We start from the raw sequence: 71,228 nt of genomic DNA, 5'->3' as shown, positions 1-71,228 counted from the left end.
TTAAAACATGCTTCTGTGGCTGCATATATATGGAAAAGGTGTTTAGTGAAGTTGTTTAGCCATTAGATTCCGTTTTTGAGACTTTCACTTTGTCATTGCTCTAAAGTGCTTTCCAGCTCCTGAATAGCGTTTTCGATGCATTTACAAAGTTTGGCATGTAACTAATGTCTGAAATGTTTTCTTGATGTTTGAAGTGTTCTAACATGCTTCTGTGGCTGTACACATAAGGAAAAGGTGTTTTGTGAAGATGTTTAGCCATTAGATTCCGTTTTTGAGACTTTCGTGTTTTTATAGCTCAGAAGTGCTTTCCAGCTCCTGAATAGCGTTTTCGATGCATTTACAAAGTTTGGCATGTAACTTCTGTCTGATTTGTTTTCTTGATGTTTTAAGTGTTAAACATGCTTCTTTGGCTGCATATATATGGAAAAGGTGTTTAGTGAAGATGTTTAGCCATTTGATTCCGTTTTTAAGACTTTCATGTTTTTATTGCTCAGAAGTGTTTTTCAGCTCCTGAATAGCGTTTTCAATGCATTTACAAAGTTTGGCATGTATCTTCCGTCTGAATGGTTTTCTTGATGTTTCAAGTGTTAAAACATGCTTCTGTGGCTGCATATATATGGAAAAGGTGTTTAGTGAAGTTGTTTAGCCATTAGATTCCGTTTTTGAGACTTTCACTTTGTCATTGCTCTAAAGTGCTTTCCAGCTCCTGAATAGCGTTTTCGATGCATTTACAAAGTTTGGCATGTAACTTCTGTCTGAATGGTTTTCTTGATGTTTTAAGTGTTATAACATGCTTCTGTGGCTGTACATATATGGAAAAGGTGTTTAGTGAAGATGTTTAGCCATTAGATTCAGTTTTTGAGACTTTCACTTTGTCATTGCTCTAAAGTGCTTTCCAGCTCCTGAATAGCGTTTTCGATGCATTTACAAAGTTTGGCATGTAACTAATGTCTGAAATGTTTTCTTGATGTTTGAAGTGTTCTAACATGCTTCTGTGGCTGTACACATAAGGAAAAGTTGTTTAGTGAAGATGTTTAGCCATTAGATTCCGTTTTTGAGACTTTCACTTTGTCATTGCTCAGAAGTGCTTTCCAGCTCCTGAATAGCGTTTTCGATGCATTTACAAAGTTTGGCATGTAACTTCTGTCTGATTTGTTTTCTTGATGTTTTAAGTGTTATAACATGCTTCTTTGGCTGCATATATATGGAAAAGGTGTTTAGTGAAGATGTTTAGCCATTTGATTCCGTTTTTAAGACTTTCATGTTTTTATTGCTCAGAAGTGTTTTTCAGCTCCTGAATAGCGTTTTCAATGCATTTACAAAGTTTGGCATGTATCTTCCGTCTGAATGGTTTTCTTGATGTTTCAAGTGTTAAAACATGCTTCTGTGGCTGCATATATATGGAAAAGGTGTTTAGTGAAGTTGTTTAGCCATTAGATTCCGTTTTTGAGACTTTCACTTTGTCATTGCTCTAAAGTGCTTTCCATCTCCTGAATAGCGTTTTCAATGCATTTACAAAGTTTGGCATGTAACTTCTGTCTGATTTGTTTTCTTGATGTTTGAAGTGTTCTAACATGCTACTGTGGCTGTACAATGTGGAAAAGGTGTTTAGTGAAGATGTTTAGCCATTAGATTCCGTTTTTGAGACTTTCATGTTTTTATTGCTCTAAAGTTCTTTCCAGCTCCTGAATAGCGTTTTCGATGCATTTACAAAGTTTGGCATGTAACTTCTGTCTGAATGGTTTTCTTGATGTTTTAAGTGTTATAACATGCTTCTGTGGCTGTACATATATGGAAAAGGTGTTTAGTGAAGATGTTTAGCCATTTGATTCCGTTTTTAAGACTTTCATGTTTTTATTGCTCAGAAGTGTTTTTCAGCTCCTGAATAGCGTTTTCAATGCATTTACAAAGTTTGGCATGTATCTTCCGTCTGAATGGTTTTCTTGATGTTTTAAGTGTTAAAACATGCTTCTGTGGCTGCATATATATGGAAAAGGTGTTTAGTGAAGTTGTTTAGCCATTAGATTCCGTTTTTGAGACTTTCACTTTGTCATTGCTCTAAAGTGCTTTCCAGCTCCTGAATAGCGTTTTCGATGCATTTACAAAGTTTGGCATGTAACTAATGTCTGAATTGTTTTCTTGATGTTTGAAGTGTTCTAACATGCTACTGTGGCTGTACAATGTGGAAAAGGTGTTTAGTGAAGATGTTTAGCCATTAGATTCAGTTTTTGAGACTTTCACTTTGTCATTGCTCTAAAGTGCTTTCCAGCTCCTGAATAGCGTTTTCGATGCATTTACAAAGTTTGGCATGTATCTTCCGTCTGAATGGTTTTCTTGATGTTTTAAGTGTTAAAACATGCTTCTGTGGCTGCATATATATGGAAAAGGTGTTTAGTGAAGTTGTTTAGCCATTAGATTCCGTTTTTGAGACTTTCACTTTGTCATTGCTCTAAAGTGCTTTCCAGCTCCTGAATAGCGTTTTCGATGCATTTACAAAGTTTGGCATGTAACTAATGTCTGAAATGTTTTCTTGATGTTTGAAGTGTTCTAACATGCTTCTGTGGCTGTACACATAAGGAAAAGGTGTTTTGTGAAGATGTTTAGCCATTAGATTCCGTTTTTGAGACTTTCGTGTTTTTATAGCTCAGAAGTGCTTTCCAGCTCCTGAATAGCGTTTTCGATGCATTTACAAAGTTTGGCATGTAACTTCTGTCTGATTTGTTTTCTTGATGTTTTAAGTGTTAAACATGCTTCTTTGGCTGCATATATATGGAAAAGGTGTTTAGTGAAGATGTTTAGCCATTTGATTCCGTTTTTAAGACTTTCATGTTTTTATTGCTCAGAAGTGTTTTTCAGCTCCTGAATAGCGTTTTCAATGCATTTACAAAGTTTAGCATGTATCTTCCGTCTGAATGGTTTTCTTGATGTTTTAAGTGTTAAAACATGCTTCTGTGGCTGCATATATATGGAAAAGGTGTTTAGTGAAGTTGTTTAGCCATTAGATTCCGTTTTTGAGACTTTCACTTTGTCATTGCTCTAAAGTGCTTTCCAGCTCCTGAATAGCGTTTTCGATGCATTTACAAAGTTTGGCATGTAACTAATGTCTGAAATGTTTTCTTGATGTTTGAAGTGTTCTAACATGCTTCTGTGGCTGTACACATAAGGAAAAGGTGTTTTGTGAAGATGTTTAGCCATTAGATTCCGTTTTTGAGACTTTCGTGTTTTTATAGCTCAGAAGTGCTTTCCAGCTCCTGAATAGCGTTTTCGATGCATTTACAAAGTTTGGCATGTAACTTCTGTCTGATTTGTTTTCTTGATGTTTTAAGTGTTAAACATGCTTCTTTGGCTGCATATATATGGAAAAGGTGTTTAGTGAAGATGTTTAGCCATTTGATTCCGTTTTTAAGACTTTCATGTTTTTATTGCTCAGAAGTGTTTTTCAGCTCCTGAATAGCGTTTTCAATGCATTTACAAAGTTTGGCATGTATCTTCCGTCTGAATGGTTTTCTTGATGTTTTAAGTGTTATAACATGCTTCTGTGGCTGCATATATATGGAAAAGGTGTTTAGTGAAGTTGTTTAGCCATTAAATTCCGTTTTTGAGACTTTCATTTTTTCATTGCTCTAAAGTGCTTTTCAGCTCCTGAATAGCGTTTTCAATGCATTTACAAAGTTTGGCATGTAACTTCTGTCTGAATGGTTTTCTTGATGTTTTAAGTGTTATAACATGCTTCTGTGGCTGTACATATATGGAAAAGGTGTTTTGTGAAGATGTTTAGCCATTAGATTCCGTTTTTGAGACTTTCGTGTTTTTATTGCTCTAAAGTTCTTTCCAGCTCCTGAATAGCGTTTTCGATGCATTTACAAAGTTTGGCATGTAACTTCTGTCTGAATGGTTTTCTTGATGTTTTAAGTGTTATAACATGCTTCTGTGGCTGTACATATATGGAAAAGGTGTTTAGTGAAGTTGTTTAGCCATTAAATTCAGTTTTTGAGACTTTCATGTTTTTATTGCTCAGAAGTGTTTTTCAGCTCCTGAATAGCGTTTTAAATGCATTTACAAAGTTTGGCATGTATCTTCCGTCTGAATGGTTTTCTTGATGTTTTAAGTGTTAAAACATGCTTCTGTGGCTGCATATATATGGAAAAGGTGTTTAGTGAAGTTGTTTAGCCATTAGATTCCGTTTTTGAGACTTTCACTTTGTCATTGCTCTAAAGTGCTTTCCAGCTCCTGAATAGCGTTTTCGATGCATTTACAAAGTTTGGCATGTAACTAATGTCTGAATTGTTTTCTTGATGTTTGAAGTGTTCTAACATGCTACTGTGGCTGTACAATGTGGAAAAGGTGTTTAGTGAAGATGTTTAGCCATTAGATTCAGTTTTTGAGACTTTCACTTTGTCATTGCTCTAAAGTGCTTTCCAGCTCCTGAATAGCGTTTTCGATGCATTTACAAAGTTTGGCATGTATCTTCCGTCTGAATGGTTTTCTTGATGTTTTAAGTGTTAAAACATGCTTCTGTGGCTGCATATATATGGAAAAGGTGTTTAGTGAAGTTGTTTAGCCATTAGATTCCGTTTTTGAGACTTTCACTTTGTCATTGCTCTAAAGTGCTTTCCAGCTCCTGAATAGCGTTTTCGATGCATTTACAAAGTTTGGCATGTAACTAATGTCTGAAATGTTTTCTTGATGTTTGAAGTGTTCTAACATGCTTCTGTGGCTGTACACATAAGGAAAAGGTGTTTTGTGAAGATGTTTAGCCATTAGATTCCGTTTTTGAGACTTTCGTGTTTTTATAGCTCAGAAGTGCTTTCCAGCTCCTGAATAGCGTTTTCGATGCATTTACAAAGTTTGGCATGTAACTTCTGTCTGATTTGTTTTCTTGATGTTTTAAGTGTTAAACATGCTTCTTTGGCTGCATATATATGGAAAAGGTGTTTAGTGAAGATGTTTAGCCATTTGATTCCGTTTTTAAGACTTTCATGTTTTTATTGCTCAGAAGTGTTTTTCAGCTCCTGAATAGCGTTTTCAATGCATTTACAAAGTTTAGCATGTATCTTCCGTCTGAATGGTTTTCTTGATGTTTTAAGTGTTAAAACATGCTTCTGTGGCTGCATATATATGGAAAAGGTGTTTAGTGAAGTTGTTTAGCCATTAGATTCCGTTTTTGAGACTTTCACTTTGTCATTGCTCTAAAGTGCTTTCCAGCTCCTGAATAGCGTTTTCGATGCATTTACAAAGTTTGGCATGTAACTAATGTCTGAAATGTTTTCTTGATGTTTGAAGTGTTCTAACATGCTTCTGTGGCTGTACACATAAGGAAAAGGTGTTTTGTGAAGATGTTTAGCCATTAGATTCCGTTTTTGAGACTTTCGTGTTTTTATAGCTCAGAAGTGCTTTCCAGCTCCTGAATAGCGTTTTCGATGCATTTACAAAGTTTGGCATGTAACTTCTGTCTGATTTGTTTTCTTGATGTTTTAAGTGTTAAACATGCTTCTTTGGCTGCATATATATGGAAAAGGTGTTTAGTGAAGATGTTTAGCCATTTGATTCCGTTTTTAAGACTTTCATGTTTTTATTGCTCAGAAGTGTTTTTCAGCTCCTGAATAGCGTTTTCAATGCATTTACAAAGTTTGGCATGTATCTTCCGTCTGAATGGTTTTCTTGATGTTTCAAGTGTTAAAACATGCTTCTGTGGCTGCATATATATGGAAAAGGTGTTTAGTGAAGTTGTTTAGCCATTAGATTCCGTTTTTGAGACTTTCACTTTGTCATTGCTCTAAAGTGCTTTCCAGCTCCTGAATAGCGTTTTCGATGCATTTACAAAGTTTGGCATGTAACTTCTGTCTGAATGGTTTTCTTGATGTTTTAAGTGTTATAACATGCTTCTGTGGCTGTACATATATGGAAAAGGTGTTTAGTGAAGATGTTTAGCCATTAGATTCAGTTTTTGAGACTTTCACTTTGTCATTGCTCTAAAGTGCTTTCCAGCTCCTGAATAGCGTTTTCGATGCATTTACAAAGTTTGGCATGTAACTAATGTCTGAAATGTTTTCTTGATGTTTGAAGTGTTCTAACATGCTTCTGTGGCTGTACACATAAGGAAAAGTTGTTTAGTGAAGATGTTTAGCCATTAGATTCCGTTTTTGAGACTTTCACTTTGTCATTGCTCAGAAGTGCTTTCCAGCTCCTGAATAGCGTTTTCGATGCATTTACAAAGTTTGGCATGTAACTAATGTCTGAATTGTTTTCTTGATGTTTGAAGTGTTCTAACATGCTACTGTGGCTGTACAATGTGGAAAAGGTGTTTAGTGAAGATGTTTAGCCATTAGATTCAGTTTTTGAGACTTTCACTTTGTCATTGCTCTAAAGTGCTTTCCAGCTCCTGAATAGCGTTTTCAATGCATTTACAAAGTTTGGCATGTATCTTCCGTCTGAATGGTTTTCTTGATGTTTTAAGTGTTAAAACATGCTTCTGTGGCTGCAAATATATGGAAAAGGTGTTTAGTGAAGTTGTTTAGCCATTAGATTCCGTTTTTGAGACTTTCACTTTGTCATTGCTCTAAAGTGCTTTCCAGCTCCTGAATAGCGTTTTCGATGCATTTACAAAGTTTGGCATGTAACTAATGTCTGAAATGTTTTCTTGATGTTTGAAGTGTTCTAACATGCTTCTGTGGCTGTACACATAAGGAAAAGGTGTTTTGTGAAGATGTTTAGCCATTAGATTCCGTTTTTGAGACTTTCGTGTTTTTATAGCTCAGAAGTGCTTTTCAGCTCCTGAATAGCGTTTTCGATGCATTTACAAAGTTTGGCATGTAACTTCTGTCTGATTTGTTTTCTTGATGTTTTAAGTGTTAAACATGCTTCTTTGGCTGCATATATATGGAAAAGGTGTTTAGTGAAGATGTTTAGCCATTTGATTCCGTTTTTAAGACTTTCATGTTTTTATTGCTCAGAAGTGTTTTTCAGCTCCTGAATAGCGTTTTCAATGCATTTACAAAGTTTGGCATGTATCTTCCGTCTGAATGGTTTTCTTGATGTTTCAAGTGTTAAAACATGCTTCTGTGGCTGCATATATATGGAAAAGGTGTTTAGTGAAGTTGTTTAGCCATTAGATTCCGTTTTTGAGACTTTCACTTTGTCATTGCTCTAAAGTGCTTTCCAGCTCCTGAATAGCGTTTTCGATGCATTTACAAAGTTTGGCATGTAACTTCTGTCTGAATGGTTTTCTTGATGTTTTAAGTGTTATAACATGCTTCTGTGGCTGTACATATATGGAAAAGGTGTTTAGTGAAGATGTTTAGCCATTAGATTCAGTTTTTGAGACTTTCACTTTGTCATTGCTCTAAAGTGCTTTCCAGCTCCTGAATAGCGTTTTCGATGCATTTACAAAGTTTGGCATGTAACTAATGTCTGAAATGTTTTCTTGATGTTTGAAGTGTTCTAACATGCTTCTGTGGCTGTACACATAAGGAAAAGTTGTTTAGTGAAGATGTTTAGCCATTAGATTCCGTTTTTGAGACTTTCACTTTGTCATTGCTCAGAAGTGCTTTCCAGCTCCTGAATAGCGTTTTCGATGCATTTACAAAGTTTGGCATGTAACTTCTGTCTGATTTGTTTTCTTGATGTTTTAAGTGTTATAACATGCTTCTTTGGCTGCATATATATGGAAAAGGTGTTTAGTGAAGATGTTTAGCCATTTGATTCCGTTTTTAAGACTTTCATGTTTTTATTGCTCAGAAGTGTTTTTCAGCTCCTGAATAGCGTTTTCAATGCATTTACAAAGTTTGGCATGTATCTTCCGTCTGAATGGTTTTCTTGATGTTTCAAGTGTTAAAACATGCTTCTGTGGCTGCATATATATGGAAAAGGTGTTTAGTGAAGTTGTTTAGCCATTAGATTCCGTTTTTGAGACTTTCACTTTGTCATTGCTCTAAAGTGCTTTCCATCTCCTGAATAGCGTTTTCAATGCATTTACAAAGTTTGGCATGTAACTTCTGTCTGATTTGTTTTCTTGAAGTTTGAAGTGTTCTAACATGCTACTGTGGCTGTACAATGTGGAAAAGGTGTTTAGTGAAGATGTTTAGCCATTAGATTCCGTTTTTGAGACTTTCATGTTTTTATTGCTCTAAAGTGTTTTTCAGCTCCTGAATAGCGTTTTCAATGCATTTACAAAGTTTGGCATGTATCTTCCGTCTGAATGGTTTTCTTGATGTTTTAAGTGTTATAACATGCTTCTGTGGCTGCATATATATGGAAAAGGTGTTTAGTGAAGTTGTTTAGCCATTAGATTCCGTTTTTGAGACTTTCACTTTGTCATTGCTCTAAAGTGCTTTTCAGCTCCTGAATAGCGTTTTCAATGCATTTACAAAGTTTGGCATGTAACTAATGTCTGAATTGTTTTCTTGATGTTTGAAGTGTTCTAACATGCTACTGTGGCTGTACAATGTGGAAAAGGTGTTTAGTGAAGATGTTTAGCCATTAGATTCAGTTTTTGAGACTTTCACTTTGTCATTGCTCTAAAGTGCTTTCCAGCTCCTGAATAGCGTTTTCGATGCATTTACAAAGTTTGGCATGTAACTAATGTCTGAATTGTTTTCTTGATGTTTGAAGTGTTCTAACATGCTACTGTGGCTGAAATGTTTTCTTGATGTTTGAAGTGTTCTAACATGCTTCTGTGGCTGTACACATAAGGAAAAGTTGTTTAGTGAAGATGTTTAGCCATTAAATTCCGTTTTTGAGACTTTCGTGTTTTTATAGCTCAGAAGTGCTTTCCTGCTCCTGAATAGCGTTTTCAATGCCTTTTACAAAGTTTGGCATGTAACTTCTGTCTGATTTGTTTTCTTGATGTTTGAAGTGTTCTAACATGCTACTGTGGCTGTACAATGTGGAAAAGGTGTTTAGTGAAGATGTTTAGCCATTAGATTCCGTTTTTGAGACTTTCATGTTTTTATTGCTCTAAAGTTCTTTCCAGCTCCTGAATAGCGTTTTCGATAAATTAACAAAGTTTGGCATGTAACTAATGTCTGAAATGTTTTCTTGATGTTTGAAGTGTTCTAACATGCTTCTGTGGCTGTACACATAAGGAAAAGTTGTTTAGTGAAGATGTTTAGCCATTAGATTCCGTTTTTGAGACTTTCGTGTTTTTATAGCTCAGAAGTGCTTTCCAGCTCCTGAATAGCGTTTTCGATGCATTTACAGAGTTTGGCATGTAACTTCTGTCTGATTTGTTTTCTTGATGTTTTAAGTGTTATAACATGCTTCTTTGGCTGCATATATATGGAAAAGGTGTTTAGTGAAGATGTTTAGCCATTTGATTCCGTTTTTAAGACTTTCATGTTTTTATTGCTCAGAAGTGTTTTTCAGCTCCTGAATAGCGTTTTCAATGCATTTACAAAGTTTGACATGTATCTTCCGTCTGAATGGTTTTCTTGATGTTTTAAGTGTTAAAACATGCTTCTGTGGCTGCATATATATGGAAAAGGTGTTTAGTGAAGATGTTTAGCCATTAGATTCAGTTTTTGAGACTTTCACTTTGTCATTGCTCTAAAGTGCTTTCCAGCTCCTGAATAGCGTTTTCGATGCATTTACAAAGTTTGGCATGTAACTAATGTCTGAATTGTTTTCTTGATGTTTGAAGTGTTCTAACATGCTACTGTGGCTGAGTATTATGCTAGGTTACTAGGTAACAGAACATAATAAAAGCTACCTAGCTGCCGTTTTGGGAAAAAACTCACTCGTGGAAGCGTCGGAAATATTTAGAACTCACGCATCTTAAGGTTAAAACAAATAAGCTTATCCAAAAACAGATGGCATGCACAAAATGGAAGAATTAGTGACATGATACTTTTATAGACGCCATTGCTGTGCCGACTGATCAAAACGTGATCAGCTATGCGCAAGCTCCACAGTCTTCCAGGGCTAAATAAGCTATTTTCGGACAAGGTTTTTTCTAGTTCTGAACGTTTATTTTCACTAATTATTTTGTGGGTGATTTGTGAGACGCTAAACTTTGTATGTATTTTCAGTATTTAACTTTCTGGAGGGTTTAGCCTTAACTCTAGAGTACATTATACTAGCTTTACTGCTAGATAGTAGCTAGCAAAATCCTAACGTAAACAATGTTAATCTGAACGAGATAACCAGGCTTAATAGCCTAAATTTCAACGTTGTCCATGGGACCTAAAAATTACGTTACCAGCCGACCAAGGTACGACGTCGCGGCAACGTTGTCCATTGATGTTTGAAGTGTTATAACATGCTTCTGTGGCTGTATATATGTGGAAAAGATGTTTAGTGAAGATGTTTAGCCATTAGATTCCGTTTTTGAGACTTTCATGTTTTTATTGCTCAAAAGTGCTTTTCAGATCCTGAATAGCGTTTTTAATACATTTACAAAGTTTGGCATGTAACTTCTGTCTGAAAGGTTTTCTTGATGTTTGAAGTGTTATAACATGCTTCTGTGGCTGCATATATATGGAAAAGGTGTTTTGTGAAGATGTTTAGCCATTAGATTCCGTTTTTGAGACTTTCATTTTTTCATTGCTCTAAAGTGCTTTCCAGCTCCTGAATAGCGTTTTTAATGCATTTACAAAGTTTGGCATGTATCTTCTGTCTGAATGGTTTTCTTGATGTTTGAAGTGTTATAACATGCTAGCTGTAACATTGATGTAAATAACACATGTTACCTTGAATGGTTGTATACAAAGCATTTGTAAGACAACATTTGTTGTATTGACAAATATGTATCCCCCTGCCACGATCAGAACAACTTAAGTATGCCTTACAATGAGTTGGCAATGCTATTGAGAAGCTTTGAAGGTCTTATATTTGCACTTGCCTGGCTGCCAGCTGTTTTCCTGGACCCCATATGGGTTCTCCTCTACCAGACCAGAGTTGACACCAAGGGGCCTGGTGATGCAAAAGTTTAAAGTCATGCTTTTGCTTCAAAACATAGCCTTTAGGGTTGCCATGGTTCATACAATTATTGTCACTGTTAAAAACGGTCATTCATTACTTTACCATAATTTCCCAGGGGACACAGTGCTAGGCCGTGTGACGGTGGTAGGATACTCTGTACAGAAATGAAAGTGGAATGTAGCTCAAGTACATAGTATTAGCATTTTGATATAAATATAAAAGGATCAGCATCGCACGTGTGATCGTTCGAAAGCAGGGCCCCACAGCGTAGCGTCGCACATGTGTGATTCTGAACATTACAACCGACTATTTTCCGATAGACAAACAATGTGACAAACGCTATAGTATGGCTTAAAAATTTACAATTAGTAGGCTAACAAGGAACACTAGCAGGTAGGAGCATTGCTACGAGTATTATGCTAGGTTACTAGGTAACAGAACATAATAAAAGCTACCTAGCTGCCGTTTTGGGAAAAAACTCACTCGTGGAACCGTCGGAAATATTTAGAACTCACGCATCTTAAGGTTAAAACAAATAAGCTTATCCAAAAACAGATGGCATGCACAAAATGGAAGAATTAGTGACATGATACTTTTATAGACGCCATTGCTGTGCCGACTGATCAAAACGTGATCAGCTATGCGCAAGCTCCACAGTCTTCCAGGGCTAAATAAGCTATTTTCGGACAAGGTTTTTTCTAGTTCTGAACGTTTATTTTCACTAATTATTTTGTGGGTGATTTGTGAGACGCTAAACTTTGTATGTATTTTCAGTATTTAACTTTCTGGAGGGTTTAGCCTTAACTCTAGAGTACATTATACTAGCTTTACTGCTAGATAGTAGCTAGCAAAATCCTAACGTAAACAATGTTAATCTGAACGAGATAACCAGGCTTAATAGCCTAAATTTCAACGTTGTCCATGGGACCTAAAAATTACGTTACCAGCCGACCAAGGTACGACGTCGCGGCAACGTTGTCCATTGATGTTTGAAGTGTTATAACATGCTTCTGTGGCTGTATATATGTGGAAAAGATGTTTAGTGAAGATGTTTAGCCATTAGATTCCGTTTTTGAGACTTTCATGTTTTTATTGCTCAAAAGTGCTTTTCAGATCCTGAATAGCGTTTTTAATACATTTACAAAGTTTGGCATGTAACTTCTGTCTGAAAGGTTTTCTTGATGTTTGAAGTGTTATAACATGCTTCTGTGGCTGCATATATATGGAAAAGGTGTTTTGTGAAGATGTTTAGCCATTAGATTCCGTTTTTGAGACTTTCATTTTTTCATTGCTCTAAAGTGCTTTCCAGCTCCTGAATAGCGTTTTTAATGCATTTACAAAGTTTGGCATGTATCTTCTGTCTGAATGGTTTTCTTGATGTTTGAAGTGTTATAACATGCTAGCTGTAACATTGATGTAAATAACACATGTTACCTTGAATGGTTGTATACAAAGCATTTGTAAGACAACATTTGTTGTATTGACAAATATGTATCCCCCTGCCACGATCAGAACAACTTAAGTATGCCTTACAATGAGTTGGCAATGCTATTGAGAAGCTTTGAAGGTCTTATATTTGCACTTGCCTGGCTGCCAGCTGTTTTCCTGGACCCCATATGGGTTCTCCTCTACCAGACCAGAGTTGACACCAAGGGGCCTGGTGATGCAAAAGTTTAAAGTCATGCTTTTGCTTCAAAACATAGCCTTTAGGGTTGTCATGGTTTATACAATTATTGTCACTGTTAAAAACGGTCATTCATTACTTTACCATAATTTCCCAGGGGACACAGTGCTAGGCCGTGTGACGGTGGTAGGATACTCTGTACAGAAATGAAAGTGGAATGTAGCTCAAGTACATAGTATTAGCATTTTGATATACATATAAAAGGATCAGCATCGCACGTGTGATCGTTCGAAAGCAGGGCCCCACAGCGTAGCGTCGCACATGTGTGATTCTGAACATTACAACCGACTATTTTCCGATAGACAAACAATGTGACAAACGCTATAGTATGGCTTAAAAATTTACAATTAGTAGGCTAACAAGGAACACTAGCAGGTAGGAGCATTGCTACGAGTATTATGCTAGGTTACTAGGTAACAGAACATAATAAAAGCTACCTAGCTGCCGTTTTGGGAAAAAACTCACTCGTGGAAGCGTCGGAAATATTTAGAACTCACGCATCTTAAGGTTAAAACAAATAAGCTTATCCAAAAACAGATGGCATGCACAAAATGGAAGAATTAGTGACATGATACTTTTATAGACGCCATTGCTGTGCCGACTGATCAAAACGTGATCAGCTATGCGCAAGCTCCACAGTCTTCCAGGGCTAAATAAGCTATTTTCGGACAAGGTTTTTTCTAGTTCTGAACGTTTATTTTCACTAATTATTTTGTGGGTGATTTGTGAGACGCTAAACTTTGTATGTATTTTCAGTATTTAACTTTCTGGAGGGTTTAGCCTTAACTCTAGAGTACATTATACTAGCTTTACTGCTAGATAGTAGCTAGCAAAATCCTAACGTAAACAATGTTAATCTGAACGAGATAACCAGGCTTAATAGCCTAAATTTCAACGTTGTCCATGGGACCTAAAAATTACGTTACCAGCCGACCAAGGTACGACGTCGCGGCAACGTTGTCCATTGATGTTTGAAGTGTTATAACATGCTTCTGTGGCTGTATATATGTGGAAAAGATGTTTAGTGAAGATGTTTAGCCATTAGATTCCGTTTTTGAGACTTTCATGTTTTTATTGCTCAAAAGTGCTTTTCAGATCCTGAATAGCGTTTTTAATACATTTACAAAGTTTGGCATGTAACTTCTGTCTGAAAGGTTTTCTTGATGTTTGAAGTGTTATAACATGCTTCTGTGGCTGCATATATATGGAAAAGGTGTTTTGTGAAGATGTTTAGCCATTAGATTCCGTTTTTGAGACTTTCATTTTTTCATTGCTCTAAAGTGCTTTCCAGCTCCTGAATAGCGTTTTTAATGCATTTACAAAGTTTGGCATGTATCTTCTGTCTGAATGGTTTTCTTGATGTTTGAAGTGTTATAACATGCTAGCTGTAACATTGATGTAAATAACACATGTTACCTTGAATGGTTGTATACAAAGCATTTGTAAGACAACATTTGTTGTATTGACAAATATGTATCCCCCTGCCACGATCAGAACAACTTAAGTATGCCTTACAATGAGTTGGCAATGCTATTGAGAAGCTTTGAAGGTCTTATATTTGCACTTGCCTGGCTGCCAGCTGTTTTCCTGGACCCCATATGGGTTCTCCTCTACCAGACCAGAGTTGACACCAAGGGGCCTGGTGATGCAAAAGTTTTAAGTCATGCTTTTGCTTCAAAACATAGCCTTTAGGGTTGCCATGGTTCATACAATTATTGTCACTGTTAAAAACGGTCATTCATTACTTTACCATAATTTCCCAGGGGACACAGTGCTAGGCCGTGTGACGGTGGTAGGATACTCTGTACAGAAATGAAAGTGGAATGTAGCTCAAGTACATAGTATTAGCATTTTGATATAAATATAAAAGGATCAGCATCGCACGTGTGATCGTTCGAAAGCAGGGCCCCACAGCGTAGCGTCGCACATGTGTGATTCTGAACATTACAACCGACTATTTTCCGATAGACAAACAATGTGACAAACGCTATAGTATGGCTTAAAAATTTACAATTAGTAGGCTAACAAGGAACACTAGCAGGTAGGAGCATTGCTACGAGTATTATGCTAGGTTACTAGGTAACAGAACATAATAAAAGCTACCTAGCTGCCGTTTTGGGAAAAAACTCACTCGTGGAACCGTCGGAAATATTTAGAACTCACGCATCTTAAGGTTAAAACAAATAAGCTTATCCAAAAACAGATGGCATGCACAAAATGGAAGAATTAGTGACATGATACTTTTATAGACGCCATTGCTGTGCCGACTGATCAAAACGTGATCAGCTATGCGCAAGCTCCACAGTCTTCCAGGGCTAAATAAGCTATTTTCGGACAAGGTTTTTTCTAGTTCTGAACGTTTATTTTCACTAATTATTTTGTGGGTGATTTGTGAGACGCTAAACTTTGTATGTATTTTCAGTATTTAACTTTCTGGAGGGTTTAGCCTTAACTCTAGAGTACATTATACTAGCTTTACTGCTAGATAGTAGCTAGCAAAATCCTAACGTAAACAATGTTAATCTGAACGAGATAACCAGGCTTAATAGCCTAAATTTCAACGTTGTCCATGGGACCTAAAAATTACGTTACCAGCCGACCAAGGTACGACGTCGCGGCAACGTTGTCCATTGATGTTTGAAGTGTTATAACATGCTTCTGTGGCTGTATATATGTGGAAAAGATGTTTAGTGAAGATGTTTAGCCATTAGATTCCGTTTTTGAGACTTTCATGTTTTTATTGCTCAAAAGTGCTTTTCAGATCCTGAATAGCGTTTTTAATACATTTACAAAGTTTGGCATGTAACTTCTGTCTGAAAGGTTTTCTTGATGTTTGAAGTGTTATAACATGCTTCTGTGGCTGCATATATATGGAAAAGGTGTTTTGTGAAGATGTTTAGCCATTAGATTCCGTTTTTGAGACTTTCATTTTTTCATTGCTCTAAAGTGCTTTCCAGCTCCTGAATAGCGTTTTTAATGCATTTACAAAGTTTGGCATGTATCTTCTGTCTGAATGGTTTTCTTGATGTTTGAAGTGTTATAACATGCTAGCTGTAACATTGATGTAAATAACACATGTTACCTTGAATGGTTGTATACAAAGCATTTGTAAGACAACATTTGTTGTATTGACAAATATGTATCCCCCTGCCACGATCAGAACAACTTAAGTATGCCTTACAATGAGTTGGCAATGCTATTGAGAAGCTTTGAAGGTCTTATATTTGCACTTGCCTGGCTGCCAGCTGTTTTCCTGGACCCCATATGGGTTCTCCTCTACCAGACCAGAGTTGACACCAAGGGGCCTGGTGATGCAAAAGTTTTAAGTCATGCTTTTGCTTCAAAACATAGCCTTTAGGGTTGCCATGGTTCATACAATTATTGTCACTGTTAAAAACGGTCATTCATTACTTTACCATAATTTCCCAGGGGACACAGTGCTAGGCCGTGTGACGGTGGTAGGATACTCTGTACAGAAATGAAAGTGGAATGTAGCTCAAGTACATAGTATTAGCATTTTGATATAAATATAAAAGGATCAGCATCGCACGTGTGATCGTTCGAAAGCAGGGCCCCACAGCGTAGCGTCGCACATGTGTGATTCTGAACATTACAACCGACTATTTTCCGATAGACAAACAATGTGACAAACGCTATAGTATGGCTTAAAAATTTACAATTAGTAGGCTAACAAGGAACACTAGCAGGTAGGAGCATTGCTACGAGTATTATGCTAGGTTACTAGGTAACAGAACATAATAAAAGCTACCTAGCTGCCGTTTTGGGAAAAAACTCACTCGTGGAACCGTCGGAAATATTTAGAACTCACGCATCTTAAGGTTAAAACAAATAAGCTTATCCAAAAACAGATGGCATGCACAAAATGGAAGAATTAGTGACATGATACTTTTATAGACGCCATTGCTGTGCCGACTGATCAAAACGTGATCAGCTATGCGCAAGCTCCACAGTCTTCCAGGGCTAAATAAGCTATTTTCGGACAAGGTTTTTTCTAGTTCTGAACGTTTATTTTCACTAATTATTTTGTGGGTGATTTGTGAGACGCTAAACTTTGTATGTATTTTCAGTATTTAACTTTCTGGAGGGTTTAGCCTTAACTCTAGAGTACATTATACTAGCTTTACTGCTAGATAGTAGCTAGCAAAATCCTAACGTAAACAATGTTAATCTGAACGAGATAACCAGGCTTAATAGCCTAAATTTCAACGTTGTCCATGGGACCTAAAAATTACGTTACCAGCCGACCAAGGTACGACGTCGCGGCAACGTTGTCCATTGATGTTTGAAGTGTTATAACATGCTTCTGTGGCTGTATATATGTGGAAAAGATGTTTAGTGAAGATGTTTAGCCATTAGATTCCGTTTTTGAGACTTTCATGTTTTTATTGCTCAAAAGTGCTTTTCAGATCCTGAATAGCGTTTTTAATACATTTACAAAGTTTGGCATGTAACTTCTGTCTGAAAGGTTTTCTTGATGTTTGAAGTGTTATAACATGCTTCTGTGGCTGCATATATATGGAAAAGGTGTTTTGTGAAGATGTTTAGCCATTAGATTCCGTTTTTGAGACTTTCATTTTTTCATTGCTCTAAAGTGCTTTCCAGCTCCTGAATAGCGTTTTTAATGCATTTACAAAGTTTGGCATGTATCTTCTGTCTGAATGGTTTTCTTGATGTTTGAAGTGTTATAACATGCTAGCTGTAACATTGATGTAAATAACACATGTTACCTTGAATGGTTGTATACAAAGCATTTGTAAGACAACATTTGTTGTATTGACAAATATGTATCCCCCTGCCACGATCAGAACAACTTAAGTATGCCTTACAATGAGTTGGCAATGCTATTGAGAAGCTTTGAAGGTCTTATATTTGCACTTGCCTGGCTGCCAGCTGTTTTCCTGGACCCCATATGGGTTCTCCTCTACCAGACCAGAGTTGACACCAAGGGGCCTGGTGATGCAAAAGTTTAAAGTCATGCTTTTGCTTCAAAACATAGCCTTTAGGGTTGTCATGGTTCATACAATTATTGTCACTGTTAAAAACGGTCATTCATTACTTTACCATAATTTCCCAGGGGACACAGTGCTAGGCCGTGTGACGGTGGTAGGATACTCTGTACAGAAATGAAAGTGGAATGTAGCTCAAGTACATAGTATTAGCATTTTGATATAAATATAAAAGGATCAGCATCGCACGTGTGATCGTTCGAAAGCAGGGCCCCACAGCGTAGCGTCGCACATGTGTGATTCTGAACATTACAACCGACTATTTTCCGATAGACAAACAATGTGACAAACGCTATAGTATGGCTTAAAAATTTACAATTAGTAGGCTAACAAGGAACACTAGCAGGTAGGAGCATTGCTACGAGTATTATGCTAGGTTACTAGGTAACAGAACATAATAAAAGCTACCTAGCTGCCGTTTTGGGAAAAAACTCACTCGTGGAAGCGTCGGAAATATTTAGAACTCACGCATCTTAAGGTTAAAACAAATAAGCTTATCCAAAAACAGATGGCATGCACAAAATGGAAGAATTAGTGACATGATACTTTTATAGACGCCATTGCTGTGCCGACTGATCAAAACGTGATCAGCTATGCGCAAGCTCCACAGTCTTCCAGGGCTAAATAAGCTATTTTCGGACAAGGTTTTTTCTAGTTCTGAACGTTTATTTTCACTAATTATTTTGTGGGTGATTTGTGAGACGCTAAACTTTGTATGTATTTTCAGTATTTAACTTTCTGGAGGGTTTAGCCTTAACTCTAGAGTACATTATACTAGCTTTACTGCTAGATAGTAGCTAGCAAAATCCTAACGTAAACAATGTTAATCTGAACGAGATAACCAGGCTTAATAGCCTAAATTTCAACGTTGTCCATGGGACCTAAAAATTACGTTACCAGCCGACCAAGGTACGACGTCGCGGCAACGTTGTCCATTGATGTTTGAAGTGTTATAACATGCTTCTGTGGCTGTATATATGTGGAAAAGATGTTTAGTGAAGATGTTTAGCCATTAGATTCCGTTTTTGAGACTTTCATGTTTTTATTGCTCAAAAGTGCTTTTCAGATCCTGAATAGCGTTTTTAATACATTTACAAAGTTTGGCATGTAACTTCTGTCTGAAAGGTTTTCTTGATGTTTGAAGTGTTATAACATGCTTCTGTGGCTGCATATATATGGAAAAGGTGTTTTGTGAAGATGTTTAGCCATTAGATTCCGTTTTTGAGACTTTCATTTTTTCATTGCTCTAAAGTGCTTTCCAGCTCCTGAATAGCGTTTTTAATGCATTTACAAAGTTTGGCATGTATCTTCTGTCTGAATGGTTTTCTTGATGTTTGAAGTGTTATAACATGCTAGCTGTAACATTGATGTAAATAACACATGTTACCTTGAATGGTTGTATACAAAGCATTTGTAAGACAACATTTGTTGTATTGACAAATATGTATCCCCCTGCCACGATCAGAACAACTTAAGTATGCCTTACAATGAGTTGGCAATGCTATTGAGAAGCTTTGAAGGTCTTATATTTGCACTTGCCTGGCTGCCAGCTGTTTTCCTGGACCCCATATGGGTTCTCCTCTACCAGACCAGAGTTGACACCAAGGGGCCTGGTGATGCAAAAGTTTTAAGTCATGCTTTTGCTTCAAAACATAGCCTTTAGGGTTGCCATGGTTCATACAATTATTGTCACTGTTAAAAACGGTCATTCATTACTTTACCATAATTTCCCAGGGGACACAGTGCTAGGCCGTGTGACGGTGGTAGGATACTCTGTACAGAAATGAAAGTGGAATGTAGCTCAAGTACATAGTATTAGCATTTTGATATAAATATAAAAGGATCAGCATCGCACGTGTGATCGTTCGAAAGCAGGGCCCCACAGCGTAGCGTCGCACATGTGTGATTCTGAACATTACAACCGACTATTTTCCGATAGACAAACAATGTGACAAACGCTATAGTATGGCTTAAAAATTTACAATTAGTAGGCTAACAAGGAACACTAGCAGGTAGGAGCATTGCTACGAGTATTATGCTAGGTTACTAGGTAACAGAACATAATAAAAGCTACCTAGCTGCCGTTTTGGGAAAAAACTCACTCGTGGAACCGTCGGAAATATTTAGAACTCACGCATCTTAAGGTTAAAACAAATAAGCTTATCCAAAAACAGATGGCATGCACAAAATGGAAGAATTAGTGACATGATACTTTTATAGACGCCATTGCTGTGCCGACTGATCAAAACGTGATCAGCTATGCGCAAGCTCCACAGTCTTCCAGGGCTAAATAAGCTATTTTCGGACAAGGTTTTTTCTAGTTCTGAACGTTTATTTTCACTAATTATTTTGTGGGTGATTTGTGAGACGCTAAACTTTGTATGTATTTTCAGTATTTAACTTTCTGGAGGGTTTAGCCTTAACTCTAGAGTACATTATACTAGCTTTACTGCTAGATAGTAGCTAGCAAAATCCTAACGTAAACAATGTTAATCTGAACGAGATAACCAGGCTTAATAGCCTAAATTTCAACGTTGTCCATGGGACCTAAAAATTACGTTACCAGCCGACCAAGGTACGACGTCGCGGCAACGTTGTCCATTGATGTTTGAAGTGTTATAACATGCTTCTGTGGCTGTATATATGTGGAAAAGATGTTTAGTGAAGATGTTTAGCCATTAGATTCCGTTTTTGAGACTTTCATGTTTTTATTGCTCAAAAGTGCTTTTCAGATCCTGAATAGCGTTTTTAATACATTTACAAAGTTTGGCATGTAACTTCTGTCTGAAAGGTTTTCTTGATGTTTGAAGTGTTATAACATGCTTCTGTGGCTGCATATATATGGAAAAGGTGTTTTGTGAAGATGTTTAGCCATTAGATTCCGTTTTTGAGACTTTCATTTTTTCATTGCTCTAAAGTGCTTTCCAGCTCCTGAATAGCGTTTTTAATGCATTTACAAAGTTTGGCATGTATCTTCTGTCTGAATGGTTTTCTTGATGTTTGAAGTGTTATAACATGCTAGCTGTAACATTGATGTAAATAACACATGTTACCTTGAATGGTTGTATACAAAGCATTTGTAAGACAACATTTGTTGTATTGACAAATATGTATCCCCCTGCCACGATCAGAACAACTTAAGTATGCCTTACAATGAGTTGGCAATGCTATTGAGAAGCTTTGAAGGTCTTATATTTGCACTTGCCTGGCTGCCAGCTGTTTTCCTGGACCCCATATGGGTTCTCCTCTACCAGACCAGAGTTGACACCAAGGGGCCTGGTGATGCAAAAGTTTAAAGTCATGCTTTTGCTTCAAAACATAGCCTTTAGGGTTGTCATGGTTCATACAATTATTGTCACTGTTAAAAACGGTCATTCATTACTTTACCATAATTTCCCAGGGGACACAGTGCTAGGCCGTGTGACGGTGGTAGGATACTCTGTACAGAAATGAAAGTGGAATGTAGCTCAAGTACATAGTATTAGCATTTTGATATAAATATAAAAGGATCAGCATCGCACGTGTGATCGTTCGAAAGCAGGGCCCCACAGCGTAGCGTCGCACATGTGTGATTCTGAACATTACAACCGACTATTTTCCGATAGACAAACAATGTGACAAACGCTATAGTATGGCTTAAAAATTTACAATTAGTAGGCTAACAAGGAACACTAGCAGGTAGGAGCATTGCTACGAGTATTATGCTAGGTTACTAGGTAACAGAACATAATAAAAGCTACCTAGCTGCCGTTTTGGGAAAAAACTCACTCGTGGAACCGTCGGAAATATTTAGAACTCACGCATCTTAAGGTTAAAACAAATAAGCTTATCCAAAAACAGATGGCATGCACAAAATGGAAGAATTAGTGACATGATACTTTTATAGACGCCATTGCTGTGCCGACTGATCAAAACGTGATCAGCTATGCGCAAGCTCCACAGTCTTCCAGGGCTAAATAAGCTATTTTCGGACAAGGTTTTTTCTAGTTCTGAACGTTTATTTTCACTAATTATTTTGTGGGTGATTTGTGAGACGCTAAACTTTGTATGTATTTTCAGTATTTAACTTTCTGGAGGGTTTAGCCTTAACTCTAGAGTACATTATACTAGCTTTACTGCTAGATAGTAGCTAGCAAAATCCTAACGTAAACAATGTTAATCTGAACGAGATAACCAGGCTTAATAGCCTAAATTTCAACGTTGTCCATGGGACCTAAAAATTACGTTACCAGCCGACCAAGGTACGACGTCGCGGCAACGTTGTCCATTGATGTTTGAAGTGTTATAACATGCTTCTGTGGCTGTATATATGTGGAAAAGATGTTTAGTGAAGATGTTTAGCCATTAGATTCCGTTTTTGAGACTTTCATGTTTTTATTGCTCAAAAGTGCTTTTCAGATCCTGAATAGCGTTTTTAATACATTTACAAAGTTTGGCATGTAACTTCTGTCTGAAAGGTTTTCTTGATGTTTGAAGTGTTATAACATGCTTCTGTGGCTGCATATATATGGAAAAGGTGTTTTGTGAAGATGTTTAGCCATTAGATTCCGTTTTTGAGACTTTCATTTTTTCATTGCTCTAAAGTGCTTTCCAGCTCCTGAATAGCGTTTTTAATGCATTTACAAAGTTTGGCATGTATCTTCTGTCTGAATGGTTTTCTTGATGTTTGAAGTGTTATAACATGCTAGCTGTAACATTGATGTAAATAACACATGTTACCTTGAATGGTTGTATACAAAGCATTTGTAAGACAACATTTGTTGTATTGACAAATATGTATCCCCCTGCCACGATCAGAACAACTTAAGTATGCCTTACAATGAGTTGGCAATGCTATTGAGAAGCTTTGAAGGTCTTATATTTGCACTTGCCTGGCTGCCAGCTGTTTTCCTGGACCCCATATGGGTTCTCCTCTACCAGACCAGAGTTGACACCAAGGGGCCTGGTGATGCAAAAGTTTAAAGTCATGCTTTTGCTTCAAAACATAGCCTTTAGGGTTGTCATGGTTCATACAATTATTGTCACTGTTAAAAACGGTCATTCATTACTTTACCATAATTTCCCAGGGGACACAGTGCTAGGCCGTGTGACGGTGGTAGGATACTCTGTACAGAAATGAAAGTGGAATGTAGCTCAAGTACATAGTATTAGCATTTTGATATAAATATAAAAGGATCAGCATCGCACGTGTGATCGTTCGAAAGCAGGGCCCCACAGCGTAGCGTCGCACATGTGTGATTCTGAACATTACAACCGACTATTTTCCGATAGACAAACAATGTGACAAACGCTATAGTATGGCTTAAAAATTTACAATTAGTAGGCTAACAAGGAACACTAGCAGGTAGGAGCATTGCTACGAGTATTATGCTAGGTTACTAGGTAACAGAACATAATAAAAGCTACCTAGCTGCCGTTTTGGGAAAAAACTCACTCGTGGAACCGTCGGAAATATTTAGAACTCACGCATCTTAAGGTTAAAACAAATAAGCTTATCCAAAAACAGATGGCATGCACAAAATGGAAGAATTAGTGACATGATACTTTTATAGACGCCATTGCTGTGCCGACTGATCAAAACGTGATCAGCTATGCGCAAGCTCCACAGTCTTCCAGGGCTAAATAAGCTATTTTCGGACAAGGTTTTTTCTAGTTCTGAACGTTTATTTTCACTAATTATTTTGTGGGTGATTTGTGAGACGCTAAACTTTGTATGTATTTTCAGTATTTAACTTTCTGGAGGGTTTAGCCTTAACTCTAGAGTACATTATACTAGCTTTACTGCTAGATAGTAGCTAGCAAAATCCTAACGTAAACAATGTTAATCTGAACGAGATAACCAGGCTTAATAGCCTAAATTTCAACGTTGTCCATGGGACCTAAAAATTACGTTACCAGCCGACCAAGGTACGACGTCGCGGCAACGTTGTCCATTGATGTTTGAAGTGTTATAACATGCTTCTGTGGCTGTATATATGTGGAAAAGATGTTTAGTGAAGATGTTTAGCCATTAGATTCCGTTTTTGAGACTTTCATGTTTTTATTGCTCAAAAGTGCTTTTCAGATCCTGAATAGCGTTTTTAATACATTTACAAAGTTTGGCATGTAACTTCTGTCTGAAAGGTTTTCTTGATGTTTGAAGTGTTATAACATGCTTCTGTGGCTGCATATATATGGAAAAGGTGTTTTGTGAAGATGTTTAGCCATTAGATTCCGTTTTTGAGACTTTCATTTTTTCATTGCTCTAAAGTGCTTTCCAGCTCCTGAATAGCGTTTTTAATGCATTTACAAAGTTTGGCATGTATCTTCTGTCTGAATGGTTTTCTTGATGTTTGAAGTGTTATAACATGCTAGCTGTAACATTGATGTAAATAACACATGTTACCTTGAATGGTTGTATACAAAGCATTTGTAAGACAACATTTGTTGTATTGACAAATATGTATCCCCCTGCCACGATCAGAACAACTTAAGTATGCCTTACAATGAGTTGGCAATGCTATTGAGAAGCTTTGAAGGTCTTATATTTGCACTTGCCTGGCTGCCAGCTGTTTTCCTGGACCCCATATGGGTTCTCCTCTACCAGACCAGAGTTGACACCAAGAGGCCTGGTGATGCAAAAGTTTTAAGTCATGCTTTTGCTTCAAAACATAGCCTTTAGGGTTGCCATGGTTCATACAATTATTGTCACTGTTAAAAACGGTCATTCATTACTTTACCATAATTTCCCAGGGGACACAGTGCTAGGCCGTGTGACGGTGGTAGGATACTCTGTACAGAAATGAAAGTGGAATGTAGCTCAAGTACATAGTATTAGCATTTTGATATAAATATAAAAGGATCAGCATCGCACGTGTGATCGTTCGAAAGCAGGGCCCCACAGCGTAGCATGTGTGATTCTGAACATTACAACCGACTATTTTCCGATAGACAAACAATGTGACAAACGCTATAATATGGCTTAAAAATTTACAATTAGTAGGTTAACAAGTAACACTAGCAGGTAGGAGCATTGCTACGAGTATTATGCTAGGTTGCTAGGTAACAGAAGATAATAAAAGCTACCTAGCTGCCGTTTTGGAAAAAACTCACTCGTGGAAGTCGGAAATATTTAGAACTCATGCATCTTAAGGTTAAAACAAATAAACGTATCCAAAAACAGATGGCATGCACAAAATGGAAGAATTAGTGACATGATACTTTTATAGACGCCATTGCTGTGCCGACTGATCAAAACGTGATCAGACACGCGCTAGCTCCACAGTCTTCCAGGGCTAAATAAACTTTTTTCGGACAAGGTTTTTTCTAGTTCTGAACGTTTATTTTCACTAATTATTTTGTGGGTGATTTGTGAGACGCTAAACTTTGTATGTATTTTCAGTATTTAACTTTCTGGAGGGTTTAGCCTTAACTCTAGAGTACATTATACTAGCTTTACTAGTAGCTAGCGAAATCCTAACTTTAACAATGTTAATCTGAAACAGATAACCAGGCTTAATAGCCTAAATTTCAAACCTATACGTAATAGCATGCTCCATCCGATTTCAGAAAATATGTTTATATATTTAAATCTATTTCTGTAAAGAAACTCACCTTTGAAGTAGCTAATTTCCAGTTGAAATCCATGCGTTCAGTTGCAAACTCTTTTCTGAAATCCCAGTTTCTGAGATTGAAATGGGCATGCGCAAAGTTCTTGTTCAGGGGCAGACTGAGCAAACCTAGGTTTGCTAAGGAAGATTTGTAATATTCTGTGATGACTTGTCTTTGGAAATGAAACTTGAGAATCGCTTGCCTTTCGGTCACATTTAACAATTTTGCATTACAAAATTATTGCAGCTCAGATTTGCATTGTAGGTCATACAGCTTTGGTGTGCTGGCCAAAGAATGTTTGCTTAATCATGTTACACATCACACATTGATTTCTTTTTGTACATGTAAAGAATTAAATACTTATATTTTAATATAGGCCTAAGCCTAAGAATATAAAAATTATATTCGAAATTCAGTCTTTTACTTATTAAAGCTATGTTCCTGCATATGAGAAAATGGATGACCATGCTTGGGCTGAGCTGCACATGAATTACATACATTGTCTAAATTTTTACGTGCTGGGTGCTACATTTAATATTGTGTGATTGAAATTCATGTAGACTATGGCTACATTACAAAAGTGTCAGAACTGAGAGCAATCCAGTGTGATCTCTCCGTGATAAACCACTGCACTCGAGATCCGTTGTCCTGCGACCAAAGAGCGACTTAACGGAAACTTAACCCATGGTACTAAAATGAATGTATCCAACCGACCAAGGTACGACGTCGCGGCAACGTTGTCCACGGGACCAAAAAATAACGTAACCAGCCGACCAAGGTACGAAGTCGCGGCAACGTTGCCCATGGACCTAAAAATGACGTTACCAGCCGACCAAGGTACGACGTCGCGGCAACGTTGTCCATGGGACCTAAGAATGACGTTTGAAGTGTTATAACATACTTCTGTGGCTGTATATTTGTGGAAAAGATGTTTTGTGAAGATGTTTAGCCATTAGATTCCGTTTTTGAGACTTTCATTTTTTCATTGCTCGGAAGTGCTTTTCAGCTCCTGAATAGCATTTTCAATGCATTTACAGAGTTTGGCATGTAACTTCTGTCTGAATGGTTTTCTTGATGTTTTAAGTGTTATAACATGCTTCTGTGGCTGTACACATAAGGAAAAGGTGTTTAATGAAGATGTTTAGCCATTAGATTCCGTTTTTGAGACTTTCGTGTTTTTATTGCTCAGAAGTGCTTTCCAGCTCCTGAATAGCGTTTTCAATCCGTTTACAAAGTTTGGCATGTAACTTTGTCTGAATTGTTTTCTTGATGTTTGAAGTGTTCTAACATGCTAGTGTGGCTGTACACATATGGAAAAGGTGTTTTGTGAAGATGTTTAGCCATTAGATTCCGTTTTTGAGACTTTCATGTATTTATTGCTCAGAAGTGCTTTTCAGCTCCTGAACAGCGTTTTCAATGCATTTACAAAGTTTGGCATGTAACTTCTGGCTGAAAGGTTTTCTTGATGTTTGAAGTCTTATAACATGCTTCTGTGGCTGTACACATAAGGAAAAGGTGTTTAATGAAGATGTTTAGCCATTAGATTCCGTTTTTGAGACTTTCGTGTTTTTATTGCTCAGAAGTGCTTTCCAGCTCCTGAATAGCGTTTTCAATCCGTTTACAAAGTTTGGCATGTAACTTTGTCTGAATTGTTTTCTTGATGTTTGAAGTGTTCTAACATGCTAGTGTGGCTGTACACATATGGAAAAGGTGTTTTGTGAAGATGTTTAGCCATTAGATTCCGTTTTTGAGACTTTCATATATTTATTGCTCAGAAGTGCTTTTCAGCTCCTGAACAGCGTTCTCAATGCATTTACAAAGTTTGGCATGTAACTTCTGTCTGAATGTTTTTCTTGATGTTTGAAGTCTTATAAAATGCTTCTGTGGCTGTATATATGTGGAAAAGGTGTTTAGTTAAGTTGTTTAGCCATTAGATTCCGTTTTTGAGACTTTCATGTTTTTATTGCTCTAAAGTGCTTTTCAGCTCCTGAATAGCGTTTTCTATGCATTTACAAAGTTTGGCATGTAACTTCTTTCTGAATTGTTTTCTTGATGTTTGAAGTGTTCTAACATGCTACTGTGACTGTACAATAAGGAAAAGGTGTTTAGTGGAGATGTTTAGCCATTAAATTCCGTTTTTGAGACTTTCATTTTTTCATTGCTCTAAAGTGCTTTTCAGCTCCTGAATAGCGTTTTCAATGCATTTACAAAGTTTGGCATGTAACTTCTGTCTGAATGGTTTTCTTGACGTTTGAAGTGCTGTAACATGCTTCTGTGGCTGCACATATATGGAAAAGGTGTTTTGTGAAGATGTTTAGCCATTAGATTCCGTTTTTGAGACTTTCATGTTTGTCTTCCTCAAAAGTGCTTTCCAGCTCCTGAATAGCATTTTCAATGCATTTACAAAGTTTGGCATGTAACTTCTGGCTGAAAGGTTTTCTTGATGTCTGAAGTCTTATAACACGCTTCTGTGGCTGTATATATGTGGAAAAGGTGTTTAGTGAAGTTGTTTAGCCATTTGATTCCGTTTTTGATACTTTCATGTTTTTATTGCTCAAAAGTGTTTTTCAGCTCCTGAATAGCGTTTTAAATGAATTTACAAAGTTTGGCATGTAACTTCTTTCTGAATTGTTTTCTTGATGTTTGAAGTGTTCTAACATGCTACTGTGACTGTACAATGTGGAAAAGGTGTTTAGTGAAGATGTTTAGCCATTTGATTCCGTTTTTGAGACTTTCATGTTTTTATTGCTCTAAAGTGCTTTTCAGCTCCTGAATAGCATTTTCAATGCATTTACAAAGTTTGGCATGTAACATCTGTCTGAATGGTTTTCTTGACGTTTGAAGTGCTGTAACATGCTTCTGTGGCTGCACATATATGGAAAAGGTGTTTTGTGAAGATGTTTAGCCATTAGATTCCGTTTTTGAGACTTTCATGTTTGTCTTCCTCAAAAGTGCTTTCCAGCTCCTGAATAGCATTTTCAATGCATTTACAAAGTTTGGCATGTAACTTCTGGCTGAAAGGTTTTCTTGATGTCTGAAGTCTTATAACATGCTTCTGTGGCTGTATATATGTGGAAAAGGTGTTTAGTGAAGTTGTTTAGCCATTTGATTCCGTTTTTGAGACTTTCATGTTTTTATTGCTCAAAAGTGTTTTTCAGCTCCTGAATAGCGTTTTAAATGCATTTACAAAGTTTGGCATGTAACTTCTTTCTGAAATGTTTTCTTGAAGTGTTCTAACATGCTACTGTGACTGTACAATGTGGAAAAGGTGTTTAGTGGAGATGTTTAGCCATTAGATTCCATTTTTGAGACTTTCATGTTTTATTGCTCTAAAGTGTTTTCCAGCTCCTGAATAGCATTTTCAATGCATTTACAAAGTTTGGCATTTAACTTCTGTCTGAATGGTTTTCTTGATGTTGTAAGTGTTATAACATGCTTCTGTGGCTGCATATATATGGAAAAGGTGTTTAGTGAAGATGTTTAGCCGTTAAATTCAGTTTTTGAGACTTTCATGTTTTTATTGCTCAGAAGTGTTTTTCAGCTCCTGAATAGCGTTTTAAATGCATTTACAAAGTTTGGCATGTAACTTCTGGCTGAATGGTTTTCTTGATGTTTGAAGTATTATAACATGCTTCTGTGGCTGCATATATATGGAAAAGGTGTTTAGTGAAGTTGTTTAGCCATTAAATTCCGTTTTTGAGACTTTCATTTTTTCATTGCTCTAAAGTGCTTTTCAGCTCCTGAATAGCGTTTTCAATGCATTTACAAAGTTTGGCATGTAACTAATGTCTGACTTGTTTTCTTGATGTTTGAAGTGTCCTAACATGGTTCTGTGGCTGTACACATATGAAAAAAGGTGTTCAGTGAAGTTGTTCAGCCATTAGATTCCGTTTTTGAGACTTTCATGTTTTTATTGCTCTAAAGTGCTTTTCAGCTCCTGAATAGCGTTTTCTATGCATTTACAAAATTTGGCATGTAACTTCTGGCTGAAAGATTTTCTTGATGTTTTAAGTGTTATAACATGCTTCTTTGGCTGCATATATGTGGAAAAGGTGTTTAGTGAAGTTGTTTAGCCATTTTTATTCCGTTTTTGAGACTTTCATGTTTTTATTGCTCAGAAGTGTTTTTCATCTCCTGAATAGCGTTTTAAATGCATTTACAAAGTTTGGCATGTAACTTCTTTCTGAATTGTTTTCTTGATGTTTGAAGTGTTCTAACATGCTACTGTGACTGTACAATGTGGAAAAGGTGTTTAGTGGAGATGTTTAGCCATTAGATTCCATTTTTGAGACTTTCATGTTTGTATTGCTCTAAAGTGCTTTCCAGCTCCTGAATAGCATTTTCAATGCATTTACAAAGTTTGGCATGTAACTTCTGTCTGAATGGTTTTCTTGATGTTTTAAGTGTTATAACATGCTTCTGTGGCTGCATATATATGGAAAAGGTGTTTAGTGAAGTTGTTTAGCCATTAGATTCCGTTTTTGAGACTTTCATGTTTTTATTGCTCTAAAGTGCTTTTCAGCTCCTGAATAGCGTTTTCTATGCATTTACAAAGTTTGGCATGTAACTTCTGGCTGAAAGGTTTTCTTGATGTCTGAAGTCTTATAACATGCTTCTGTGGCTGTATACATGTGGAAAAGGTGTTTAGTGAAGTTGTTTAGCCATTTGATTCCGTTTTTGAGACTTTCATGTTTTTATTGCTCAGAAGTGTTTTTCAGCTCCTGAATAGCGTTTTCAAGGCATTTACAAAGTTTGGCATGTAACTAATGTCTGACTTGTTTTCTTGTTTGAAGTGTTCTAACATGCTTCTGTGGCAGTACACATATGGAAAAGGTGTTCAGTGAAGTTGTTTAGCCATTAGATTCTGTTTTTGATACTTTCATGTTTTTATTGCTCAAAAGTGTTTTTCAGCTCCTGAATAGCGTTTTAAATGAATTTACAAAGTTTGGCATGTAACTTCTTTCTGAATTGTTTTCTTGATGTTTGAAGTGTTCTAACATGCTACTGTGACTGTACAATGTGGAAAAGGTGTTTAGTGAAGATGTTTAGCCATTTGATTCCGTTTTTGAGACTTTCATGTTTTTATTGCTCTAAAGTGCTTTTCAGCTCCTGAATAGCATTTTCAATGCATTTACAAACTTTGGCATGTAACTTCTGGCTGAAAGGTTTTCTTGATGTTTGAAGTCTTATAACATGCTTCTGTGGCTGCATATATATGGAAAAGGTGTTTAGTGAAGGATGTTTAGCCATTAGATTCCGTTTTTGAGACTTTCATGTATTTATTGCTCAGAAGTGGTTTTCAGCTCCTGAATAGCGTTTTAAATGCATTTACAAAGTTTGGCATGTAACTTCTTTCTGAAATGTTTTCTTGAAGTGTTCTAACATGCTACTGTGACTGTACAATGTGGAAAAGGTGTTTAGTGGAGATGTTTAGCCATTAGATTCCATTTTTGAGACTTTCATGTTTGTATTGCTCTAAAGTGCTTTCCAGCTCCTGAATAGCGTTTTCAATGCATTTACAAAGTTTGGCATGTAACTTCTGTCTGAATGGTTTTCTTGATGTTTTAAGTGTTATAACATGCTTCTGTGGCTGCATATATATGGAAAAGGTGTTTAGTGAAGTTGTTTAGCCATTAGATTCCGTTTTTGAGACTTTCATGTTTTTATTGCTCTAAAGTGCTTTTCAGCTCCTGAATAGCGTTTTCTATGCATTTACAAAGTTTGGCATGTAACTTCTGGCTGAAAGGTTTTCTTGATGTTTTAAGTGTTATAACATGCTTCTTTGGCTGCATATATGTTGAAAAGGTGTTTAGTGAAGTTGTTTAGCCATTTGATTCCGTTTTTGAGACTTTCATGTTTTTATTGCTCAGAAGTGTTTTTCATCTCCTGAATAGCGTTTTAAATGCATTTACAAAGTTTGGCATGTAACTTCTTTCTGAATTGTTTTCTTGATGTTTGAAGTGTTCTAACATGCTACTGTGACTGTACAATAAGGAAAAGGTGTTTAGTGGAGATGTTTAGCCATTAGATTCCGTTTTTGAGACTTTCATTTTTTCATTGCTCTAAAGTGCTTTTCAGCTCCTGAATAGCGTTTTCAATGCATTTACAAAGTTTGGCATGTAACATCTGTCTGAATGGTTTTCTTGACGTTTGAAGTGTTGTAACATGCTTCTGTGGCTGCACATATATGGAAAAGGTGTTTTGTGAAGATGTTTAGCCATTAGATTCCGTTTTTGAGACTTTCATGTTTGTCTTCCTCAAAAGTGCTTTCCAGCTCCTGAATAGCATTTTCAATGCATTTACAAAGTTTGGCATGTAACTTCTGGCTGAAAGGTTTTCTTGATGTCTGAAGTCTTATAACATGCTTCTGTGGCTGTATACATGTGGAAAAGGTGTTTAGTGAAGTTGTTTAGCCATTTGATTCCGTTTTTGAGACTTTCATGTTTTTATTGCTCAGAAGTGTTTTTCAGCTCCTGAATAGCGTTTTCAAGGCATTTACAAAGTTTGGCATGTAACTAATGTCTGACTTGTTTTCTTGTTTGAAGTGTTCTAACATGCTTCTGTGGCAGTACACATATGGAAAAGGTGTTCAGTGAAGTTGTTTAGCCATTAGATTCTGTTTTTGATACTTTCATGTTTTTATTGCTCAAAAGTGTTTTTCAGCTCCTGAATAGCGTTTTAAATGCATTTACAAAGTTTGGCATGTAACTTCTTTCTGAATTGTTTTCTTGATGTTTGAAGTGTTTTAACATGCTACTGTGACTGTACAATGTGGAAAAGGTGTTTGGTGAAGATGTTTAGCCATTTGATTCCGTTTTTGAGACTTTCATGTTTTTATTGCTCTAAAGTGCTTTTCAGCTCCTGAATAGCATTTTCAATGCATTTACAAACTTTGGCATGTAACTTCTGGCTGAAAGGTTTTCTTGATGTTTGAAGTCTTATATCATGCTTCTGTGGCTGCATATATATGGAAAAGGTGTTTAGTGAAGGATGTTTAGCCATTAGATTCCGTTTTTGAGACTTTCATGTATTTATTGCTCAGAAGTGGTTTTCAGCTCCTGAATAGCGTTTTAAATGCATTTACAAAGTTTGGCATGTAACTTCTTTCTGAAATGTTTTCTTGAAGTGTTCTAACATGCTACTGTGACTGTACAATGTGGAAAAGGTGTTTAGTGGAGATGTTTAGCCATTAGATTCCATTTTTGAGACTTTCATGTTTTATTGCTCTAAAGTGTTTTCCAGCTCCTGAATAGCATTTTCAATGCATTTACAAAGTTTGGCATTTAACTTCTGTCTGAATGGTTTTCTTGATGTTGTAAGTGTTATAACATGCTTCTGTGGCTGCATATATATGGAAAAGGTGTTTAGTGAAGATGTTTAGCCGTTAGATTCCGTTTTTGAGACTTTCATGTGTTTATTGCTCAGAAGTGCTTTTCAGCTCCTGAACAGCGTTTTCAATGCATTTACAAAGTTTGGCATGTAACTTCTGGCTGAAAGGTTTTCTTGATGTTTGAAGTGTTATAACATGCTTCTTTGGCTGCATATATGTGGAAAAGGTGTTTAGTGAAGATGTTTAGCCGTTAGATTCCGTTTTTGAGACTTTCATTTTTTCATTGCTCTAAAGTGCTTTTCAGATCCTGAATAGCGTTTTCAAGGCATTTACAAAGTTTGGCATGTAACTAATGTCTGACTTGTTTTCTTGATGTTTGAAGTGTCCTAACATGCTTCTGTGGCTGTACACATATGAAAAAAGGTGTTCAGTGAAGTTGTTCAGCCATTAGATTCCGTTTTTGAGACTTTCATGTTTTTATTGCTCTAAAGTGCTTTTCAGCTCCTGAATAGCGTTTTCTATGCATTTACAAAGTTTGGCATGTAACTTCTGGCTGAAAGATTTTCTTGATGTTTTAAGTGTTATAACATGCTTCTTTGGCTGCATATATGTGGAAAAGGTGTTTAGTGAAGTTGTTTAGCCATTTGATTCCGTTTTTGAGACTTTCATGTTTTTATTGCTCAGAAGTGTTTTTCATCTCCTGAATAGCGTTTTAAATGCATTTACAAAGTTTGGCATGTAACTTCTTTCTGAATTGTTTTCTTGATGTTTGAAGTGTTCTAACATGCTACTGTGACTGTACAATGTGGAAAAGGTGTTTAGTGGAGATGTTTAGCCATTAGATTCCATTTTTGAGACTTTCATGTTTTTATTGCTCAGAAGTGCTTTTCAGCTCCTGAATAGCGTTTTCAATGCATTTACAAAGTTTGGCATGTAACTAATGTCTGAATGGTTTTCTTGATGTTTTAAGTGTTATAACATGCTTCTGTGGCTGCATATATATGGAAAAGGTGTTTAGTGAAGTTGTTTAGCCATTAGATTCCGTTTTTGAGACTTTCATGTTTTTATTGCTCTAAAGTGCTTTTCAGCTCCTGAATAGCATTTTCGATGCATTTACAAAGTTTGGCATGTAACTTCTTTCTGAATTGTTTTCTTGATGTTTGAAGTCTTCTAACATGCTACTGTGACTGTACAATGTGGAAAAGGTGTTTAGTGGAGATGTTTAGCCATTTGATTCCATTTTTGAGACTTTCATGTTTTTATTGCTCTAAAGTGCTTTCCAGCTCCTGAATAGCGTTTTAAATGCATTTACAAAGTTTGGCATGTAACTTCTTTCTGAATTGTTTTCTTGATGTTTGAAGTGTTCTAACATGCTACTGTGACTGTACAATGTGGAAAAGGTGTTTAGTGGAGATGTTTAGCCATTAGATTCCATTTTTGAGACTTTCATGTTTTATTGCTCTAAAGTGTTTTCCAGCTCCTGAATAGCATTTTCAATGCATTTACAAACTTTGGCATATAACTTCTGGCTGAAAGGTTTTCTTGATGTTTTAAGTGTTATAACATGCTTCTGTGGCTGCATATATATGGAAAAGGTGTTTAGTGAAGGATGTTTAGCCATTAGATTCCGTTTTTGAGACTTTCATGTATTTATTGCTCAGAAGTGGTTTTCAGCTCCTGAATAGCGTTTTAAATGCATTTACAAAGTTTGGCATGTAACTTCTTTCTGAATTGTTTTCTTGATGTTTGAAGTGTTCTAACATGCTACTGTGACTGTACAATGTGGAAAATGTGTTTAGTGGAGATGTTTAGCCATTTGATTCCGTTTTTGAGACTTTCATGTTTTTATTGCTTTAAAGTGCTTTTCAGCTCCTGAATAGCATTTTCAATGCATTTACAAACTTTGGCATGTAACTTCTGGCTGAAAGGTTTTCTTGATGTTTGAAGTCTTATAACATGCTTCTGTGGCTGCATATATATGGAAAAGGTGTTTAGTAAAGTTGTTTAGCCATTTGATTCCGTTTTTGAGACTTTCATGTTTTTATTGCTCTAAAGTGCTTTCCAGCTCCTGAATAGCATTTTCAATGCATTTACAAAGTTTGGCATGTAACTTCTGTCTGATGGGTTTTCTTGATGTTTTAAGTGTTATAACATGCTTCTGTGGCTGCATATATATGGAAAAGGTGTTTAGTGAAGTTGTTTAGCCATTTCCGTTTTTGAGACTTTCATGTTTTATTGCTCAGAAATGCTTTTCAGCTCCTGAATAGCGTTTTCAATGCATTTACAAAGTTTGGCATGTAACTAATGTCTGACTTGTTTTCTTGATGTTTGAAGTGTTCTAACATGCTACTGTGACTGTACAATGTGGAAAAGGTGTTTAGTGGAGATGTTTAGCCATTAGATTCCATTTTTGAGACTTTCATGTTTGTATTGCTCTAAAGTGCTTTTCAGCTCCTGAATAGCATTTTCGATGCATTTACAAAGTTTGGCATGTAACTTCTGGCTGAAAGGTTTTCTTGATGTTTGAAGTCTTATAACATGCTTCTGTGGCTGCATATATATGGAAAAGGTGTTTAGTAAAGTTGTTTAGCCATTTGATTCCGTTTTTGAGACTTTCATGTTTTTATTGCTCTAAAGTGCTTTCCAGCTCCTGAATAGCATTTTCAATGCATTTACAAAGTTTGGCATGTAACTTCTGTCTGATGGGTTTTCTTGATGTTTTAAGTGTTATAACATGCTTCTGTGGCTGCATATATATGGAAAAGGTGTTTAGTGAAGTTGTTTAGCCATTTCCGTTTTTGAGACTTTCATGTTTTATTGCTCAGAAATGCTTTTCAGCTCCTGAATAGCGTTTTCAATGCATTTACAAAGTTTGGCATGTAACTTCTGGCTGAAAGGTTTTCTTGATGTTTGAAGTCTTATAACATGCTTCTGTGGCTGTATATATGTGGAAAAGGTGTTTAGTTAAGTTGTTTAGCCATTAGATTCCGTTTTTGAGACTTTCATGTTTTTATTGCTCTAAAGTGCTTTTCAGCTCCTGAATAGCGTTTTCTATGCATTTACAAAGTTTGGCATGTAACTTCTGGCTGAAAGGTTTTCTTGATGTTTTAAGTGTTATAACATGCTTCTTTGGCTGCATATATGTTGAAAAGGTGTTTAGTGAAGTTGTTTAGCCATTTGATTCCGTTTTTGAGACTTTCATGTTTTTATTGCTCAGAAGTGTTTTTCATCTCCTGAATAGCGTTTTAAATGCATTTACAAAGTTTGGCAGGTAACTTCTTTCTGAATTGTTTTCTTGATGTTTGAAGTGTTCTAACATGCTACTGTGACTGTACAATAAGGAAAAGGTGTTTAGTGGAGATGTTTATCCATTAGATTCCATTTTTGAGACTTTCATGTTTTTATTGCTCTAAAATGCTTTCCAGCTCCTGAATAGCGTTTTCAAGGCATTTACAAAGTTTGGCATGTAACTAATGTCTGACTTGTTTTCTTGATGTTTGAAGTGTTCTAACATGCTTCTGTGGCTGTACACATATGGAAAAGATGTTCAGTGAAGTTGTTTAGCCATTAGATTCCGTTTTTGAGAATTTCATGTTTTTATTGCTCAGAAATGCTTTTCAGCTCCTGAATAGCGTTTTCAATGCATTTACAAAGTTTGGCATGTAACTTCTGGCTGAAAGGTTTTCTTGATGTTTGAAGTCTTATAACATGCTTCTGTGGCTGTATATATGTGGAAAAGGTGTTTAGTGAAGTTGTTTAGCCATTAGATTCCGTTTTTGAGACTTTCATGTTTTTATTGCTCTAAAGTGCTTTTCAGCTCCTGAATAGCATTTTCGATGCATTTACAGAGTTTGGCATTTAGCTTCTGTCTGAATGGTTTTCTTGATGTTTTAAGTGTTATAACATAATACTGCGACTGTACAATGTGGAAAAGGTGTTTAGTGAAGTTGTTTAGCCATTAGATTCCGTTTTTGAGACTTTCATGTTTTTATTGCTCTAAAGTGCTTTTCAGCTCCTGATAGCATTTTCAATGCATTTACAAAGTTTGGCATGTAACTTCTGTCTGAATGGTTTTCTTGATGTTTTAAGTGTTATAACATGCTTCTGTGGCTGTATATATGTGGAAAAGGTGTTTAGTGAAGTTGTTTAGCCATTAGATTCCGTTTTTGAGACTTTCATTTAGTCATTGCTCTAGAGTGCTTTCCAGCTCCTGAATAGCGTTTTCAAGGCATTTACAAAGTTTGGCATGTAACCAATGTCTGACTTGTTTTCTTGATGTTTTAAGTGTTATAACATGCTTCTTTGGCTGCATATATGTGGAAAAGGTGTTTAGTTAAGTTGTTTAGCCATTAGATTCCGTTTTTTGAGACTTTCATGTTTTATTGCTCTAAAGTGTTTTCCAGCTCCTGAATAGCGTTTTCTATGCATTTACAAAGTTTGGCATGTAACTTCTGGCTGAAAGGTTTTCTTGATGTTTTAAGTGTTATAACATGCTTCTTTGGCTGCATATATGTTGAAAAGGTGTTTAGTGGAGATGTTTAGCCATTAGATTCCGTTTTTGAGACTTTCATGTTTTTATTGCTCAGAAATGCTTTTCAGCTCCTGAATAGCGTTTTCAATGCATTAACAAAGTTTGGCATGTAACTTCTGTCTGAATGGTTTTCTTGATGTTTTAAGTGTTATAACATGCTTCTGTGGCTGTATATATGTGGAAAAGGTGTTTAGTTAAGTTGTTTAGCCATCAGATTCCGTTTTTGAGACTTTCATGTTTTTATTGCTCAGAAATGCTTTTCAGCTCCTGAATAGCGTTTTCAATGTATTAACAAAGTTTGGCATGTAACTTCTGGCTGAAATGTTTTCTTGATGTTTGAAGTCTTATAACATGCTACTGTGACTGCACAATGTGGAAAAGGTGTTTAGTGGAGATGTTTAGCCATTAGATTCCATTTTTGAGACTTTCATGTTTTTATTGCTCTAAAGTGCTTTCCAGCTCCTGAATAGCGTTTTCAATGCATTTACAAAGTTTGGCATGTAACTTCTGTCTGAATGGTTTTCTTGATGTTTTAAGTGTTATAACATGCTTCTGTGGCTGTATATATGTGGAAAAGGTGTTTAGTGAAGTTGTTTAGCCATTAGATTCCGTTTTTGAGACTTTCATTTAGTCATTGCTCTAGAGTGCTTTCCAGCTCCTGAATAGCGTTTTCAAGGCATTTACAAAGTTTGGCATGTAACCAATGTCTGACTTGTTTTCTTGATGTTTTAAGTGTTATAACATGCTTCTTTGGCTGCACATATATGGAAAAGGTGTTTAGTGAAGATGTTTAGCCATTAGATTCCATTTTTGAGACTTTCATGTTTTTATTGCTCTAAAGTGCTTTCCAGCTCCTGAATAGCGTTTTCAATGCATTTACAAAGTTTGGCATGTAACTTCTGTCTGAATGGTTTTCTTGATGTTTTAAGTGTTATAACATGCTTCTGTGGCTGTATATATGTGGAAAAGGTGTTTAGTTAAGTTGTTTAGCCATTAGATTCCGTTTTTGAGACTTTCATGTTTTTATTGCTCTAAAGTGCTTTTCAGCTCCTGAATAGCGTTTTCTATGCATTTAAAAGTTTGGCATGTAACTTCTGGCTGAAAGGTTTTCTTGATGTTTTAAGTGTTATAACATGCTTCTTTGGCTGCATATATGTGGAAAAGGTGTTTAGTTAAGTTGTTTAGCCATTAGATTCCGTTTTTGAGACTTTCATGTTTTATTGCTCTAAAGTGTTTTCCAGCTCCTGAATAGCGTTTTCTATGCATTTACAAAGTTTGGCATGTAACTTCTGGCTGAAAGGTTTTCTTGATGTTTTAAGTGTTATAACATGCTTCTGTGGCTGTACAATAAGGAAAAGGTGTTTAGTGGAGATGTTTAGCCATTAGATTCCACTTTTGAGACTTTCATGTTTTTATTGCTCTAAAATGCTTTCCAGCTCCTGAATAGCGTTTTCAAGGCATTTACAAAGTTTGGCATGTAACTAATGTCTGACTTGTTTTCTTGATGTTTGAAGTGTTCTAACATGCTTCTGTGGCTGTACACATATGGAAAAGATGTTCAGTGAAGTTGTTTAGCCATTAGATTCCGTTTTTGAGACTTTCATGTTTTTATTGCTCAGAAATGCTTTTCAGCTCCTGAATAGCGTTTTCAATGCATTTACAAAGTTTGGCATGTAACTTCTGGCTGAAAGGTTTTCTTGATGTTTGAAGTGTTATAACATGCTTCTGTGGCTGTATATATGTGGAAAAGGTGTTTAGTGAAGTTGTTTAGCCATTAGATTCCGTTTTTGAGACTTTCATGTTTTTATTGCTCTAAAGTGCTTTTCAGCTCCTGAATAGCATTTTCGATGCATTTACAGAGTTTGGCATTTAGCTTCTGTCTCAATGGTTTTCTTGATGTTTTAAGTGTTATAACATGCTACTGCGACTGTACAATGTGGAAAAGGTGTTTAGTGAAGTTGTTTAGCCATTAGATTCCGTTTTTGAGACTTTCATGTTTTTATTGCTCTAAAGTGCTTTTCAGCTCCTGATAGCATTTTCAATGCATTTACAAAGTTTGGCATGTAACTTCTGTCTGAATGGTTTTCTTGATGTTTTAAGTGTTATAACATGCTTCTGTGGCTGTATATATGTGGAAAAGGTGTTTAGTGAAGTTGTTTAGCCATTAGATTCCGTTTTTGAGACTTTCATTTAGTCATTGCTCTAGAGTGCTTTCCAGCTCCTGAATAGCGTTTTCAAGGCATTTACAAAGTTTGGCATGTAACCAATGTCTGACTTGTTTTCTTGATGTTTTAAGTGTTATAACATGCTTCTTTGGCTGCATATATGTGGAAAAGGTGTTTAGTTAAGTTGTTTAGCCATTAGATTCCGTTTTTTGAGACTTTCATGTTTTATTGCTCTAAAGTGTTTTCCAGCTCCTGAATAGCGTTTTCTATGCATTTACAAAGTTTGGCATGTAACTTCTGGCTGAAAGGTTTTCTTGATGTTTTAAGTGTTATAACATGCTTCTTTGGCTGCATATATGTGGAAAAGGTGTTTAGTGAAGTTGTTTAGCCATTTGATTCCGTTTTTGAGACTTTCATGTTTTTATTGCTCAGAAGTGCTTTCCAGCTCCTGAATAGCGTTTTCAATGCATTTACAAAGTTTGGCATGTAACTTCTGTCTGAATGGTTTTCTTGATGTTTTAAGTGTTATAACATGCTTCTGTGGCTGTATATATGTGGAAAAGGTGTTTAGTGAAGTTGTTTAGCCATTAGATTCCGTTTTTGAGACTTTCATTTAGTCATTGCTCTAGAGTGCTTTCCAGCTCCTGAATAGCGTTTTCAAGGCATTTACAAAGTTTGGCATGTAACCAATGTCTGACTTGTTTTCTTGATGTTTTAAGTGTTATAACATGCTTCTTTGGCTGCACATATATGGAAAAGGTGTTTAGTGAAGATGTTTAGCCATTAGATTCCATTTTTGAGACTTTCATGTTTTTATTGCTCTAAAGTGCTTTCCAGCTCCTGAATAGCGTTTTCAATGCATTTACAAAGTTTGGCATGTAACTTCTGTCTGAATGGTTTTCTTGATGTTTTAAGTGTTATAACATGCTTCTGTGGCTGTATATATGTGGAAAAGGTGTTTAGTTAAGTTGTTTAGCCATTAGATTCCGTTTTTGAGACTTTCATGTTTTTATTGCTCTAAAGTGCTTTTCAGCTCCTGAATAGCGTTTTCTATGCATTTAAAAGTTTGGCATGTAACTTCTGGCTGAAAGGTTTTCTTGATGTTTTAAGTGTTATAACATGCTTCTTTGGCTGCATATATGTGGAAAAGGTGTTTAGTTAAGTTGTTTAGCCATTAGATTCCGTTTTTGAGACTTTCATGTTTTATTGCTCTAAAGTGTTTTCCAGCTCCTGAATAGCGTTTTCTATGCATTTACAAAGTTTGGCATGTAACTTCTGGCTGAAAGGTTTTCTTGATGTTTTAAGTGTTATAACATGCTTCTGTGGCTGTACAATAAGGAAAAGGTGTTTAGTGGAGATGTTTAGCCATTAGATTCCACTTTTGAGACTTTCATGTTTTTATTGCTCTAAAATGCTTTCCAGCTCCTGAATAGCGTTTTCAAGGCATTTACAAAGTTTGGCATGTAACTAATGTCTGACTTGTTTTCTTGATGTTTGAAGTGTTCTAACATGCTTCTGTGGCTGTACACATATGGAAAAGATGTTCAGTGAAGTTGTTTAGCCATTAGATTCCGTTTTTGAGACTTTCATGTTTTTATTGCTCAGAAATGCTTTTCAGCTCCTGAATAGCGTTTTCAATGCATTTACAAAGTTTGGCATGTAACTTCTGGCTGAAAGGTTTTCTTGATGTTTGAAGTGTTATAACATGCTTCTGTGGCTGTATATATGTGGAAAAGGTGTTTAGTGAAGTTGTTTAGCCATTAGATTCCGTTTTTGAGACTTTCATGTTTTTATTGCTCTAAAGTGCTTTTCAGCTCCTGAATAGCATTTTCGATGCATTTACAGAGTTTGGCATTTAGCTTCTGTCTCAATGGTTTTCTTGATGTTTTAAGTGTTATAACATGCTACTGCGACTGTACAATGTGGAAAAGGTGTTTAGTGAAGTTGTTTAGCCATTAGATTCCGTTTTTGAGACTTTCATGTTTTTATTGCTCTAAAGTGCTTTTCAGCTCCTGATAGCATTTTCAATGCATTTACAAAGTTTGGCATGTAACTTCTGTCTGAATGGTTTTCTTGATGTTTTAAGTGTTATAACATGCTTCTGTGGCTGTATATATGTGGAAAAGGTGTTTAGTGAAGTTGTTTAGCCATTAGATTCCGTTTTTGAGACTTTCATTTAGTCATTGCTCTAGAGTGCTTTCCAGCTCCTGAATAGCGTTTTCAAGGCATTTACAAAGTTTGGCATGTAACCAATGTCTGACTTGTTTTCTTGATGTTTTAAGTGTTATAACATGCTTCTTTGGCTGCATATATGTGGAAAAGGTGTTTAGTTAAGTTGTTTAGCCATTAGATTCCGTTTTTTGAGACTTTCATGTTTTATTGCTCTAAAGTGTTTTCCAGCTCCTGAATAGCGTTTTCTATGCATTTACAAAGTTTGGCATGTAACTTCTGGCTGAAAGGTTTTCTTGATGTTTTAAGTGTTATAACATGCTTCTTTGGCTGCATATATGTGGAAAAGGTGTTTAGTGAAGTTGTTTAGCCATTTGATTCCGTTTTTGAGACTTTCATGTTTTTATTGCTCAGAAGTGTTTTTCAGCTCCTGAATAGCTTTTTAAATGCATTTACAAAGTTTGGCATGTAACTTCTTTCTGAATTGTTTTCTTCATGTTTGAAGTAATCTAACATGCTACTGTGACTGTACAATGTGGAAAAGGTGTTTAGTGGAGATGTTTAGCCATTAGATTCCATTTTTGAGACTTTCATGTTTTTATTGCTCTAAAGTGCTTTCCAGCTCCTGAATAGCGTTTTCAATGCATTTACAAAGTTTGGCATGTAACTTCTGTCTGAATGGTTTTCTTGATGTTTTAAGTGTTATAACATGCTTCTGTGGCTGTATATATGTGGAAAAGGTGTTTAGTTAAGTTGTTTAGCCATTAGATTCCGTTTTTGAGACTTTCATGTTTTTATTGCTCAGAAATGCTTTTCAGCTCCTGAATAGCGTTTTCAATGCATTAACAAAGTTTGGCATGTAACTTCTGGCTGAAAGGTTTTCTTGATGTTTGAAGTCTTATAACATGCTACTGTGACTGCACAATGTGGAAAAGGTGTTTAGTGGAGATGTTTAGCCATTAGATTCCATTTTTGAGACTTTCATGTTTTTATTGCTCTAAAGTGCTTTCCAGCTCCTGAATAGCGTTTTCAATGCATTTACAAAGTTTGGCATGTAACTTCTGTCTGAATGGTTTTCTTGATGTTTTAAGTGTTATAACATGCTTCTGTGGCTGTATATATGTGGAAAAGGTGTTTAGTGAAGTTGTTTAGCCATTAGATTCCGTTTTTGAGACTTTCATTTAGTCATTGCTCTAGAGTGCTTTCCAGCTCCTGAATAGCGTTTTCAAGGCATTTACAAAGTTTGGCATGTAACCAATGTCTGACTTGTTTTCTTGATGTTTTAAGTGTTATAACATGCTTCTTTGGCTGCACATATATGGAAAAGGTGTTTAGTGAAGATGTTTAGCCATTAGATTCCATTTTTGAGACTTTCATGTTTTTATTGCTCTAAAGTGCTTTCCAGCTCCTGAATAGCGTTTTCAATGCATTTACAAAGTTTGGCATGTAACTTCTGTCTGAATGGTTTTCTTGATGTTTTAAGTGTTATAACATGCTTCTGTGGCTGTATATATGTGGAAAAGGTGTTTAGTTAAGTTGTTTAGCCATTAGATTCCGTTTTTGAGACTTTCATGTTTTTATTGCTCTAAAGTGCTTTTCAGCTCCTGAATAGCGTTTTCTATGCATTTAAAAGTTTGGCATGTAACTTCTGGCTGAAAGGTTTTCTTGATGTTTTAAGTGTTATAACATGCTTCTTTGGCTGCATATATGTGGAAAAGGTGTTTAGTTAAGTTGTTTAGCCATTAGATTCCGTTTTTGAGACTTTCATGTTTTATTGCTCTAAAGTGTTTTCCAGCTCCTGAATAGCGTTTTCTATGCATTTACAAAGTTTGGCATGTAACTTCTGGCTGAAAGGTTTTCTTGATGTTTTAAGTGTTATAACATGCTTCTGTGGCTGTACAATAAGGAAAAGGTGTTTAGTGGAGATGTTTAGCCATTAGATTCCACTTTTGAGACTTTCATGTTTTTATTGCTCTAAAATGCTTTCCAGCTCCTGAATAGCGTTTTCAAGGCATTTACAAAGTTTGGCATGTAACTAATGTCTGACTTGTTTTCTTGATGTTTGAAGTGTTCTAACATGCTTCTGTGGCTGTACACATATGGAAAAGATGTTCAGTGAAGTTGTTTAGCCATTAGATTCCGTTTTTGAGACTTTCATGTTTTTATTGCTCAGAAATGCTTTTCAGCTCCTGAATAGCGTTTTCAATGCATTTACAAAGTTTGGCATGTAACTTCTGGCTGAAAGGTTTTCTTGATGTTTGAAGTCTTATAACATGCTTCTGTGGCTGTATATATGTGGAAAAGGTGTTTAGTGAAGTTGTTTAGCCATTAGATTCCGTTTTTGAGACTTTCATGTTTTTATTGCTCTAAAGTGCTTTTCAGCTCCTGAATAGCATTTTCGATGCATTTACAGAGTTTGGCATTTAGCTTCTGTCTCAATGGTTTTCTTGATGTTTTAAGTGTTATAACATGCTACTGCGACTGTACAATGTGGAAAAGGTGTTTAGTGAAGTTGTTTAGCCATTAGATTCCGTTTTTGAGACTTTCATGTTTTTATTGCTCTAAAGTGCTTTTCAGCTCCTGATAGCATTTTCAATGCATTTACAAAGTTTGGCATGTAACTTCTGTCTGAATGGTTTTCTTGATGTTTTAAGTGTTATAACATGCTTCTGTGGCTGTATATATGTGGAAAAGGTGTTTAGTGAAGTTGTTTAGCCATTAGATTCCGTTTTTGAGACTTTCATTTAGTCATTGCTCTAGAGTGCTTTCCAGCTCCTGAATAGCGTTTTCAAGGCATTTACAAAGTTTGGCATGTAACCAATGTCTGACTTGTTTTCTTGATGTTTTAAGTGTTATAACATGCTTCTTTGGCTGCATATATGTGGAAAAGGTGTTTAGTTAAGTTGTTTAGCCATTAGATTCCGTTTTTTGAGACTTTCATGTTTTATTGCTCTAAAGTGTTTTCCAGCTCCTGAATAGCGTTTTCTATGCATTTACAAAGTTTGGCATGTAACTTCTGGCTGAAAGGTTTTCTTGATGTTTTAAGTGTTATAACATGCTTCTTTGGCTGCATATATGTGGAAAAGGTGTTTAGTGAAGTTGTTTAGCCATTTGATTCCGTTTTTGAGACTTTCATGTTTTTATTGCTCAGAAGTGTTTTTCAGCTCCTGAATAGCTTTTTAAATGCATTTACAAAGTTTGGCATGTAACTTCTTTCTGAATTGTTTTCTTCATGTTTGAAGTAATCTAACATGCTACTGTGACTGTACAATGTGGAAAAGGTGTTTAGTGGAGATGTTTAGCCATTAGATTCCATTTTTGAGACTTTCATGTTTTTATTGCTCTAAAGTGCTTTCCAGCTCCTGAATAGCGTTTTCAATGCATTTACAAAGTTTGGCATGTAACTTCTGTCTGAATGGTTTTCTTGATGTTTTAAGTGTTATAACATGCTTCTGTGGCTGTATATATGTGGAAAAGGTGTTTAGTTAAGTTGTTTAGCCATTAGATTCCGTTTTTGAGACTTTCATGTTTTTATTGCTCAGAAATGCTTTTCAGCTCCTGAATAGCGTTTTCAATGCATTAACAAAGTTTGGCATGTAACTTCTGGCTGAAAGGTTTTCTTGATGTTTGAAGTCTTATAACATGCTACTGTGACTGCACAATGTGGAAAAGGTGTTTAGTGGAGATGTTTAGCCATTAGATTCCATTTTTGAGACTTTCATGTTTTTATTGCTCTAAAGTGCTTTCCAGCTCCTGAATAGCGTTTTCAATGCATTTACAAAGTTTGGCATGTAACTTCTGTCTGAATGGTTTTCTTGATGTTTTAAGTGTTATAACATGCTTCTGTGGCTGTATATATGTGGAAAAGGTGTTTAGTGAAGTTGTTTAGCCATTAGATTCCGTTTTTGAGACTTTCATTTAGTCATTGCTCTAGAGTGCTTTCCAGCTCCTGAATAGCGTTTTCAAGGCATTTACAAAGTTTGGCATGTAACCAAAGTCTGACTTGTTTTCTTGATGTTTTAAGTGTTATAACATGCTTCTTTGGCTGCACATATATGGAAAAGGTGTTTAGTGAAGATGTTTAGCCATTAGATTCCATTTTTGAGACTTTCATGTTTTTATTGCTCTAAAGTGCTTTCCAGCTCCTGAATAGCGTTTTCAATGCATTTACAAAGTTTGGCATGTAACTTCTGTCTGAATGGTTTTCTTGATGTTTTAAGTGTTATAACATGCTTCTGTGGCTGTATATATGTGGAAAAGGTGTTTAGTTAAGTTGTTTAGCCATTAGATTCCGTTTTTGAGACTTTCATGTTTTTATTGCTCTAAAGTGCTTTTCAGCTCCTGAATAGCGTTTTCTATGCATTTAAAAGTTTGGCATGTAACTTCTGGCTGAAAGGTTTTCTTGATGTTTTAAGTGTTATAACATGCTTCTTTGGCTGCATATATGTGGAAAAGGTGTTTAGTTAAGTTGTTTAGCCATTAGATTCCGTTTTTGAGACTTTCATGTTTTTATTGCTCAGAAGTGTTTTTCAGCTCCTGAATAGCTTTTTAAATGCATTTACAAAGTTTGGCATGTAACTTCTTTCTGAATTGTTTTCTTCATGTTTGAAGTGTTCTAACATGCTACTGTGACTGTACAATGTGGAAAAGGTGTTTAGTGGAGATGTTTAGCCATTAGATTCCATTTTTGAGACTTTCATGTTTTTATAGCTCAGAAGTGCTTTCCAGCTCCTGAATAGCGTTTTCAATGCATTTACAAAGTTTGGCATATAACTTCTGTCTGAATGGTTTTCTTGATGTTTTAAGTGTTATAACATGCTTCTGTGGCTGTATATATGTGGAAAAGGTGTTTAGTTAAGTTGTTTAGCCATTAGATTCCGTTTTTGAGACTTTCATGTTTTTATTGCTCAGAAATGCTTTTCAGCTCCTGAATAGCGTTTTCAATGCATTAACAAAGTTTGGCATGTAACTTCTGGCTGAAAGGTTTTCTTGATGTTTGAAGTCTTATAACATGCTACTGTGACTGCACAATGTGGAAAAGGTGTTTAGTGGAGATGTTTAGCCATTAGATTCCATTTTTGAGACTTTCATGTTTTTATTGCTCTAAAGTGCTTTCCAGCTCCTGAATAGCGTTTTCAATGCATTTACAAAGTTTGGCATGTAACTTCTGTCTGAATGGTTTTCTTGATGTTTTAAGTGTTATAACATGCTTCTGTGGCTGTATATATGTGGAAAAGGTGTTTAGTGAAGTTGTTTAGCCATTAGATTCCGTTTTTGAGACTTTCATGTTTTTATTGCTCTAAAGTGCTTTTCAGCTCCTGAATAGCGTTTTCTATGCATTTACAAAGTTTGGCATGTAACTTCTGGCTGAAAAGTTTTCTTGATGTTTTAAGTGTTATACCATGCTTCTTTGGCTGCATATATGTGGAAAAGGTGTTTAGTGAAGTTGTTTAGCCATTAGATTCCGTTTTTGAGACTTTCATTTTTTCATTGCTCTAAACTGCTTTTCAGCTCCTGAATAGCGTTTTCAAGGCATTTACAAAGTTTGGCATGTAACTAATGTCTGACTTGTTTTCTTGATGTTTGAAGTGTTCTAACATGCTTCTGTGGCTGTACACATATGGAAAAGATGTTCAGTGAAGTTGTTTAGCCATTAGATTCCGTTTTTGAGACTTTCATGTTTTTATTGCTCAGAAATGCTTTTCAGCTCCTGAATAGCGTTTTCAATGCATTTACAAAGTTTGGCATGTAACTTCTGGCTGAATTGTTTTCTTGATGTTTGAAGTCTTATAACATGCTTCTGTGGCTGTATATATGTGGAAAAGGTGTTTAGTGAAGTTGTTTAGCCATTAGATTCCGTTTTTGAGACTTTCATTTAGTCATTGCTCTAGAGTGCTTTCCAGCTCCTGAATAGCGTTTTCAAGGCATTTACAAAGTTTGGCATGTAACCAATGTCTGACTTGTTTTCTTGATGTTTTAAGTGTTATAACATGCTTCTTTGGCTGCACATATATGGAAAAGGTGTTTAGTGAAGATGTTTAGCCATTTGATTCCGTTTTTGAGACTTTCATGTTTTTATTGCTCAGAAGTGTTTTTCAGCTCCTGAATAGCGTTTTAAATGCATTTACAAAGTTTGGCATGTAACTTCTTTCTGAATTGTTTTCTTCATGTTTGAAGTGTTCTAACATGCTACTGTGACTGTACAATGTGGAAAAGGTGTTTAGTGGAGATGTTTAGCCATTAGATTCCATTTTTGAGACTTTCATGTTTTTATTGCTCTAAAGTGCTTTCCAGCTCCTAAATAGCGTTTTCAATGCATTTACAAAGTTTGGCATGTAACTTCTGTCTGAATGGTTTTCTTGATGTTTTAAGTGTTATAACATGCTTCTGTGGCTGTATATATGTGGAAAGGTGTTTAGTTAAGTTGTTTAGCCATTAGATTCCGTTCTTGAGACTTTCATGTTTTTATTGCTCTAAAGTGCTTTTCAGCTCCTGAATAGCGTTTTCTATGCATTTAAAAGTTTGGCATGTAACTTCTGGCTGAAAGGTTTTCTTGATGTTTTAAGTGTTATAACATGCTTCTGTGGCTGTATATATGTGGAAAAGGTGTTTAGTTAAGTTGTTTAGCCATTAGATTCCGTTTTTGAGACTTTCATGTTTTTATTGCTCTAAAGTGTTTTCCAGCTCCTGAATAGTGTTTTCTATGCATTTACAAAGTTTGGCATGTAACTTCTGGCTGAAAGGTTTTCTTGATGTTTTAAGTGTTATAACATGCTTCTTTGGCTGCATATATGTTGAAAAGGTGTTTAGTGAAGTTGTTTAGCCATTTGATTCCGTTTTTGAGACTTTCATGTTTTTATTGCTCAGAAGTGTTTTTCATCTCCTGAATAGCGTTTTAAATGCATTTACAAAGTTTGGCATGTAACTTCTTTCTGAATTGTTTTCTTGATGTTTGAAGTGTTCTAACATGCTACTGTGACTGTACAATGTGGAAAAGGTGTTTAGTGGAGATGTTTAGCCATTAGATTCCGTTTTTGAGACTTTCATGTTTTTATTGCTCAGAAATGCTTTTCAGCTCCTGAATAGCGTTTTCAATGCATTTACAAAGTTTGGCATGTAACTTCTGGCTGAAAGGTTTTCTTGATGTTTGAAGTCTTATAACATGCTTCTGTGGCTGTATATATATGGAAAAGGTGTTTAGTGAAGTTCTTTTGCCATTAGATTCCGTTTTTGAGACTTTCATGTTTTTATTGCTCTAAAGTGCTTTTCAGCTCCTGAATAGCATTTTCGATGCATTTACAGAGTTTGGCATTTAGCTTCTGTCTGAATGGTTTTCCTGATGTTTTAAGTGTTATAACATGCTTCTTTGGCTGCATATATATGGAAAAGGTGTTTAGGAAGATGTTTAGCCATTTGATTCCGTTTTTGAGACTTTCATGTTTTTATTGCTCAGAAGTAGTTTTCAGCTCCTGAATAGCGTTTTAAATGCATTTACAAAGTTTGGCATGTAACTTCTTTCTGAATTGTTTTCTTGATGTTTGAAGTGTTCTAACATGCTACTGTGACTGTACAATGTGGAAAAGGTGTTTAGTGGAGATGTTTAGCCATTAGATTAAATTTTTGAGACTTTCATGTTTTATTGCTCTAAAGTGTTTTCCAGCTCCTGAATAGCATTTTCAATGCATTTACAAAGTTTGGCATGTAACTTCTGTCTGAATGGTTTTCTTGATGTTGTAAGTGTTATAACATGCTTCTGTGGCTGCATATATATGGAAAAGGTGTTTAGTGAAGTTGTTTAGCCATTAGATTCCGTTTTTGAGACTTTCATGTTTTTATTGCTCAGAAGTGTTTTTCAGCTCCTGAATAGCGTTTTAAATGCATTTACAAAGTTTGGCATGTAACTTCTGGCTGAATGGTTTTCTTGATGTTTGAAGTGTTCTAACATGCTACTGTGACTGTACAATGTGGAAAAGGTGTTTAGTGGAGATGTTTAGCCATTAGATTCCATTTTTGAGACTTTCATGTTTTTATTGCTCTAAAGTGCTTTCCAGCTCCTGAATAGCGTTTTCAATGCATTTACAAAGTTTGGCATGTAACTTCTGTCTGAATTGTTTTCTTGATGTTTTAAGTGTTATAACATGCTTCTGTGGCTGTACATAAATAGAAAAGGTGTTTAGTGAAGTTGTTTAGCCTTTAGATTCCGTTTTTGAGACTTTCATTTAGTCATTGCTCTAGAGTGCTTTCCAGCTCCTGAATAGCGTTTTCAAGGTATTTACAAAGTTTGGCATGTAACCAAAGTCTGACTTGTTTTCTTGATGTTTGAAGTGTTCTAACATGCTTCTGTGGCTGTATATATATGGAGAAGGTGTTTAGTGAAGATGTTTAGCCATTTGATTCCGTTTTTGAGACTTTCATGTTTTTATTGCTCAGAAGTGTTTTTCAGCTCCTGAATAGCGTTTTAAATGCATTTACAAAGTTTGGCATGTAACTTCTTTCTGAATTGTTTTCTTGATGTTTTAAGTGTTATAACATGCTTCTGTGGCTGTACTTATATGGAGAAGGTGTTTAGTGAAGATGTTTAGCCATTTGATTCCGTTTTTGAGACTTTCATGTTTTTATTGCTCAGAAGTGTTTTTCAGCTCCTGAATAGCGTTTTCAATGCATTTACAAAGTTTGGCTTGTAACTTCTTTCTGAATTGTTTTCTTGATGTTTTAAGTGTTATAACATGCTTCTGTGGCTGTACACATAAGGAAAGGTTGTTTAGTGAATATGTTTAGCCATTAGATTCCGTTTTTGAGACTTTCATGTTTTTATTGCTCAGAAGTGCTTTCCAGCTCCTGAATAGCGTTTTCAATGCGTTTACAAAGTTTGGCATGTAACTTCTGTCTGAATGGTTTTCTTGATGTTTGAAGTGTTATAACATGCTTCTGTGGCTGTACATATATGGAAAAGGTGTTTAGTGAAGTTGTTTAGCCATTAAATTCCGTTTTTGAGACTTTCATTTTGTCATTGCTCTAGAGTGCTTTCCAGCTCCTGAATAGCATTTTCGATGCATTTACAAAGTTTGGCATGTAACTTCTGGCTGAAAGATTTTCTTGATGTTTGAAGTCTTATAACATGCTTCTGTGGCTGTATATATGTTGAAAAGATGTTTAGTGAATTTGTTTAGCCATTAGATTCCGTTTTTGAGACTTTCATGTTTTTATTGCTCAGAAATGCTTTTCAGCTCCTGAATAGCGTTTTCAATGCATTTACAAAGTTTGGCATGTAACTTCTGTCTGAATTCTTTTCTTGATGTTTGAAGTGTTCTAACATGCTACTGTACAATGTGGAAAAAGGTGTTTAGTGAAGATGTTTAGCTATTTGATTCCGTTTTTGAGACTCATGTTTTTATTGCTCAGAAGTGCTTTTCAGCTCCTGAATAGCATTTTCAATGCATTTACAAAGTTTGGCATAAAACTTCTGGCTGAAACGTTTTCTTGATGTTTGAAGTCTTATAACATGCTTCTGTGGCTGTATATATGTGGAAAAGGTGTTTAGCGAAGTTGTTTAGCCATTAGATTCAGTTTTCGAGACTTTCATGTTTTTATTGCTCAGAAGTGCTTTTCAGCTCCTGAATAGCGTTTTCAATGCATTTACAAAGTTTGGCATGTAACTTCTGTCTGACTTGTTTTCTTGATGTTTGAAGTGTTCTAACATGCTACTGTGACTGTACAATGTGGAAAAAGTTGTTTAGTGAAGATTTTTAGCCATTAGATTCCGTTTTTGAGACTTTCATGTTTTTATTGCTCATAAGTGCTTTTCAGCTCCTGAATAGCGTTTTCAATGCATTTACAAAGTTTGGCATGTAACTAATGTCTGACTTGTTTTCTTGATGTTTGAAGTGTTCTAACATGCTTCTGTGGCTGTATAAATGTGGAAAAGGTGTTTAGGTGAAGATGTTTAGCCATTAGATTCCGTTTTTGAGACTTTCATGTTTTTATTGCTCTAAAGTGCTTTTCAGCTCCTGAATAGCGTTTTCAAGGCATTTACAAAGTTTGGCATGTAACTAATGTCTGACTTGTTTTCTTGATGTTTGAAGTGTTCTAACATGCTTCTGTGGCTGTAAACATATGGAAAAGGTGTTCAGTGAAGATGTTTAGCCATTACATTCCGTTTTTGAGGTTTTCATGTTTTTATTGCTCAGAAGTGCTTTTCAGCTCCTGAATAGCGTTTTCAATGCATTTACAAAGTTTGGCATGTAACTAATGTCTGACTTGTTTTCTTGATGTTTGAAGTATTCTAAAATGCTTCTGTGGCTGTACACATAAGGAAAGGTTGTTTAGTGAATATGTTTAGCCATTAGATTCCGTTTTTGAGACTTTCATGTTTTTATTGCTCAGAAGTGCTTTTCAGCTCCTGAATAGCGTTTTCAATGCATTTACAAAGTTTGGCATATAACTTCTGGCTGAATGGTTTTCTTGATGTTTGAAGTATTATAAGATGCTTCTGTGGCTGTATGTATGTGAAAAAGGTGTTTAGTGAAGATGTTTAGCCATTAAATTCCGTTTTTGAGACTTTCATATTTTTATTGCTCAGAAGTGCTTTTCAGCTCCTGAATAGCGTTTTCAATGCATTTACAAAGTTTGGCATGTAACTTCTGTCTGAATTGTTTTCTTGATGTTTGAAGTGTTCTAACATGCTACTGTGACTTTACAATGTGGAAAAAGGTGTTTAGTGAAGATGTTTAGCCATTAGATTCCGTTTTTGAGACTTTCATGTTTTTATTGCTCATAAGTGCTTTTCAGCTCCTGAATAGCGTTTTCAATGCATTTGCAAAGTTTGGCATGTAACTAATGTCTGACTTGTTTTCTTGATGTTTGAAGTGTTCTAACATGCTTCTGTGGCTGTACAAATATAGAAAAGGTGTTCAGTGAAGATGCTTAGCCATTAGATTCCGTTTTTGAGACTTTCATGTTTTTATTGCTCAGAAGTGCTTTTCAGCTCCTGAATAGCGTTTTCAATGCATTTACAAAGTTTGGCATGTAACTAATGTCTGACTTGTTGTCTTGATGTTTGAAGTGTTCTAACATGCTTCTGTGGCTGTACACATTAGGAAAAGTTGTTTAGTGAAGATGTTTAGCCATTAGATTCCGTTTTTGAGACTTTCATGTTTTTATAGCTCAGAGGTGCTTTCCAGCTCCTGAATAGCGTTTTCAATGCATTTCCAAATTTGTCATATAACTTCTGTCTGAATGGTTTTCTTTATGTTTTAAGTGTTATAACATGCTTCTGTGGCTGCATATTTATGGAAAAGGCTTTCAGTGAAGATGTTTAGCCATTAGATTCCGTTTTTGAGACTTTCGTGTTTTTATAGCTCAGAAGTGCTTTCCAGCTCCTGAATAGCGTTTTCAATGCATTTACAAAGTTTGGCATGTAACTTCTGGCTGAAAGGTTTTCTTGACGTTTGAAGTGTTATAACATGCTTCTGTGGCTGTATATATATGGAAAAAGTGTTTGGTGAAGACGTTTAGCCATTAGATTCCGTTTTTGAGACTTTCATTTTGTCATTGCTCTAGAGTGCTTTCCAGCTCCTGAATAGCATTTTCGATGCATTTACAAAGTTTGGCATTTAACTAATGTCTGACTTGTTTTCTTGATATTTGAAGTGTTCTAACATGCTTCTTTGGCTGTACACATAAGGAAAATGTGTTTAGTGAAGATGTTTAGCCATTAGATTCCGTTTTTGACACTTTCATGTATTTATTGCTCAGAAGTGCTTTTCAGCTCCTGAATAGCGTTTTCAATGCATTTACAAAGTTTGGCATGTAACTTCGGTCTGAATGGCTTTCTTGATGTTTGAAGTGTTATAACATGCTTCTGTGGCTGCATATATATATGGAAAAGGTGTTTAGTGAAGATGTTTAGCCATTAGATTCCGTTTTTGAGACTTTCATGTTTTTATTGCTCAGAAGTGCTTTTCAGCTCCTGAATAGCGTTTTCAATTCATTTACAAAGTTTGGCATGTAACTTCTGTCTGAATGGTTTTCTTGATGTTTTAAGTGTTATAACATGCTTCTGTGGCTGCATATATATGGAAAAGGTGTTTAGTGAAGATGTTTAGCCACAAGATTACGTTTTTGAGACTTTCATGTTTTTATTGCTCAGAAGTGCTTTTCAGCTCCTGAATAGCGTTTTCAATGCATTTACAAAGTTTGGCATGTAACTTCTGTCTGAATGGTTTTCTTGTTGTTTTAAGTGTTATAACATGCTTCTGTGGCTGCATATATATGGAAAAGGTGTTTAGTGAAGATGTTTAGCCATTAGATTCCGTTTTTGCCACGACGTGGTCGGCTGGTTATGTTATTTTTAGACCTGTGGGCAACGTTGCCGTGACGTCGTACCTTGGTCGGCTGGGTACGTTATTTTTAGACATGTGGGCAATCGAACGCCAACTGTGCCAAAACGTGTGAAATCACGTTCGTGTACACACGTCAATTTTTGACGTGTACAGACGTCAAAAACGGACGTCTGTACACGTCCATTTTTGACGTCTGTACACGTAATGACGTCTGTACACGACCATTTTTGACGTCTGTACACTGTTTTTCAAATTCAAATTGGGTGCTACCACTTTTCTGAGGGGAAACCATATTATGATTATTGCAAGAGTGAAAACCTGTCCACACTCAACCAATCTTGATTGAATTAAGATTAAGAAATAAGATAATATAAATTGGCAGTGACATTATCAACAACTGTAGGCTATTTTGTAAGTTACTGATAAAAAAAAAAATGTTTGTATACTATATCATATTCACCTTTCGAAAACAACAATTAAGTTTGTTAAACTGCCCACTAGATGGCAGTATGAGTGCAAAAATAATAAGGGCAGAGCCTCTGGTCAATGTGATGAGTATACCCAAGGATAAATTGTGGCAACAGCAAGCAAAATAACATTACAATAAAACATGTTAGGAATACACAGGGTTGAAGACAGCTGGACAGTACAAAGAGAAGCCTTATTCAGGAAATAAAACCCGTAAAACCCGTGACAATATCCAATACAGGGAATATAGAACATATTTTTTATGTAATTGAGAGTAAATGAAAATGTACAGAGTCTGTTTTTTCCCCCCTGGATAGGGATGGGAACCTATCAGTAGAGGTAGTGGTTCCCAACCCTGGTCCTCAGGGCACCCCTGTCCTGCATGTTTGAGATGTTTCCCTGCTCCAACACACCTGATTAAAATGAATGGTTATAAGCATGCTCCTGCAGAGCAATATTTCGGAACGGCTCCGACGTTCTTCCGAGCAAGTCCGGCCACTCTGAACACAGCTCACATCAAGGGAAAATCTGATAAAATAATCTGTAGATAATCAGGACATAAACTAGGATTGTCGGGACATTACCTAGGATTGTCGGAAGGGGGAAATCGGCCCAAAATCAGCCCGATTATCTTGTGCTGTGTAAACCGCATTAGTCAGAGCATGTTTGAATGGAGTTGTAAATTAGTGGAGCAAGGAACAGAGTGCCATTAATTAAACCTAAGCAAGGAGCACACATTATTAATGGCCTAGTTTCCCAGACATGGATTAAACCTGTAGTTCTAGTCCAAAGGTAAGTGAAAAATGCCTAGGCTTAATCCATGTCTGGGAAGCTGGGCCATATTGGCTGTAAGAACAAATAGAGTATGTAACAAATCTGAACAGATTTAATCTCCATGCTGCTATATTGCATTACCTGAGCAGCACCTTTGGCAAATTATCTGGGGCATTCCTTTGCCTATTTGGTATGCTATTGAATGTTTGAATACCCTCTGACCATACATGGGCCATAGCACACACATTTATTTTTTCACTCACACTTTGGTGGTTGTAAAGTTTCAGCATAAACTATTTCATGCCAAAACTAATCTTTAATAAATGTGTATATGACCTTTCATCAATTATTTACAATCGCCTTGCATGCTCTGCGCTTGGAGTCATTATAGGCTATGGTTGCATTCATCCCTGTTCCCCAATCGAGGTGCATCATTATCGTAAAATGAATGACACTGAACAGTTTGCCATGAAATGTTTGTGTTGTTGACTAGAAAAACGAATTGTAGGCCTATGTGTAGGCTACAGAGTCACATATGTATTCATGCATAAAGTTGAACAAGTTGTTTATGAAATGTCTAAAGTTGGCCAATTTAGATTATGTAGGCCTATATTAATATTCTAACCCAAGGGGGTGAGTATATTATGCAGTGAACATAACGCACTGTACATTTAAACATCAGTTCTCTGCTTTTTTCTAAACTGTCGGAGGCCGAACCCACCACAAAACATAAAGGTGCCAGTATGGTACTCCGACTCCGTTACGGATGGGCGGGCCGCCGGATAGGACGGATTCATTAGCATTTCTCTTGCCTTTATGGTTCTCCGAAGGCTGGGGGTGCTGAAAACAATTCACCGCCAAAACAGTAGGTGGAGAAGCGGTTTTTTGTCGAAAACACGTTGCTTTGTTGCGTCTTTGTAAGTTAGAAATCGTCGTTGTTTATCTCCCACCTCTCATCACACGTGTGACACTCTTGCCAGCTGTCACTAGTCAGACGATGAGTGCAGCAGGTGCAGTCACATAATATTATATTAAAGACAAACTCAAGGCCTGCGAGTTTGTGGCCCGCGGAAGATTAATGGGCTATTGAAATAAGTCTACACTGCTGTACAGCGTGTATTGACCATAAACGACATCTCCATGCATTTCAATTGTGTTACGGCAAAGTGACGACATCCCGCCTCTAGAAAGCAGTGTATGCACATCAGTGTTAAACGCAAAGTTTAACTGGGTGAAGGCGAGCATGGTTTGAATGACAGCACTCCAATGCAGCCGGTTCTGCGAACGTACCCCATGTGCATTTTCAGCCAAGGTCCTCGGGCATTCAACCCAACTTGGTATCGCTCTCGAACTTGGTTAGAGTACTCAGCCAAGCTAGCATGTTTCTGCTTCCCTTATCGACAATTTGGAGCCAGCAATGATGAAGACATCACCTTCATTAGACAAGGTTTTACCTAGGCTATTGGAAAACGGCAATGTTTATTTTACATAAAGCTCAAAAAGCTATTCTGCGTTCAGATGAAGGGCAAAACAAGTTTTGCTCTTGCGCTATGCGCGCTTGCATTTTGTCGCCAAACACTGAGAAAAATTTGCAAATGTATCCTCCAAGAAAAACAGCAGATTGTCCAAGAATTAAAAGGCGGACTTAAATTGCAGCATAATATGCCCTATGTTCACAAAAGCTACAACAAAAACACCATGTTTTTACATCGTTACTGACGTTACATCGTAGTTACAACTGGCCCTTTGACGGCAACCATGCTGATGTGGCCCTCGGTGAAAATGGGTTTGACACCCCTGCGATATAGACAAGACTCTGGTTTTGTGAATTCATTTCTCCACCAAGTGTATAATCCAATGTGAAAAATGATAAACAAAAAGACTGATATAATTGGAAACAAAAATATCCATACAAACTGTATATAGGCTACAGTCAAAACTACAATGTACTACTCTAGGTCACTAAACTGTGGCAGTCAGTGCACAGACAACAAACTCACGTGTCTGAATTCGCTAGAGTAGAGCATAAACTAGCTCACAATAAAATTTCTCTCCAAGAAGTTCTCATCACAGACGTCTTTCAAAAAGACGACCTTAGAGAAAACACCTTTCTGTCGAAGTCGGAAATGATGTCGTTTGGAAATGATGTCGTAGCGGACCAATCACGGCCAAGGGGTATCCGTCGCGTACAGCACGGCACGACGGATCGACAGGAATTTAAACGGTGCACGGGAAAGGTCTCCGTCGGCCCCGCAGACGACGGAGAGGGCGTTTCAGGGCGTAGGCCCTTCCCATGTGTCCGTAATCGTATAGTACGGAGTAGCATATAAAGGCCTTAAAGGCTGCAGCAAAATATAGCCTATGCTATTGACTTGACTAGAAATTAATTAGCCGTCGCACTATAGAGGCTTAATTATTATTATTATTATTATTATTATAAAAATGTATATTAAATGGCAGTGAATGAAATCCCGAAATCACAAATCTTGGCTAGTGCTCCACAGTTTACATAAGTAATCCTCCCATAACTTCCCTCTTAATATTATAACCTAAAGTAAATAGACACCCACTGAAAACACAAGACAATGGCCAAATACATTTTAGAAAACAATTGCCTAATCATTAAAACTTTCCGCAGTGCCGCAAGACTCTCCGGGTTGCGGGTTACGGGTCATTTGCTTCCGCTCAGACCATATATAAGTCTATGGCTCCGAAATACCTGCCTCTCACACAGGTAGCCTAACTACAAGATTCGGAAATGGACCGACAGCAAAGGCTGCAAGCATTGGCAGACAGATTTACAAACATTGTAAGTCGTTTCAACTGTGGAAAAACTGAAGGAGCCAGTGACAATAACCCTGCAAGTTCTGCGACACTGGTAGACAGGTTAGTGCAATATTTACTTAAATAGAACCATGATTCGGTAAATTCCCGCCAGAAAGTGTACTGTTACATCTTGCTAGTCGGAATACTGTAGGCCTATATCTAAAACTAACTTTATATGTACCCATCCTCATTGTATTCATCCATTGTATTCATGTAATCACTATCCAACCTGTTTGAATGTTGGACATTTACAGCCTTCGAAATAAGAAATCTAATAAGCACTGGACATGGGTCATTTTAGCGTTCATTGATAAGGTTTTGAAGGTCAGTCGTGGTATTGTGGGTCGTAGTAGTGTATGTGTTTTAGATGTACTTCTTCTAACACGACCCCTCTTCCACAAAGCAAGTTTTGTGGAACAGGCCTCTTAGTTGAAATTAATGGGTCGTAATCAAGCTAAGCACAAGCCAAATTACACATTCAATTGTATATGGTGTTGTGGAAGAGGCAAACATAGGATTGAGAAAGGTAGTTTAGTGCATAGGCAATGGTTGCTTGTCTTCCAACATACCAACCAGAACGTTCCATGAAAATCATCTGTCTGGCACCATGTGCAAAATGAACACAGGTTGAATGGTCTTTATTTTCAGATTTGCTCATTTGAGTGAGTTTGATTTTAGCGTTTATGTAATGATTATTTTTCATAAAAACTTAGGGAGTTTAGGAGAGGTCAGGAGCCCAGGAGGACAAGACCAGCCAGACAACGGATGACCACTATAAGGATGGCAGCTCTCCCAAATGGCAGAGACGCATTATATTTTCCGAGGTGTAAGTTAGGGGGGAGAACAGTAGCAGGCAGGGGCAAAGAAAAGATTGCTTATGTCTGCCAACCTAACCATCAGAAAGACACTCAACCTAGACAGTCTACAAATGTAATAAAATGGTTTACCAATGGAGAGTAACAATTGTTTAGAACTTCTTAAAAAAAAAATTGTCACTCTGTAGTAGTACATATGAGTAGGCTAATACAACATACTTTCCAATAAACAAGCTCTGTTTTAAGTAACGAAATTTTTGAAATTGATAAAAGGATGTAAAAGAACATATAAACAATTTCTGATCTTTGTGGTTTTCTCCTTTTCTCAGCTGGTTCAAACATAAAGAAAGTTGTTGTGCCGCTGTCGATGCCAGAAGGGGAATTTATAAATAAAATTTGATCTGAGTTCACAAGCGTCCAAGGGGACTTCAGCCTGTGCAGAGTCGACAGACAGAGACGAATACATGTCCTGGAGCTCTCCTCCATCTGTCCATCTGCAATCAAGGCATGTTCTGTGCTGCAAAGATCAGCAGTGTACATCCGACCAAATGAGGTGAGTGCCTTTGATGTGCATTAGTGGTGTTCTGTGAGGGCATCATTACATTGCACTGAAAACGCCTTGTTTCACAAGGAAATCTATTAGCCATTTCCCTGGGAAGTTAGGCGATTTGGGTAGACTTCCTCGCTTTGGAAATGCTTACTATCATTTAGGATGTAAAGTTTAATGAAATTGTAGGACCCTTCACATGCATGCTAACATTGTTTATTAATTAATTTCAGGGTATTATGTCAAACTCCTCCACAGCACATAACCAAACGCCAGCTGCACTGCCAACCACAGTCCCAGCCCCTGGTCCTTCTGCCACCATCCTAGCCCCTGGTCCTTCTGCCACCATCCTAGCCCCTGGTCTTTCTGCCACCATCCCAGCCCCTGGTCCGTCTGCCACCATCCCAGCACCTGGTCCTTCTTCAACCATCCCAGCGCTTGGTCCTTCTGCAACCATCCCAGCCCCTGTCTTTTCCCCTGTTACCTGTCCAGCTCAAAGTCCCACATATATCTCCTCAACTCCATCAACACCAGACCAGGAGGACTTTGAAGAGTAAGTGCTTTCATTTTCTTTAGACACCATGCCATTATTTTGGATGTATAGTACAAATAAATACAACATATGTAATGAAAATCGCATTCTTACTATATTAATAAATTATGTTAAATGTTTAAATACAGTAAAAAATACATTACAGGCTATAGTAGCGTGTTTTCAAATAACAGTAATGTGTTTTCAAATAACAATGCAGACCTTACGTTTGTGTTAGTGACGTTACTCCTGCCATTTAATCCTCCCCATACAGATTCATAGACATTGCTGCCATACTGCTGACTCTGAGGTCAAGGGTTAAGGATATTGCTCCCACCGCCAATCAGATCAACGTACTTCGTAATGAAGAGTTTGATGGCGCATTGAGAGCCTTCAAACGGCCTTGACCATTTGGGTCAAAACGCATTTGACCCTGAGTCAAAACTTGATGTTGTTTTTATTGATGAGGACGGTCAAGGGGAAGGGGCCATAGATGCAGGCGGGCCTACCAGAGTTTTGCAGGCCTCTGATGAGGCAGCTCCAAGAGCATCCAATATTTGAAGGGCCTCTGGAATCACGCACCCTGGCCCTTGACAGTGTTGGTATGTATAATTGAAAGGAACATAAACAATTGATTTGTTACTCGCTTAAAAGGCTGTAAAAACGTATTACATTTAAATGTTCTTTCTTTCTAGCCCTTCACAACAACATGTACAAAGCTGTGGGCCAAATGTTGTCTGTTTGCCTGGTCCAGGGGGGGTGTCACCAAACTTCTTTGCAAAAAGGCTTTTCAACCAAGTCTTTTGTGTACCATCTGGCCCGTTTACCATTGAGGAAGTTGGAGACCATAGTCTTAGGACTAAACTACAGAAGGCAAGTTTAGAAATTTTTACAGATCATTCCATATGGACTTACTTTTGTTTTGAAATAGTGACATACATCATTTTGACCTAGTGTTGTAATATTTTTAGATAAGCTGTGCAGAGACACTAGAAGATGCCAGACATGCCGTAAATGACATGACTGAAGAGTTGGCTCTGATGGGAGCTCTACGGCACCTCCGGTCCTTGGAGCACAGGAAGGAGCTGATGGAGGCGGTTCTTCAATTCTACTATGAGGGACGAATATATGCAGCCCTCCAACAGTAAGTTGTCTATGCTTGTATTACAAGCATATAAAGTAACAACTGCAGCATAGCAAATTTAATTGACCTTGGTGTTCCAAATCTCTCTCTCTCCCGCGCTCTATGTATATGTATACACACATACAATCTCAAAGTTATTCATTTGGAGGAATTTGCTATCATGTAAACAGCTGGTGGAATATCTGACAGATATTTACATGATTGCTAATTTCTCCAAACTAATCACATTGAAGTACATCATGACAGTAACAGTACAGGTAATTTTGTTCTTGTAATCTTTTGTCAGATTCAGAGAAGGACTGGCTGCTCTTGGTGTTCTGGAGAAAGTCACCACACATCCTCAAGCCTTTGAGAACATATTCCTCCAGGACACAACATCCCTGAACGCCAATGACATAGTGGGGCCTTTTCCAGGCCAGTTGTCGATCCTTTCCAGGATCAAACAGGAGGCGGTTGGAGGCAAGGACCATAGCCTTCTGGAAGGATTGGCTCTTGGAGGTAGAAGGTATGGGTCCCTGTGTCAATTAATCTGTTCTTGCATAACAAAGTACTTGCTTGTCATGATGAATATATCAAAGTATGCAAACATTCAAGAGCCATGCCATATAGTGGCCAAATTGATTTGATTTCTTAGTATCTACAACTGGCTTTGATCACAATGTCACTCTTATTCCACTTTTTTTTTCCCCCCATTATACAGGTGGACTTGCTTTTCCAATTCCAATTGCTTTTCCAATTCCAGTAAGACAAGCATGTCTTAATTTTCGCTACAGGCCTGCAAAGAATCCCAGCAATGGGATTTCCGGTACAGCCAGAGCTCGCCTTTCTTTACCCTGAGGATAGACTGTCCAGGTTCCCAAAGGCCAACACGTGTGCTCTTGTGCTCTACCTACCTGTGGGCCAGACATACGACAACTTCAAAAGAAACATGGAGCTTGGAGTAGGTTCTGCAGATCAGTTTGGAGAGGGCTAAATGTAGTCGTAAATGAACTCGTATTTTGTTCTGTTCCAATGTATTTCAAAATAATCTTTGAATTTGTTATGCATGTGATCTGCTGATCCATTGGGAGGGCTGAATATTGTTTTGTCCTACATGTTACATAATGCAATAACATTAAACACAAACACACACAATTGTATTTGGTCTGCTCATCTTTATTACATTAACATGATTGACTGTCAATAGGCCTTGGAATTGGTAAGCAATGTGATTACAACAGATGATGCATGTGTGTACTGTATTTAAGACAGGACATTGAGGACCTGTTCAAGAACATCAGTTCCCAAACTGTCTCTATCTCCACCCAGAGGATTTGTGCTTTGCCTGAGGTGTTCCAACTGTTTATTACTTGGTTGAAATTGGTTTAGGGGAACCACAACTCTTCGTAGCCAGTCAAAGGCAGGTGCAGCCGCCCCCTGGTCAGCCGTCGCCCCCTGGTCAGCCGCCGCCCCCTGGTCAGCCGCCGGAACTGGCTGCTCGTCTGCTCCAAATACACCTTGGATACCAGTGTGATGTTGCAACTGTTGTGTCAGACAACCTCGCACAAAAATCTGATATGGTGACATGTATCTGGCAGTCCTCAGCCGGTGGTGATTCCATTGATTGCAAAACAGTCCAAGGTCACGGTTTATACGAGGCAGGTAAACGAAGTGAAGAGCCCAAAGATGCCTTTTGTTATTGGCAATAATGATTCCTTCGTTTTCGAGGTATGTAAACAAGGAGTGGTAGACATTAGTCACGCCTCTCCAGACATCACCCCACAGTCTTTCAATCCGCTGATTATGAGTGCTCCTCCCTCTTAAAGCACTCCCTCGGGTTGATCCTGGGAAGACATCCATGAACAGACAAACGGCGTTGTGACCAGTCGGCTGAACCCATCAATTCCTCCATGGATTACAATTCTCCACCTAAATTATGAAGGAAGGGAAAAATAAGATTTCACTTGCATTTCTATTTTTTTTTTATAACAAATATAAATGGCTTGAATGCTGCTAAAATTATTTGTATACATTTCTGTGCTACATGTTGGGCATTTAATAGCAAGAAAGTCCTAACCACTATTGCATTCACGTGAAGCTTAAAATCTTATTTTCAATTGAAAGCTGTCATTGGCTAGGGACACAGTTAGGGCAAATGAACAAATTACAGTAAAACAAGCCACTCACTTTATGAGCTTGTGGTTGCCATCAATATGCCACAGCGAATTTGGCCCTGCTACGCGATATGTTCTCCTACGAAGCCTGTGGGACATACTCCGAATTGCAGCACCTTCAGGATTAGTTCTGATGACACTTTGCCTCACACGCCGTCTCTGGACTATGATGCCCTCACCCACAAGCCGGGCCCTGACAGCTTCTGGTCCTATTTCATCATTGCCAGAGATGATATCCAGCACACTGTTATCAAGTGCATCATCTGTTAGATCCGTGTAGCGACCCCTAAAAGAGAGATTGTACTGTCTATGGAAGACAAATGTATACATATTAGATTTAGGATAAAAATGTTTACATTCATCTGCAGTAGAAGCTTTAAACAAAACAATGTGTTTAAAGATATCCGATATGAAATAGTTCTATCACAGTATATCGTTTTCTTTATAGAAAGGGTAATTCTGCAGTGTTTCATGTGCTTTGTAAATAAACAAAATAATTGTGTAGGGCTCAGTGAGAAAGGGGGTCACATTATTCAGATTTCTCCTGAACTAGTCCTTTAATTGACACATACCTTAACCGTCGGTTTACAGTTCTTCTTGATACACCCAAGATCTCCGCAATATGTTTAGCAGAGAAGTTAAAGGACAACAACGTCTGCAACTGCTCTTGGGCGATTTGGTAAACCGGCCTTCCTCCAGTCTGTTCTCCCATTCGAGGTACGGTGAAACCAGAAGCAACTGCAGTTCAAGAGAAAAATGTTAGAGGCATTGTGTTTTGAATCTTGCTTCTTAAGATTGTTTAATCTGACGAGTACATTACCAGGTTGTTGTTGTTGATCGTTGGCTCCCCGAACTAACTCGCTAATTAGCAACAGCATCTCATCCACCACTCCAGATTGAAGCAGTCGCCATTGCTCCAGCGAATGCTCGTCGCCATTATCTCTAACCTGTTAGCATGACAAAACATATTAGTGGCAGGCTAACTACAACAAAGCTTGTTTAAACAACTCTGAGTTTGCTGCTTCAGTAACATAATAATTGCATTCAGTAACGCAATATTCAAAGCCTTAAGGTCTAGTTTAGCTGCGTTAATTTGATCTTGCTCATTGTTGGAATGCTGCTTCAGCATTCCAAGTATTGTTCTTTGAATCTTCATTCAACTTCCTCTTATTCTATTTCTTCCGCGGCACCTTTCAGCGCCTTCAAATCTTCAGCTATTAAAACTGTTCAGCTATCAAAAAAATCAGCAGTTTCAGGCTATGACTGCTATGACTTTTCAGCTTTGTACCTCTTATGCTTGAATTAATATAAATCAATATTCGTAATATTTTTAACATGGGTTTCCAATGGAGTTTTCTTTCAAATCCTCTCAAACTTCTTAAAACTTCAACTTCCAAATCCTTCTTCTTCCTCAATCTTTCAGCTAGAGCCACCATTTGAACTTTAAAACGTTGACAAAACCTTAAACTATTTTTATATTATTCAGCTTTTTGATATCTATTCAACTTTTTTCAATATCACTGATTATGTTTCATGACTTTTTCAAACCGTTTCTGAGATTTACATGGGTGTTTACAAGAAGGCCCTGAGTGCAGACTGAATCGCTTAGAGCAGAGGGGAGCTTCGGATGTCGTTGAAAACATATTTCTAGTTTGCCAGCATTGCCACAATTTTTGCTCTTCATGCTTCGTTTTTGGATCATAGATAGCTAATTTTGTGCTGGTTGTAGACAGTTGTCTGTGGAATCCAAAAGACTTACACATTTGTTCAGAGCCCCACGAAAGCGAGACAAAGTCCACTTCTCGCCCCATAGAGTCCAATGCAAATGTGGTGACAAATTCGTCACAGAAAACAAAAAATAACAAGATTTATAAACTGCCGTTATAGTCGTATTTCTGAACGCACAGACATATAAAGGACATCTCTGGTTTCGGCAGAGTCTTGGGTCTCGGAAAATATCTTTATTTTTTGGATTGGACTTATAGTTTTGCGTCTACGTTAACTTGTTTGAGGTGTGGATTCTTGCTAAATTTCTGGTACTTTCTGCCCTCACCGCGTTAGCAGCCATAGCTGCACCATCACCGTGGCAACCACACAAACAAGCGCCAGTCTCTTACACGGGTGATTGGCATTAGCTGACAAGACAAGCGATTCAGTCAACTCGTCTCATTAAAAGACTAGAGCACCACAACACAACTACTACCACTACTGATACTGCTATATCTTATGCCACACTACAACTACTAATTCTGAAGATGCTGCAAATATCTCTTTTACTAACTACTATGCTAATGGTAGGCTACTGTTTTGTTCTACTACGCCACCGAGTGCGTTCACTTGACTATGAGAAACCCGATAGCCATTGTCGGTTTATGCCAATAATAGTATTGCTCCGTTTACATGTGTAATTAGTAGGGATGGGCGAACGATGCCTTGTGAAGCTTTGGTGTTTTTTTCCGGATTGCTCCGAACCAAAGAGCCGAACTATTGGCGCGCAAATTGGAGAGCACAGTGACATCTAGTGGTCAGCTAAAATTATAGCAGCCGTTTAAACCAACTGAATGCGATGTACCAGTAGTTTCTGGCGGTACTTAGCCTCGTTAATTATTCAATGTTCATTTTTGTAAGGCTACGTGATGGTCTAATTTTCGTGTTCATCTTAATTAAAACCATACATGTGTATTTGAGAACTGTGTAATTTTCATACAATAAATATGTTTTACTGTGATGTACTGGTCTACACCACACTATGTAATGTTCTGCAAACAGTATAAGGGCGGTAGAATGCTTAAGTGTATGGAAGTATTAAATGACTGCTGATACAGAGTGGTAGCTTACACAACCACTCTGCTTATATAGCTGTCTCATTCCTTACATTTGTGATATGTATTTTGCCTCTTGAAATTCAACTTTTTCTTTGATTACGTTTGAACGTTGTGAAGCATTCTCCCGCATTGTATTCAAGCACTTAGCTTTGTGAGATGATGCAGTTGAGCTACCACACTGCCTCTTTAGAGTGGAGTCAGATGGCTGAGTAGTGAGGGAGTCGGGCTAGTAGTCAGAAGGTTGCCAGATCGATTCCCCGCCGTGCCAAATGACGTTGTAAGTCGCTCTGGATAAGAGCGTCTGCTAAATGACTAAATGTATGAGAGTGAGTCACACATTTTCAAAATTAATTTCAGCTTGCAGGTATTTTCTCATTTCTGTATTTTCAGCCATTTAAAAAAATAATTTCAGATTTCAGCATTCCAACGCATTTTCAGCAGGAAATGCATGTTCTAGTTATTAAAGAGTTACCAGTACAAGTGTGTTGACGAGTGGTAGGCTATCTACAACAACGCTTGTTAAACAACTCTTTCAGATTGCTGGCTTCAGTAGCATAATAATCGCATTCAGTAAGGCAATATTCAAAGTCTTAAAGTTTAGTTTAGCTGCGTTAATTTGATCTTGCTCATTATTAAAGAGTTACCACTACAAGTGTGTTGACAAGTGGTAGGCTAACTACAACAACGCTTGTTAAACAACTCTTTCAGATTGCTGGCTTCAGTAACATAATAATCGCATTCAGTAAGGCAATATTCAAAGTCTTAAAGTTTAGTTTAGCTGCGTTAATTTGATCTTGCTCATTATTAAAGAGTTACCACTACAAGAGTGGTAGGCTAACTACAACAACGCTTGTTAAACAAATCTTTCAGATTGCTGGCTTCAGTAACATAATAATCGCATTCATTAAGGCAATATTCAAAGCCTAAAGGTCTAGTTTAGCTGCGTTAATTTGATCTTGCTCATTATTAAAGAGTTAGCACTACAAGTGTGTTGACGAGAAGTCAGGAGCCCAGGAGGATAGGACTAGCCAAACAGATATACAAAACAAGTAACTTGGCTTAACGTTGCTAATTGATAGCTTACCTGGTTAAAACAGTCTGTATAGAATCCTGGTCATCTGAAGATAAAAGTCGAGTACATTCGGAAAAAGTCTGAGCACAATTGTTGAGGAAGTTTGTGGTCGTCATTCTGAGACTTGCCTCCACCAGAATTTGAAATCACACACAAAGTGTTCGTCTTCTTCGTTGGTTCTTTGAATGGCTGTTAGCAAACAATTTATAGGTGCATCATCGCCACCTACTGGACTGGAGTATGTTACCGGATAAACCGCAAAGAGGCTCTCCCCCCCACAAATGGACTGTCCCAAATACTAAATGATAGCTACGTAAGAGCCCACATGGTCACAGTAGGACTACGTACAGCCTCGCGCAGACACTACGTAAAAAGGGGGGTGGCTATGTTGAAGCCAACCAATAGCATGGAAGCATAGATGGTCCAAACGTGTACAGACGTCAAAAATGGACGTGTACAGACGTCATTACGGGTACAGACGTCAAAAATGGACGTGTACAGACGTCCGTTTTTGACGTAAATTATAAGCATTTCATTCTTTACATGTACAAAAGCAATCAGTGTGTGATGTGTAACATGATTAAGCAAACATTCTTTGTCCAACACACAATGCAAATTTGAGCTGCAATAATTTTGTAGTACAATATTGTTAAATGTGACCAAAAGGCAAGCGATTCTTAAGTTTTATTACCAAAGACAAGTCATCATTAAGCAATAAGGTACGAGAGGCAGTACTTTATCGCCAATAAAGTACGTGTTCAAGGGTGTTGTTAGGCAAATCCTGGAACACGTACTTTATTGGCGATAAAGTACTGCCTCTCGTACCTTATTGCTTTTATAATACGGTTGCCAGCGAAATTATGAATAGTAAATAAATAGTAAGCTGCCTTTCAGCACAAAATAGTTATAGACAACAAACATTGTGTATCGCATTTCAGTAGCCGAGAGAAAATAGTCCCTGTAAACAGTGGCTGTTGCTATGCAACGGACAAACAGCATTGTGCCCTGCACGTTTGTTAGCCTAGCTAGATCTCGCACCATCTCATTCATTCAATGCTCATTTTATAAAAGCTACCTTTAAAATAACAACGACAATGGGACACTTTCAATAAAATAATATTTAATTTAAACACTAGGCCTAAACATTCTAAATCAATCTTAAATGTTTCGTAGGCACTGGGTATATGGTAGCTAGCTAGCCTACTAACCTACATATGCTGTAAACAAGTTACGAGTGACTTGGGACTCGATAGACGAACATTAGGCTGTTGTTAAGGTTAGCTTATGTTGACTTGGATATCTCCATTAATTGTGCATCCGTGGAAAACCTGTGTTTTAAGAAGCCAGAAGTCCAGGTCATGTAATTGCGTGGCTACGAAGCTAGCGAAGTGTAGTCTAGTTAGCAACTATAGACCTGAGCTTCCGTTCAACGTTTCAGTAGCTAGACCAGCTAGTTAGCACTGATAGCACGGGACAGTGCAATATTATTGCTCAAAAATTAACCGAATGTTGCTAGTATAGCTTGCTAACCAATAAATTGCTGCATGCCAGTAGTTACTTGTAGACAGTCTTTTTCTTCTGCAACATTTTAGTTATTTTGAGTGCGCACTAATATGGAACGCTCCCGTTTTCAGGTAAATGTAATAAGGCATACCAGAGCCAGAGAATGTCTAATATAGAGAGAACTGCCACTCTCTGGAAACTTCCGGGTTCTGAACTGGTTGAAATTCCATGTGAGGGCGCTAACGAGCGAGTGCAGAATGAATGGAGGTCTATGGAGCAGTACCCCTCAAAATCCACTTTTCTCAGGATATAATTTTTTGTCCAGTAATTTGAATTCTGAATTCGAAAGGGGAGGCCAAAAAAATACACACTGCCGGGTCTTAGATTTTTTGAAAGTCACCTTTCTGTTCTAAAAAGCTTTTGAAAATGTCATTGACGTCATACACATCGTACGACCAGAGCTACTGCTTGACGGCAAGCTCTGGTCACTTACTTTTTTCTTTCAGGGCATCGACAACGCAGCTGACAGGTTAGGCTCTCCCTGTCAATACACATGCTAGAAAGAGTTTTGGCTTGCTAATGTTGTTGCTAATGTTGCTTATGCTCTGACATTTTGATTCCGCTTCGGATGCCATCAAGCGGGAGCTCTGGTCGTATCAGTCCTTCACTAACCAATCAGCATTTATTAGCAGAATGCTAGCGTGTTATGTGCAACAACGACTCACCATGTAAGAAATCAAAAGGACATGAGTACTCGTTCATTCAACTTTCGACCTATAATCCATGTTGAACATGCACAAACTACAATCAAATCGGAGATTTTTCAACGACAATCAGGCGAAAGAGACAAATGTAGCCGTTTAGCTCCATAGACTCCCATTCAACATGCACTCGCTCGCGATCACCCCCAGTGGAACTCTGGTGGAACTGCAGCCAAATTCGGTACAATGGGGCTTAATAGGGAGTGGCAAGGCTCTCCTTAAACAGGCTCTGCCAGAGCATTCTCTGGGCGTACAGTACTTTATGCTCAATAAAGCACACCCTGTGACTCACTCTCAACCAATCAGAATGCTTGATTTAAACCACCCGTATTATAACAGAATATATACAATTCTTCCGTAGCAAACCGAGCTGCCCCTCAGTCCGCCCCTGAGCAACAACTTTGCGAATGCCCATTTCAACGCATCTCTGAAACTGGGATTTCAGAAAAGAGTTTGCTGGGATTCAAACGTCTTGAATTCATGGATTTCAACTGGAAATTAGCTACTTGAAAGGTGAGTTTCTTTACAGAAATAGATTTAAATATATAACATATTTTCTGAAATTGGATGGAACATGCTATTAGGTATAGGTTTGAAATTTAGGCTATTAAGGCTGGTTATCTGTTTCAGATTAACATTGTTTACGTTAGGATTTCGCTAGCTACTAGCTAGTAGTAAAGCTAGTATAATGTACTGTAGAGTTAAGTCTAAACCCTCCAGAAAGTTAAATACTGAAAATGCATACAAAGTTTAGCGTCTCACAAATCAACCATGAAAGAATCAGTGAAAACAAACGTTCAGAACTGTTAGAAAAAACATTGTCCGAAAATAGTTTATTTAGCCCTGGAAGACTGTGGAGCTAGAGCGTGGCTGATCACGTGTTGAGATCAGTCGGATATGGCATGCACAGCAATGGCGTCTATAAAAGTATCATGTCACTAACTCTTCCAATTTGTACATGCCATCTGCTTTTGGATAAGTTTATTTGTTTTAACCTTAAGATGCGTGAGTTCTAAATGTTTCCGACGCTTCCACGAGTGAGTTTTTTCCAAAACGGCAGCTAGGTAGATTTTTTTTGCTTCCGTTACCTAGCAACCTAGCATAATACTCGTAGCAATGCTCCTACCTGCTAGTGTTGCTTGTTAGCCTACTAATTGTAAATTTTGAAGCCATACTATAGCGTTTGTCACATTGTTTGTCTATCGGAAAATAGTCAGTTGTAATGTTCAGAATCACACATGCTACGCTGTGGGGCCCTGCTTTCGAACGATCACACATGTGCGATGCTGATCCTTTTATATTTATATCAAAAAGCTAATACTATGTACTTAAACTACATTCCACTTTCATTTCTGCACAGAGTATCCTACCACCGTCACACGGCCTAGCACTGTGTCCCTGGGAAATTATGGTAAAGTAATGAGTGACCGTTTTTAACAGTGACAATAATTGGATGAACCATGGCAACCCTAAAGGCTATGTTTTGAAGCAAAAGCATGACTGAAAACTTTTGCATCACCAGACCCCTAGGTGTCAACTCTGGTCTGGTGGAGGAGAACATATGGAAAAGGTGTTTTGTGAAGATGTTTAACCATTAGATTCTGTTTTTGAGACTTTCATGTTTTTATTGCTCAAAAGTGCTTTTCAGCTCCTGAATAGCGTTTTCAATGCATTTACAAAGTTTGGCATGTCACTTCTGGCTGAATGGCTTTCTTGACGTTTGAAGTGTTATAACTTGCTTCTGTGGCTGCATATATATGGAAAAGGTGTTTTGTGAAAATGTTTAGCCATTAGATTCCTTTTTTTGACACTTTCATGTTTTTATTGCTCAAAAGTGCTTTTCAGCTCCTGAATAGCGTTTTCAATGCATTTACAAAGTTTGGCATTTAACCTCTGTCTGAATGGTTTTCTTGATGTTTGAAGTGTTATAACATGCTTCTGTGGCTGCATTTATATGGAAAACATGTTTTGTGAAGATGTTTAGCCATTAGATTCCCGTTTTTGAGACTTTCATTTTTGTAATGCTCTAAAGTGCTTTTCAGCTCCTGAATAGC

The 71,228-nt window shown here is 37.2% G+C and overlaps 2 protein-coding genes across 6 annotated transcripts; one reads left to right on the top strand and one right to left on the bottom strand.

Annotated features, from left to right (window-relative positions):
• Window positions 1-22,892: 22,892 nt before the first annotated feature.
• LOC146299183 (G2/M phase-specific E3 ubiquitin-protein ligase-like) lies at window positions 22,893-61,986 on the top strand. 4 transcript variants are annotated; one of them, XR_014735167.1, is made up of 10 exons: window positions 22,893-22,972; window positions 57,731-57,882; window positions 58,536-58,648; window positions 58,967-59,190; window positions 59,418-59,737; window positions 59,991-60,318; window positions 60,412-60,589; window positions 60,688-60,860; window positions 61,147-61,365; window positions 61,561-61,986. XR_014735167.1 is itself a non-coding variant. In XM_084684522.1 (9 exons), the coding sequence occupies exons 7-9, from the start codon at window positions 60,736-60,738 to the stop codon at window positions 61,619-61,621; spliced, it is 405 nt and encodes a 134-aa protein (XP_084540648.1). In that variant the 5' UTR covers window positions 56,791-57,882; window positions 58,536-58,648; window positions 58,967-59,190; window positions 59,443-59,737; window positions 59,991-60,318; window positions 60,412-60,589; window positions 60,688-60,735; the 3' UTR covers window positions 61,622-61,986. The 4 variants fall into 4 exon arrangements, 2 of the variants coding, with proteins under 2 accessions (XP_084540648.1, XP_084540647.1); XM_084684522.1 differs by lacking the exon at window positions 22,893-22,972 and having other exon boundaries at window positions 56,791-57,882; window positions 59,443-59,737; XM_084684521.1 differs by lacking the exon at window positions 22,893-22,972 and having other exon boundaries at window positions 56,791-57,882.
• An 18-nt stretch (window positions 61,987-62,004) lies between these two features.
• On the bottom strand, window positions 62,005-67,073 carry LOC146299182 (uncharacterized). Of its 2 annotated transcripts, none has more exons than XM_084684517.1 (5): window positions 66,923-67,073; window positions 63,834-63,960; window positions 63,586-63,751; window positions 63,027-63,320; window positions 62,005-62,768 (listed from the first exon to the last, which is right to left on the bottom strand). In XM_084684517.1, the coding sequence occupies exons 2-5, from the start codon at window positions 63,889-63,891 to the stop codon at window positions 62,660-62,662; spliced, it is 627 nt and encodes a 208-aa protein (XP_084540643.1). In that variant the 5' UTR covers window positions 63,892-63,960; window positions 66,923-67,073; the 3' UTR covers window positions 62,005-62,659. The 2 variants fall into 2 exon arrangements, with proteins under 2 accessions (XP_084540643.1, XP_084540642.1); XM_084684516.1 differs by having other exon boundaries at window positions 63,834-66,150; window positions 66,923-67,066.
• Window positions 67,074-71,228: the final 4,155 nt, after the last annotated feature.

The sequence above is a fragment of the Hypomesus nipponensis genome, chromosome 3, assembly GCF_054491055.1.
Source record: "Hypomesus nipponensis isolate SF chromosome 3, ASM5449105v1, whole genome shotgun sequence".
NCBI classification, from domain to species: Eukaryota; Metazoa; Chordata; class Actinopteri; order Osmeriformes; family Osmeridae; genus Hypomesus; species Hypomesus nipponensis.
The sequence above is the reverse complement of the archived record's forward strand: the minus strand, read 5'-3'. Positions and strand labels throughout refer to the sequence as shown.

What these genes read in the sequence shown, in the direction of transcription:
- LOC146299183 (XM_084684522.1), top strand. Translation starts at nt 60,736, where the DNA reads ATGACTGAAGAGTTGGCTCTGATGGGAGCTCTACGGCACCTCCGGTCC. An exon ending in ATATATGCAGCCCTCCAACA is followed by an intron (nt 60,861 to 61,146) that starts GTAAGTTGTCTA and finishes ATCTTTTGTCAG; the next exon opens with ATTCAGAGAAGGACTGGCTG. An exon ending in TTGGCTCTTGGAGGTAGAAG is followed by an intron (nt 61,366 to 61,560) that starts GTATGGGTCCCT and finishes CCCATTATACAG; the next exon opens with GTGGACTTGCTTTTCCAATT.
- LOC146299182 (XM_084684517.1), bottom strand. Translation starts at nt 63,891, where the DNA reads ATGCTGTTGCTAATTAGCGAGTTAGTTCGGGGAGCCAACGATCAACAA. An exon ending in CGATCAACAACAACAACCTG is followed by an intron (nt 63,752 to 63,833) that starts GTAATGTACTCG and finishes CTTGAACTGCAG; the next exon opens with TTGCTTCTGGTTTCACCGTA. An exon ending in GGCAACCACAAGCTCATAAA is followed by an intron (nt 62,769 to 63,026) that starts GTGAGTGGCTTG and finishes TTCATAATTTAG; the next exon opens with GTGGAGAATTGTAATCCATG.